The sequence below is a fragment of the Aspergillus japonicus genome, assembly GCF_003184785.1.
Source record: "Aspergillus japonicus CBS 114.51 unplaced genomic scaffold BO86scaffold_72, whole genome shotgun sequence".
Taxonomy (NCBI): domain Eukaryota; kingdom Fungi; phylum Ascomycota; class Eurotiomycetes; order Eurotiales; family Aspergillaceae; genus Aspergillus; species Aspergillus japonicus.
In genome coordinates this window covers 1-62,991 of record NW_020291709.1, presented here as the reverse complement: position 1 = coordinate 62,991, position 62,991 = coordinate 1, and the positions used below count along the sequence as shown (strand labels likewise).

Sequence of the window (62,991 nt, the reverse complement as noted above, 5' to 3'; positions counted from 1 at the left end):
ATGGATGGCGTGAACCGTTCTTATATCTGAAAACACACAGACGCGAGAAAAAAAGGAGAAGATACAAAAAAGCTGCAGAGAAAATAGCATCGGGGCCGTGCTATATAAGACCAAGCGAAGGAACGGGATTACTCCACAGGGTGAACGGAATTGCTCCACCTGCGAATGCAGAGATGAGAAAGAGAAACGAGTGGCTGAGCCACAGACAAAACTTTCAGGGTCAGATCTGATTGTATGGAGCCAGGGTAAGGGTAAGGTACGTTGTGTACTGTACAACGCGCCGCGCGATCCTTCCAAAACCTTGGTTTCCAAGCCCATCCACGTTTGATCCTATTCGTATCACATCATGTCTGCCTGGGGGAAGGGGATCCCCTGTCCTGTACTCTCTGACCGATCCACAACAGCCAGCCTTGTCCAGATAGACGGTGAAAATCTGTCCTACCTGAGAATCTGATTGATTTGTTTCATACCCCCGGGGGGGAGGGCATGGTTCCTGGCGGGTTCCATTAGTAATTCAGGACTATGTAGAAAAACAAACCACCCATTCGCCGAATTGTCCACGGGTATTCTGGGCGAGACCCAAAAAAGAGAGCTGACGGAGGGGGGATTGGCTGGTTCCATAGTTGCGCGGCGAAGATATGGACTCGCAAGGTACACCGAATCGGGTTTAGATTGTCACTTCACGCCTAACGATTGCCGAAGCTCCCGAGAGAGCCACGGCCGGGACATTTTGTTAGGCGAATCACCACCGCCGAATGCCGTTGTTGCATAAAGTGTCCGCTTGTCTCATGGGATGGAGCACTGCAGTGACCTGTCGTTGACTCGTTGCCAACTGCAGCTGCAGTTGGCCAAGGCCACACTGCGTGAGGGCTCGTTTCAGCGCCCAGACCCTTTCAGCTTCGTCGGTCGGGATCTCACTCTCATCCTAACCCGGCTGACGTAGGGGGGGAAAAGTTGACAGGGAAGCGGAGATCGGGAAGATCAAACCCCGATGTCAACGGCGCGGCGACTCGTGTCAACAACAAACAACAAAAGCTAAGTCTCCATGCAGGACGTGATACGTACGCCCTTGACGGTGATGCCATACTTTCAATGGAAACTCAAACAAATATGGCAGCCTGATCATTGTTGAGCCCGTGTGTTCCGTGTGGTAGTGAGTTGAGGGACGGTGATGGAGAACTCCGTGAACCGCTCTGATGTCAGCTTCACTGAAGGGAAGGATTCAGGCGCTGCCTCGAGAATCAGGCCTCCTACGGCCGGCCGGTCCCGCCGCTATTCATCGCAAGCTTCTACGTATTGGGAATAGTGGACGACACTCAACACGAAGCCATGTCCCTTGGCGATCCAAGCCTTTGAGCCCCCATTTGCCCTACTTACATATGTTGTAAGTCTACGGAGTACCTTGCTATAGATCTCCACCAAGTAATGAATCGGAAAACTCTATTAACTATCGATTGTCTTAAAATCTCATGACTCATAATTATCCGACAGCCTCTCGGTCAATTCAGTCGAAGGAGGGCGTCTCATAGGTACCTTCGGGGTCTATACAAAACAATCAGTACGGGTTCCGATGGTCAAGAGTTCGGGGGTTTGAAGGGGAGGTCTGCTTACCTTGCCGGTTCTTGAGGATATACTTGCGCGTCTCAGCAATCTCGTGGCCGAGCTCCGCACACAGCTCCTGCTGGCGCACCTGGACTCTCTCGTTTCGTCGGGAGGCCCCGATGACAGCAGCCTGCGCCACGTGATAACGTGACACGTGGTTCAACAGCATCATGTCGAACGGAGTCGTGGTACTGCCTTCTTCCATATATCCTTCGATGGTGACCCGGTCCAGACCAGGCCGGCCGAAGAGCAGCCCCTTCAGCTCAGTCGGGTATCCGTGGTAGTTGATGTGAATGGGTCGGTCGGATCCGAACAGGCTGTCAAAGGCTTCCGTCGTCAGAGCATGCGGGTGCTGCCCGTGGTTCTCGAGGATCATCAGGTCCGTCACGTTCACAACCCGGACTCGGAGTTCGGGGCAACGCTTGCGGAGGATAGCCGCCGCAGCGATGACTTCAAACATCACCTCGACGCCGATGCCGACAAGCACAACATCAGGGTCCAGGCCCTCATCAGTGCTGCAGAACTTCCAGATCGACGCACCCGCTCTGCAGTGGTTCTCGGCTTCCTCTGGACTGAGGTACACCGGCGTTGGCTGCTTGGAGCCCACCATCAAATTGATGTAGTTCTTGGACTTGAGACAATGATCAAGCGTGGATAGGAAGGTGTTGGCATCAGGTGGCAGGTACACACGGGCGGCCGTGGGCTTCAGCTTGAGGACTGCACCAATAAAGGATGGGTTCTGGTGCGAGAATCCATTGTGCTCCTGCCGGGCCCAAGTGCTAGTCTCGATGTAATTGAGGCTGCTCACAGGGCTGTGCCAGGATGTCTCTTGAGCCTAATAAGATAAGTATCAACGGGCAACAGACAAGAGTCGGCTTGTCAACTCACCATCTTGTTGAACTTGGCGTACTGCACCATCATCGTGTGGATGATGCCCAGGAAACTCTCGTAGGACGGGAAGATACCGGTGCGGCCGGTCAAGGTGTAACCCTGCATGAAGCCCTGGCACAAATGTTCACTCAGCACCTCGATGACGCGACCCCCTTTGGCATTCGAAAACTGATCCCATTGAAAGTTCCTTCCGGTGTGCGACAGAGCAGCGTCGAGCTTGTTACTCTCCAGCTCATCCGGGGAGAATAGTCTGACACTGTGTGGGTTCTTGGTGAACACTTGGTCGATCAATCTTCCAATTGCCTTCATAGCACTCTCTTGGGTGCCCCTTTCCACGCCTAGCTCCTTCCAGTCAGGGAGCTCTGGTGCCATGTACCCCTTGTAGGCCTCGGCTCGCTGGCCCAGCTTCTTTTTGTCGTCTGCAGGAATCACGGACTTGATTTCATCGATGATATCACCGCCTTCGGTGAACAGCTCGTCAGGACCATAAGCAGAGAGCCACTTCTCCAGAGCAGCCAGCTCCTCGTCGTCTTTCTTCGCGTTCGGAAGAGGCACCTGGTGCGAATGGAATGAACCTTCGATGAACGTTCCGTGAAGCTCCTTGGGTCCAGACCAGCCCTTGAGAGTCCAGATTAGCTTTCCCCGATCATCAGCAGATTAACCATGCATGAGCCTACCTTTGGTGTCCGCAGCACAAGCATCGGCCAACGAGGCTTCATGATTGGCTTGCCCGAACGTGCCGCCTTCTGAATCTTGTGGATCTCATCAACCGCCCACGCCATGGAGTTGTGAAGATCGGTGTCGATGTCCTCCAGGTTCTCAACAATGCGGACTTGGTAACCGTAACCGGTGAAAAGAGTGATTAGTTCCTTGTTGTCCATGCACCCGAAGATGGTGCGCTCGCTGATCTTGAAACCATTGACGTGGAGGATGGGCAAGACGGCGCCCGACTCAGCAGGGTCAATGTACTTGATGGCGTGCCACGAGCTTGAAACATCATTAGCATCAGCATCACGCCAACCAATGGATGACGACCACCGGATGAAATGGACTTACGTCGCAGTCGGACCGGTTTCCGCTTCTCCATCGCCAACCACACAGGTGACAATGAGATCCGGGTTATCCATAACCGCGCCGAACGAGACAGCCAGGGCATAACCCAATTCACCACCCTCATGAATCGCACCGGGAGTTTCTGCATTGATATGACTGTGGAGAGGGGGGGAAAGAAGTCAGCAACATGTCTACCAGGACAGAACCTCGACCGGAAGAAAATCGTTCTCGTTACCTAGGAAGTCCAGCACTCGTGCTGAAGGTCGAGATGAGTTGACGGAGACCGTCCATGTTGCGCGAATACTCGGGGTAGAATTTGCCCAATGAGCCTTCCAGCCAGAGGGAGGCCAGCAGAGCCGGAGCGCCGTGGCCTGGTCCAACCACATAGAGCATATTCAGATCCTGCTTCCGGACCAGGTAGTTCAGATGTGAGTACACCAGGATCAGCCCCGGACATGTACCCCAGTGACCTGCGGAGATAGTATGAGCTGCTGCTGCTGCTGCTGTGATTCTGGAACGGAACCAGCGGAACCGGTATGGGGGTAAACTCACCCAGGAGTCGAGGCTTGATGTCCTCATGCTTTAATCCACGTTTCAGCAGCACGTTATCCTGAAGGAAGATCATCGCTGTAAACACAATTGGCCATTAGTTTATGTTTGTGCGACAATGGTGGTGATAGATTGGCTGGCCAGCTTACCAGCAGCGATGTACGCCGCCGCACGACGATACTTCTGCAAAGCATTGTAATCAGATTCCTCCAACTTAGTTGTCTGAAGCTGAACCTGCAATTGTTCGACGAGATCTGGGATGTGGGATGGTTCCGGCTTGGGATTCGGCCGATCGATGACTTCTCCCGGCATGATGGGCTGATACTGTAGGGGAGATGGCTGGGCTTATCGCGATAAGGTGACGGAGAAAGTAGGAAGCGAGTCGTAGAAGTATACGCGGGGATTGGATAAATCCCACGTGGAGGACAGTAGGGTAACTTGATTAGACAAAGACAGGCAAAATCCAGAAAGATATCAGACCACCAGGTTCATGGGGAGGGAGACGCAGCTTCAAATAAGTCCGGGTGTTGACAAACTTGACATTGTATCCTGTCCGACTCTCCCTACTCTTTTTTTCTGGGGCTTCCCGCTACGTCACCTGGTGAAGGGTCTCTGACATCACCCAACCACTTTCGCTATCTGTCTCCCCACCAATCTTCCAGAGCTACGAACATCTTCCAAGAACTGCGCTGCCCACCTGCAAAATCATACATGCAGTCAGACCCATTCGGCAGTGCAACTCCGAGATTGCGAACATTAAACAATCACATATAACCATAGGGCCGGCCTAGCCAGGAATTGACGGACTCTTCGAACTGCTGCTGCTACATAAGAGATCTCCTTGCATCGTGTACATACATACATACCCCGCCTAAAGATCCCCCTCTCTTTTCCCACTATACGCACCCATCACTCATACCTTAATTCAATAATTCATTTCCCCTTCCCTCACCATGCCCCGCAAGTCCATCCTCTCCGTCAATGCCGGCTCCTCCTCGGTCAAACTCACCTTCTACACCTTCGAGCAGAACCCCAAGGTGATCGCGACCGCGCAGGTCTCCGGCATCACCGCCCCACCGGCCAAGCTGAAGTACACCTGCGGCGAGAAGAACCACACCGAGGAGATCAAGGAAAGCGTCGGGACCCCGCAGGACGCCTTCAAGTTCCTCCTCGACCGCTGCGTCTCCGACCCGGAACTGTCGGAAGTCGGCAGCAAGGACGATCTGGCCTACATCTGCCACCGCGTCGTCCACGGGGGTGACTACGATTCCTCCGTCGTGATCACCGACGAGACCTATCATCGCTTGGAGGAATTCGAGGATTTGGCTCCTCTGTATGTTCTCTCAGAAAACCCAATTACCCATCCAAGTCACGGAGATGGAACCCCCCCCCCCCCGCAACCTGGCGTGCAATATTAGTGTTTCCTACCGTCCAAACTTACACCAACGGATCACAGACACAACTTCTCCGCCTTGGAAATCATCCGTCACTGCCGGACCGAGATCCCCGACGTGAAAAGCATCACCTTCTTCGACTCGGCATTCCACCAGACGATCCCCGAGCACGTGCGCACGTACCCCATCGACCCGGAAGTCGCCAAATCCAAGGGTCTTCGGAAGTATGGCTTCCACGGCATCAGCTACTCGTATATCCTGCGGTCGGTGGCGGGATTCCTCAACAAGCCCGTCGAGCAGACTAGCGTGATTGCGATGCATGTCGGAAGCGGCGCCTCGATGTGTGCGATCAAGAATGGCAAGTCGGTCGATACCACGTAAGAGAGATGCTTCGCTTGCAGTTTGATTGTCGGTTGATGTCGGTTGAGTCAGACACTAACGCTTGTGCGTAGGATGGGCTTGACTCCTCTGGCGGGACTGCCGGGCGCGACGCGAAGCGGAGATATTGATCCATCGTAAGGGAGAACCCCAGCATCCTTTAGGGGTACAGAACAAGGCTAAAGAGACAATGTGACCAGACTGGTATTCCACTACACCAGCGAAGCAGGCAAACTGAGCCCGGCCAGCACCAAAGAAATGCACATCAGCACGGTATGCAATCCTCTGGGCACTGCGCAACCAACCTGTGAGAAGTGCAGCGCAAGCGCAGCTAACCCCTCATTCTAGGCCGAAGAAATCCTCAACAAGAAGTCCGGGTGGAAGGCCCTGACGGGAACCACCGACTTCTCCCAGATCGCCGTCGAGAACCCCCCGAGCCCCAGGCACAAGCTCGCGTTCGACATCGTCGTGGATCGCATCCTCGGCTACATCGGGACTTACTACCTGAAGCTGGGCGGCCAGGTCGACGCCCTCGTGTTTGCGGGCGGCATTGGCGAGAAGAGCGCTCTCCTGCGGAAGGCGGTGATCGAGCAATGCCAGTGTCTCGGTTTTGCCATCGATGAGGCGTCCAACGACAGGGGCCCGGGCGAGGGCCAGACGGTGGTGGACGTTTCCAAGGCAGGTGGCTCCCAGGGACCGCGGGTGCTGATTTGCCAGACCGACGAACAGGTGAGTGAAACCGTCTCCCACTGTCTTGGACGAGGGCGGAAAGATGGGAGGCTGACACTCGTGGGATGGAATTCTTGCAGTACGAGATGGCACATGGATGTGTTGAGAAGTACGGCACGAACCCCAGCTCGTAACCTTTTTGGTGGATAGATGAAATGGAGGGAGCAACGAAAATCGCCATGACCTATAATTTAATGATGATGAGGATGATGCTTATAGCTGTTTCAGTCCAATTGAGACATTGAAGCCCAACACTCCCTCCCCTGACTTACCGTAGCCGTGAGCAGCACATTAGACTGGTCCAAGGAAACTCAAACCGTCAGCTCCGTTACCTGGAAATATCCAAGACACTCATTTCCAGGTCTTGGAATTGCAGAGCACCAGCTAGGATACTTTCCAGGCATGGTATCTGGAAGCGAACGCGTGCCATGTCTCTGGTCGGTTCGAGACAGCGAGGAGCGCGAAAGGAGACGCATCACGTCGCCAAAGACAGGAGTAACACCACCAGCATCCATGTAGTGTTGGGACTGTAGATGTAGAGAGACAGCCAAGTCAAACTATCTTCAATCTGTCTCGACTGTTCGAATGGATGTTGCGCACCAACCCTGCCCGGCCCACTGGCCTCGTTATACGAAGGCAAGTTCAAGTTGTCTAGACAGATCTCTTTACCCCGACCACACCCGATCCACACTAGCAGCGAAACAGGGATTATCTAGTAGTTATAAGCAGACCTTAGATCACTAGGTAATCAAACTAAGTAGCTTACCTCCCCTAGTTACCTATAAGCACTAACCACCGTAAGTTGTAACCCAGGTCTGGCCAGTACAGCACTGAGACCCTGACTCAAGCAAAAAAAGCTATTGAATTAAGTTAAGCGCCTGTCAAAACCTGTGCCCTGCCCCCCTGCCCCCCAAAAAGCACACCAGAAAAGCGATTCCAGGAACTGATCCAGACATCGGCCCATCTCGCAACTTGGAACACAACAACCTACTAACCCAGTAAACTTGCCCTAACCTAAGACAAGCACCACACCCCCCCCCCCACCACAAAACGCCGCCAGCGTCTGCATCCAAAGTATCCGAAACCTGCATCTGAAGTATCTATCACCCATCAACCCGGATGGAAAATCCACGCAAGAAGAAAAAAAAAAAAGCAAAAGTCGGAACGGGATTACACAGCCCCGCGAACCAAGGGATTCCGTAAACAGGGTAGGTGGGTTGATAGGTAGCTACGGTAGGGTAGCTTAGTGCCTAAGTAGTACTAACTGTACTGTACCTACTTGGTACTAGGAATAGATTACTGCATCCTCCCACCAACCGATGCAAAACCCGGACTTCCCCCCGAGAACCTTGAACTCACCAAGTTACCGCCGCGTCAGGGGAGAATTGGAACGGGGAAGTTGCTATCCGGACGAATGATATTACGGTCGACGGGTAGATTCTGTGGCTAGCGCACAAGGACAGAGGGAAAAGAAAAAGCAAAGGAAAAAAAAAAGAAAAGAAAAGAAAAGAAAAGAGGCAGATCCCAGCTCCAGCCCCAGCTCCAACTGCAGTGGGAGAAGGGAAAGAAAGGTACACGTATCTAGGGAAGCGAAGCGCGGAAGATCAATCGGTAACTAACCTACCCCTACCGGGACGTGATGATCACGATCCCACCGGTAGGTAACTTATCCCTACCTACCTGTCAGGAATGTGTAGCTTATCGAGGAATCAAACAAGCCGGGAATCGATTGTTGCTTGATTGACGGATTGCATGCTTGATTGATAGGTAGATACCGGTGGATAGATATGCCTCAATGGGTTGGAAAAACAATCCACCCATTCATGATAATACTTCCTCCGTACAGCAGAGTAAGTGTTGAGGTTGTTGAAAATCCCTCATTACAATTCGCTCCCCTTGCATTGAGTCGGACTGAGTCAAGGGAAATGATAACTTATGGTTGTCAGGACGGTAAGCACAGCAAGCAAAGCAGAGAGAGGAAGCTGCGCGATTTTACTGAACCCCCCTTCCCCCCCTGTGGCGCTGGCGCTGATTCAATTGACAGATTGATTTACCAGACGCCCTTGCTCCTGATATACTGATGTGTACAGTACATTGCCCAGTAAAGTTATGCATCCGATAGAGAATCTAAATCTGCACGATTATCATCTCCCTCTTATTGTACCCGTAACCCCCCCCCCTGGACCACTGCTTAGTGCTGTACATACCGATACATACCCTGCAGCGGATGAGCAGACTGGACTTGTGCAAAGAGTCTAGAACCTTTTATTCTGGCAGATTAGAATATTCCCCAAGAGAGTGACAAAGGCAGGGTTTGCTGTTCTGCTTCTTTGTGGGCGCTACGTACTGTACGTATCCCGTATCTAGTACTCCAGGCTCGAAGCTATGGATGGATAGACGCAAGTTTCCCGTTGGAGAGAGACAGGGCTGGTTGGTTGGTTAGTTCAGCCCAAGGGCTTACTTACTCCCTCTCGGACCAGGAACCGAGTCAGGAATTAGACCCTGTGTTGAGTACAACCTCCCTGATTGGATTGGTGCAGTGCCATGGCTACTAGGTAGTAACTTATCGAGTTAACTGGGGTTGAGTACGGAGGAGTAGGTTGGAAGTCAGTTAGGTATGCCATCCCACTCAACTCATGCCCAGCCAGCATCTACCTGTTCTGGGCCGGTCCAGGCATCTATCTTTCTTCCTTCCTTCCACAAGCCACACCAACATGACTACCGGTATTCTCAATGAAAGAGAGACACCAAGCGTGGGCTCACTGTTCGTTCACTGTTCCCTTTGTGTAAAAACCGATCTCTTCCAGAATCTTCCTCTTCCTCTTCTTTGTTATTCCCCCCCTTTTCCCTCTAAATCACAATTCCAAGCCGAGAATGGCGTGAACAGTGGCTGTTCCCTCCACCCCCCCCTTCCCTGTGTTATGGGGCTGCCTACGGTACGGGAAGAGACAAGAGAAATTCCCCGTCATGAGACCTATCATTCCCGAAAAAAGTGATTTACGACTGCTGTGTGGTGTGGATGCTATGGCCTAGCTTCAAAAAAAAAAAAAAAAAAAAAAAAGAAAGAAAGAAAAATAAGCCGGCCCGACACTGAGGGCCAACACGTAGATCATCTCCCCGAACCGGGAAACGCAGTCGATCCTCCAGGAGCGGGCTAACGGGGGACCCGGGCGGCGGCGGCGGGCTTTGGTGGTTTCTGTCTGTGTGTGTTGTGAGGCTGGGGTGAGGGGGAGGGGGAGGGGGGAAAGACCGGGGAATGGGGGGAGCGCGAGAGACAACGGCGATCAAAAGCAAGAAGCCGGGTGTGTGGGCAAGAGGCGAGAGGTTGCAGATTAGTGGACTTTACAGAGAGGTACTGGTATTCAATAGATCAATGATTCCCAGCACTAAAACAATCCGGTACACTAGCTAGCTACGGAGTACCATACTGGTGGACTGCCGGTGCACTACCGTACGTACCCCGAGAGTCTTGCTCTATCCCGATCGATCTTCTTGCACATCATCAATATGTCTCCGAGAGTAAGAGAGAGTTACCGTGGGTGGCTGGGTAAGGTACCCCCCATAAACGGGCATTGAAATCGGGGCTCGGGACGGGGAAAGGGAGGGAGGGAATGGGGATGGGTCGAGGTTCCAGTGTGGCGGGTGGATGCGTTAGTCTGGAACTGGGGAAACCCCAGCGAACCATTGACACATTTCGGTAGTGAAGGAGGGTAGAATGGGGCATGGGGGCAAATCGAAATGATGCTGTTGTTGATGGATAATGATCAGAGGGCACAAGAAGAAAACAACCACCAGAAAAAGCAAAGAAAGTGCCCGTAATTGAGGATGGCCAGATCGAAGGGCAGTCCAGGCAAATCAGACCGGTTCGTAATGAGCCGACCGATCAGTTCCCTCTTCTAGAACGCCATCCCGTGACTGCAGCGACGCTAATCCCTCCGGCTGCGGTTCCGCGGATTTCTTGGAGGTAGGGTTATCGATTCATTACCGTCGGTCTTACGACCCCTGATCCACACAGGGAGGGAGAAGGCGAACACATCCTTGCCCCGTCGGGTGCCGAATGAGAGCAGATTGATACCGTATGTAATCTAACTCAAACTCCATTGCAAATTTACTCCTCCAATCTCGCCCGAATGGGTTCATCCTTGAAACTAGGTCAAGTCTATTGTAAAAGTCCAGAGCAGAGAAGAAGGGCGGGCGGCCTTGGTTTGACATGAACGGGCAGCATTTCCCAGGGATCTACCTGGCACTGTCGTCAATTGACAGGTGCTCTTGCACTGTGAAGGAGAACGTGTCTATCAGGTCCGCGTATCCATCATCTCCATCGAGCGAGACACCGGCACACACCCAGAGAGAAGATCCGGTGGATCAGATCAAGAAAGAAGTACTTTTGCACGAGTACGGTGCCGTGCTGATGATAACAGATGCCAAAGCATGGTGTTCGCCATCCATGCGACATACCAAATTAGCAACCCACACATACAATCATGTCCGATTGCGATGATCCCAATCGCCGCTTCTGCAGTATAACTAAAACCTTACCAGCATACCGATGCCATCATCCTCCCTGCATCGGTCGCGATCCCACCACCGGCCCCCCCCCTGGCCTGCTGCAAGGTAGCTCCCTCCCAATGGCGAACAGACCTCTTTTCACTAACTACTCACTAACGTTATGTACTACCTGCCAGGCTACCGATTTGATTTACCTTTTGGGTTTCACAGCAGATCGGTCGATCATCCCATGGCTTTATTTACCCCATCCGGTACACATGTCCTCTTTTTCTGTCTGCTTCGATTGATCTGCTGCAGAACACAGATTCCCCGAGCGGGCGGCAGAGAACGCCGCAGCAGCTTGCATGCGGCCACAGTAACTTTTCTTTTTCCTTTTTTTTTTCTGGAGTTTTTTTTTTTTTTTTTTTTTTTTTTTTGTTTTTTCCAGCTCAGTAGACACAGCAGGCAGGTCAACCTTGTTTCAACGGATACCTGACAGTTTGCAGGTTGTGTGGCTAGTGCTTCAGAGCGAGTAACCTGCCCGCGGCTGGCAATCATTCCACTTTCCTGATTCGCAACACTTCTTCGATATATCGCATATCGCGTACTTTGTGCATTAGGCCTAATTTTCAGTAAGAATATTGATCAAGTTACATACCTAGCAAGGCAAGTACATTATCCGATGCTGCTGGATGAGGCTGGATGTGTTTTGAGACTGGAAGATTATCGGGGGAGATCCGATCCATACAGGCGATCGGAGAGTTGATAGATCCGCGCGGCTAGAGGCACAACACCAACGTTACGGGATGCTCAGTACTCCGTACCTGATAGACTACAGTACTTAGTAGGCACCAACTGACGATAGCGTAGCTCCAGGGAATCAGTCAGTCACATGCCCACGTTCCTAAGCCGGGGCTAGGTCAAATCAATCAGACTCGCGCCTTCGATTGCAATGTCTCCATAAACTACAGAGTACACCAGAACCCTACAAACATACTCAAAGAGAACAAGCCGCAACCCGCATCCCAGGATCCCAAATTAGCACCAACGAACCAGCCTCATCAACAACCCTTGAGCCCAGAGCAAGAGCCGAACGCAACGTCCGCACTCCGACGGGAAAGCGGGCAATTTCCAATCTATCTGAGGCCCCCCGGGGAGGGGGGGGGCGCTGCTTGCTAGGACCTTAAGGCAGGGAAGGAGAGGCAGCAAAATGTCTTATTCTCCCTCCCAGACTAGCCAGACACCTACAGTGAACCAAGTTAGGCTCAGCTTTCCTCCCCCCTTCCCCCTAAACCGGTCAAACTACGGAGGACTGTACTGCACTAAAGTCTCCAGAACTGCCAACGGTTCCTGCATCCCGTCTAACTAGCGGGCCTTCCTTCGAGGTTCTAGTGTCATTCTAGTCCGGAATCCGGGAATACCCGTATGCGGATTACGGCGGTACTCGCCGGCCAGCCCAGCCCACCCAGGGCAGCATGGTGATAGACACACTTCTGTTAGGTAAAGTCCACAAAACGCATCCGAAAATGGAGCCCCGAATCCGATTTGGGGACTGAGTCTTGCTTCCTTGGGAAACTCGGACCGTTGTGAGAGAGGTTGGTAATTTTCTATTCTACGTTACTTGCCTTAAGGACTGGGTACCGTACGCAGTGTATGCAATGACGGTTGTCGTTGTTGAACACCACCACCCGGGGGGGGGCTCCATACACTAGTCTAGGTACAGTACAGCACTGTGCCTAATGCAGTAGGACTGGGACGGAACCATGATCCATCTCGGGAGGGAACCATGGAATCTAACTTGCCCGCGGGCTGTGGGAAAGTTACCGTCCGGATGGGCCTTCTAGAAGTTTTCTAGAAGTTCGGCTTTTGCCCTGGCGGGGACCCGTTTGTTTGGATGGGTGGGTTTCTCTCGGGGATGTCGTTGGGCATGAGTTAGAGTTGAGTCTTTAGAAAAGTGGGTGGGTTGGATTGTCAATGAATTTACTGAACGGTAAAAGGTGATGCTCGCAGAATTCGACGGCAGTTCATCGGATGTCCTCTGGGGGGGGCTGTCTGCCGACCCTGCAGTGCTATTGCTGAATGTTGACGGCGTGGTTTCGATGCTAGCCGAGATGCGATGTACCGGATCTATTGGGTAACATGGAAATATACTCATCGTGATGTTTGAGACTTCAATTGCTATCGCAACCCTAGACAGAAAGTACCGTTTGGTGACAAAGCACGAGCATTAGGTCAACACAAGCCAACCAATACATTTTATTGGTCGCTCTGTTTCGAAGAGACAACCTACTCTACCTTTTCAGTGCAAAGTCAAGGCTGTCTAGGCCCTTTACAAACATACTATGTAGGCTTTCAATCAATAGTCTAGTGGCTGGTCAATCACCCGAAACAAAACAAAAAAGATGATCTATCTTTCAGAGATTAGTAGCGCGCGTTCGCGCCAACTGCTCACAAGGATCATCCTTGCCACACGCTCGGGATAAGGCGTACTTTCTGCATCAACCTGGCTATGGAGGTCCCTGGATCTAAGGAGAAACAGGCGCCATGCTATACACGCACACCAGGTCGAGTGACTTTCAAACGCTGGCGGCTCGGAAGTCGCTGGGATCTCCGGAACCACAAGCAGACGCGGCGCCTGCTGGGTACGGCTCAGCTTGTCTGTCGTACGGGCAAGCGGACACCACAACTCGGGAGAAGTGAACTCTGATTCGCTTTGGCTCCCTCCGCGCCCCATTGTGGCGAGTGTCAGGGAGTTCAATGCCTAAGAAGGAAGAATGATGTATGCAGTGGATGAGTACGTCGCGGCATCAGCAGCCTAGCGGCTGTGTGGGGGTTCGAGTAATTTTAGGTCAGACGGAGTGCAAGCGACTGGGCATCCTCGTAGTTGCCAAGGACGGAGAAAGACCTGGGAAGGCGGTCACAAATGCGATACGACAGGAATAATACGGACTGCAAATCTTACCACTCGCAAACGACTACTGAGAAATCTACAGGATGTATCATCCTTGTCTTCCTAAATAGGTAAGTACCTACCCTAGCCGCTAGTCGTAGTGGGTAAACAACGACTTCCATGTGTCCGGGTATGTCACCCGCCTAGAAAGCCCGCACAGGGCTGCACCAAGGTCCCATCGGGTACACAAATCTTGTGGGAATTCCTCCGTGTCAATCAATTTCTGGTGTCTGAGTTAGCCATACTAGTCTCCCTCTAGACCTTCCTAGGAGTTCATGAGGAACGATGATGAGCTTGCCTGGCGGTTTGTGTAGAAGACCCATCGGGGGGGCTCGCGGGGAGTGGCGCTAGAAGGACTAGAAGCACGCGAGAAGAATGCAGGCTGGGTCTAGTCTGGGTCGAGAATAATACTAGCCTACGTAATGACGGAGACGGGTAGCGGTGGATTTGCCGGATCAATGATCGTTATTAGAGGGCCCCACTGCCCCCTTTCAGCCCGTCCGATTTCCCCGGTGACCACCAGGTCAGAAATATCCACCGAAAGAGAAGAGAGGAGGCCAAATCCAGAGGGCTAGAAGGGGAAGAGAGGTTCTGGAATCCAGGGTCGAGACCGACAGGCGAGGTATCACTTGAAAAGAGATAAAACGGGAAGCGAGAGGGTTTGAAACGAGTTAACCTGTACCGAGTATGGTAGGGGAGAAAATGATGTGGCTCGAAAGGCGCTGAGTTGACCTGTCCTAGTCTAGTCTGCTTAGTCTCAGACAAACGAACCACCATCCCATTCCATCATCCCTCCTGTGGCTGACATGAATCAAATCAGGAGACTGGTGGGCCAGCCGAGGAAGGGGATCGAATCAATAAACACTAAACAGTGATTTTGCTCGCCATAGTCTCCCGAAACTCTCTAGCCAGGCGACTGCCTACCTAAGATACCTGACCAGCCAACAGGGACCTCTTCGGATTGGCTCTGAGACTTGATCCAGGCGAGAAAAGACCCTCTTCTTCCCCATAAGGTGGTCGACTTAGCACTAAAAGTGTCCGGAGGCTGCGGCCTGCTGTTGTTGCTTACCTCATGCATGCCCCTCCGCCCCCTAAGTTCTCCCTGCGTTGTCGCATCGAGGGACTACGGTATACCGTAGGTGACCAAAGTGGAAAGTCAAGCTCGGTAAGATGATAGGCTGGCTCAATGTACCTTACCTCTACTAGATACAGCACCTATCAAGCAAGCAAGCAAGCGAATCATCCAATGATTGTTTGTGCCGGTTTGCTGCTTGATCAAGTCGGGATGATCGTGATCGTACAATGGGGCGCCTATGCAGGTACTACTCCGGGACCTTCCCAGGGTGCGTCTAGCCGCGTTGGGGGAACGCAGCCGACCAGAATACCGCCTAACTAATCGGCTCTATTTCGTTAGCAACCAAACGATGGCAAATGATAGCCCCAGTCCGAAAATTTAGGTCTCATCCATGACGGAAAATAATTCAAGCCAAGGATCAAGAGGGAAGAAAGAAAAAAGCCAATGAGACGATCTTGACGAGACGCTCAATCAATCAATCAATCAATCAACAAGCGAACATGCTGAAAGACACGGGAATGATGAGAGACAGGGCTTCATCCGGGAGAAAATCGTCATGGATGATGGATCAATCCAAGATCCATGATATGGATGGATGGCAGTTGCCATAGTCGTCCCGGTTACCATCCATCCAGTCAGTTTCCAGGGGCCCCTGATTCCCACTTCTTCCCACCCACCCACCACCCCAAAACACCACGCGAGCGAGCATGAAGACAAGCCCCCAGCGGATCCATCCGCGGGTTCCTGTGAGCGGCTGTCGTCTCCACTCACATGCACCAAACTTGCCCGAGAAGTCGGTTCCTTCTCCCCTAGCTTCTGTGGTAATGGTATTTACAGTTGGTTACTCCGTAGATAGGTTCAAAGGGTGCAAGTCTGGGTGGAGATTCTCGAAATTTTCTGGCTTTTCTTCGCTTTTACCAGAATGGTGCGGTGGTCGCCGCAATGACGATGGTGGGTGTGGCTAGATCCCCGATACCATTCCTCTTTCTAGGGTACTGTACGGAGTACTTGGATGTCTCATGACGGCCCAAGATCCATTCCCTTACGACCGAACGAACGAACAGATGGCCAACTGAACCATGACTGATTGATACCTGCTTGCGATTGACTCGGATTCTGGGACCTCGGATTATATTGATGATGATGATGATGAAGATGAAGATTACTGTTACAGATCAGACGGGCCTTTTTTTTTTGTTTTTCTTTTCGTCCTTGGGGTGATGTATATAGCCTTTCCAATTTCCGAAATGAACCCCCGTGTTTGGAATCAGCCATCATCGGGATTTTCTGACTCATGTCCGCGAAACACCGATCATGGATTAGGGATTGAATCATCGGGTGTAAGCATGAACTACTCAGGCACAACAACAAGCAGCAGAAAGGATGGCGACACAAGAGCCATTCGGAACGTTGGCAACTTGAAGGGGGGAGGACGCAGAGAAACTGGAACCCCTAAGCAATGGAAAAGAAAGGGGGAAAGCAAAGCAATGGGAGGGAAAAGATGGTTTCGCATCCACAGCTTCGGGACGGGAGAGCCGCTGACCTAGCCAGCTATGTATGTACAGTACTATGTATGTACTGTACGCTCGACAGTAAACAGAGCTGCTTCTGTTCTTAGTGCTGGGTCTGTATTATGTATTGAGAATTGATTATTCTTGCTAGTTTTTCCCTTTTCTCTTTTCCCTTAACTAAATCCAGCCAACTAACTAATTATCGTTACTGTTATTCCTCCGATAATTCTGGCCTTTTCTGGCCCCGTCAGCTGGGGTATGGTACCTTTTTCTTACTACTACTTACTATTTTTATTTGGTTTTATTTTTTTCGTCTCTTTTTCTTTTTGAGTACTCCGTATTTACCCTTCTGTTCTCCTGTTGCAGCTGCCACTTTATCTCATCTTTTTGTCTGTTTTGTTTTGCTTTTTTGAAATTCTCAGTGGTTCTTCTCAGTCCGTCGTTTTTTTCTGATTTCTCTGATTTAATATTCTATTTTTTTAAGCTTTTCTTTTTCAGTTTTCTGTTGACTGTCTGGTCAGATCCTCCCCCAATCTTAAAAAGAATAACCCAATTCAGTAAATTAAAATAATCAAAAAATTGCAACGGCAGTAGAATGAAGAAGAATAAAGCGAGCTACGTACCGGTATATATCAAAGTGATGGAGCCCCTTCAACTCTTCACCTGGTTAAATTCTTCAATCCATCCATCCCCATTCCCTGCCTGGTCAATCAATTGATCTCGCCCTTCTTGAACTGCTTCTTATCTACAGCCAGGACCGAACCTCCTCTTTCTCTTCCTCCTTCCTCCGCCTCCCTACGTACTTTCGCCCATTCCCTCGCGCCTTCGGTTCTTATCCCGACCTGCCTCTCTCCGTGACGTTACCTACGAGGCCGCGTTCCATCCTCCCTTGCGATACGTCCAGTCTCGCATTTGTTTTCTTTTTCATTACCGGATTAGACGGAGTTCACTTCCGTGGCACCTCCTTTCCAGGATTACCTCCTTGCGGGCTGCATTAGTCGCTCCGTTTCCTTGGTTGTCGGTTCTTGATCAGATCGCGCTTGATCCCCAATAATTCACCCAGCACGTCCCTGCGTGGTTTTGACCGCGGGTTTGCTACGATCTCGACATATCGAACGGCGAAAAAAGCAACAACAAAGACTGCACATTTCCTCGAAAAGAAATAAAGTACCACCGCCTATCCACCGGGCTCGAAATCACCCAGCAAAAACGACCTGTCGACTGGGCTTGAGGGGGCTCCACATCCTTTCCTCATTCTTACAAGCCCATTTTCTTTGGTACCTTGAAGTCGCATTCCTGCCCTACAGATCTACCTCTCCTCGCTACATCACCCTGTCTCGAGCGTCAGACCTGTGATCCCTCTTAATAAGGATCGCACTTCCGATCTCACCTGCAGCTGCATCATCCGTCCTCTGCATCATTACCGCCTGTTGCCGGGAATCTTGGGTACCTCGCTAGGCGATCTATCAACAAACGCACAGTCACCCTAATAATTGGATTTTCCTTTTATTTTCTTTTTCGAATATTTTATTTTCGCCTTCGACATTTTTTAAAATTAATTTGGCCTCCGGGAGAGCCAGACCTGTCCTTTATTTAAGCTTCCGTGAGTACTCCCTTCAACCCCAAGACCTACTTTCCCTTCTTCCATCCACTTTCACCCTCCTGCCTCTCTTGCCTCTACCATCTCACAAGACCAACCTTGACCTCCCTGACCATGGCTGTTCTCGCAGAATCGGCTATGATACCCAAGGACCTCTCAGCCTTCAACATGGGACGCGGAGCTTATGACACCACGGGGGTCAAGAAGCCCGGTGCACCGCCGCCACCCCCTTCGACTCGATGAATCCCTGGAGGACATCTGCCAACCACAATCTGCTATTCTATTGATCTCTCGAGCGAAAAAGTTACTTGTGGTTTTCTTGCACCTGGCGCAGGGCCCCTGGAGTTCTAACGTGACTGCTATGAAGTCGAACTTGTAAGTGCTGTGCATCTCGTTTGCGCTTTGACCTGGATCCAGAGCTGACCACCCAGTCCAGTTTCTGTATCACTATATCTACCTGATTTTCTCACGCTCTTCGTTGGCCACTTCTGTTTTCGGCATATTCGACTCGGTTCCTAATCATGTCCTCGTCCTTTCCACCATCACCTCGATCATGGACTGACACCGGCTACCTTTCTTCTTCTTGGATCGACTCTTCACTTGAAGCATACACCTTTTTAATCTCCCGACACGACCTCAGGTCCATGATCTGTTTCATTAAAAGCCATCTGTTTCTTTTACTCGGGTGTTTCATTTTGGCTACTCTAGAATCGGCGTTTCTTATAGACGGACTGGGTTATTGTGCTTTGACTTTTCCTTTTGTGCAGTGGGATACATGGATTGATACCAAGACAGACTAGAACCTCCGACCTCGCGGTCACTTACCCTTATTGTTATTTCGTCTACTTTTACAGAATACATTTCCTCAGTGGATTTCGTCTCTTCTTGTTGCAGTGTGCGGGGTTTTTTTCTTGATGATTTGCGCGGATGTATGCTATGCTAGGTATAGGGAAGCATTGCCTCGACAATAGTGACCAGTTCGTTGCCCTTGACCAGTTTCCTGCCTCCTCCGCCTCCACTCTCCAGATTGGGAGTCTGGTCTTGCATGCCAGCTTGAAAGCTTCAGGAATAACCTCGCACTAGGCAGGCTGGACTGCAATCGATTAAGCAGCGATTGCCCCAGGGTTGGCTTGACGGGAGAGCACAGAGCACCTTCAACGTGATTTGCCGGCCCTAAGCATTATCTGGGTGGATCCTGGTCGAGAATCAGGAAGTTCGAGCGCAGGCTTGCATGTGCTTCTTTTTTGGGCAGCCACCGGGTCCTGCGCAAATCATGTTGTGCAACGTCGGCTTGATGACAGCACGGGGGCTGCTGCCACTGAGGAAATGACTCTCGCTCTCTCTCTCCAACTCAACAGGCTGACAAGCGGTCCTGACCGTTGGGAGGGGGGAGCTAAGGGAGGAAGGGGGGCGAGGTAGGAAGGGGGGAGGACCCTCTTTTGGCACGTCATGCTCGGATTTCATGGCATGTTGATCGGACACTGTTGGTTCCCCTCGTGCTTTCGACGTAAGAGTCGGCTTGCCTAGCTACTTGCTTAGTTGCTTGGAGGTTGCTGGGTTGGGCTAGATCGCTTGTCGCCCAATGAGAGGAATTCGATGTACTTTGAGCTCTTTGATCACCACAGGAAAAAGTTGATCTATCGCCTTTACCGCCAGGATGAGGCCTGAAAACGACCACACAATGTGCATTGACACCGTCGATGGGTATGGACAGGCGGCGGAATGGGACAGGTATCTAGGCAGGTGCTTGCAGGCCAGGCCGAAAGAGGGCTATGGTCGTGAAGTCCTGAAATCTGAGTCCTAACTAATGGGTGTGTGTGCAGGACGTTTCTGTCGGGAAAGACGGAGCAAAAGAGAAAAAAAAAAAAATAAACAGAAGCCCTAGCTAACTAGTCCGGAGTAGGTATGTACATACAGCAAGTACATAAAGCAAGTACATTTGTACATTGTACAGGATGTACTCAGCCCAGGGCCGCCAGATTATCGGTTGGTTAGGTAGGTACAATCAATTGACGACAACTTTAAGCCCCTCTTTTACCCCATTTCCCGTACGTGCGTGTCTGCTGTCACCCGAAAAGCCACTGACTCTTTTAATATTGTTTTTTTTTCCTTTGGTTCAGTCTGATTTTTCTTGGTCAGGTTTGGGTGAAATTTAAACTACACCGCATTTCCTCGCCAATGATGCAGACGACGTAGTTAGTCTGCGCCTCAGGTACCACTGCTTGCCTGAATACTGGACACACTGGACAGTCTAGCCCTCTTTCGGAGAAGCGGGAACATCCCGTGACTGTCGGGGTAGGCTAAACCCAGTTGGGCATCGCGCCGTCATCCCATCTACTCGGACCTCCGCCTCACTGGGTATCGACATGGGCGGTTAGACTAGCATCTCTCTGGTCTCTCTCTTTCTCTCTCTCTTGTCGTCGTCACTTTACCTCCTCTTACCTCCTCTCGCATCGCTGCCCTTCTTTACCGCCATTTCATCCTCTCTCTCCTGGTACGTGCTATCCGTCTTTCCCATTTGTCGGCTCTTTTTTTGTCACTTAGCACTTGGTCCTTCATGTCTTGTGTTCGCCCCCCCCCCCTCATCTAAACACACCCCTGTTTGAAGTTGGCTCCCAGTTTACCTCGTGTTTCCTGCTTACGTCGTCGGTTTAGGCTACCTCCTTCCGAACTTTTTCGCCATCTGTATTGCCGGCCTGAGCCGCCCCTCGCGAACAGAAATCCGGCGCCCTCACGATCGATAAACCACCGTGGCTGTTAGCCTATTCTGCACGACGACCTGATTCTGAATTTCCCTAATTCCTGAAACCCGTTGGGCTCTTCTCCAGCCATGTCTGAGTCAACCAGCGCCAATACCGCGAAACCGAGCAGCAGCGTCAAGCTGGTACTTTTGGGAGAAGCGGCGGTGGGAAAGGTATGAACGGCCTCGGCAGTTTCTCCCCCAATTTTCTAGTTCTCCGTTCGTGAGACAAAAAAAGTGACTCAGGGACTGACAATGGATGGCATGGGTCGTTTCGGGCTGGACAGTCGTCATTGGTGCTGCGATTTGTCAACAATGACTTTCAAGAGAACAAGGAGCCAACAATTGGAGGTAAGCATCCGACGTGTGGCGAGATGTCCCCGACAGCATCCCCGCGGTGTCACCGGAAGCTGATGTCATGGGATTTCCCTCGGTTTCAGCGGCCTTTCTGACCCAAAAATGCTCCCTTCCGACGCGGACGATCAAATTCGAGATCTGGGATACCGCTGGTCAGGAGCGGTTCGCCTCGCTTGCGCCCATGTACTACCGGAACGCCCAGGCGGCTTTGGTGGTTTACGATGTCACCAAGCCGTCCTCGCTCACCAAGGCTAAGCACTGGGTGGCTGAGCTCCAACGACAGGCTAGCCCCGGCATTGTCATCGCCCTCGTCGGCAACAAGCTGGACTTGACAAACGACGCGAACGAGGCGGCGGGCGAGGCGCAGCCCGAGGCGGAACACGAGTCATCACCCGCCGATGGAGACGAAGCCACCGAGGAGACCCAGGAGGAACCAGATGTTTCGAACGGAGACTCTCGGAAGGTGTCGACACGGGAGGCTAGCGCCTACGCGGAGGAAGAAGGCCTATTGTTCTTCGAAACCAGTGCCAAGACCGGCCACAACGTGGTCGATGTCTTCACCGCTATAGCCAATGCGATCCCGGAGAGCAGCTTAAAGAGCGGCCGCGGTGCCGGCGCAGGCACTGGACAGACCAGCCTGAGCGGTGGTCGCCCGGCCGAGGACTCGCGGGTCAACCTGGGAGAGCGCGGCGCGGCGACGGCCAAGGAAGGATGTGCATGCTGATACCAGATTGTTTTTCGAATGTGCTTGCTGCGATTTGCCTTTGTTCGTCTCTTTCTTACTGTTTTGCTTTTCCGATACAATATCAGGTTGATTACAGGTTAATGTGTTCATCCTATGGCGGTGCTAACAGCGACCGCTCTGGGGAGACAAGTACTACGGTCTGAGCCCGCGTTTCTTGCGGCGTCTGGAGAGTTCACTCTTGTTGATGGACGCGCTGCCAATGGTTGTTTTTCTCGGCTTATTATTCTTTTGTGCTGTTGGGTCAGATAATCCTGTAGGGACTGAGGGAATGATTGGGGATGTTGTTGTACAGATGAGGGAAAAGGGCGAATTAGGCTTAGGGTGGAAGCGATCAATCGACCGGAGATGCCAGCCGTGTATCCTGAGGTACTGTCAATGGAGCCAGACTCTAGCCATCGTCCAGGGCTTGTAGGATCTATCTACATAGTATGTATAGATAAAGCGATGCGATAGCGATAAGTTGGCGGGGAAGAACGTACGGGAAGGGCGAGACAGATCACGGGACCGGGCCACCCCTAACTAGGCCGGATGTGGAATAAGGCGGCCGGCTAAGCGAGAGCGCCGAGCCTCCGATCCCACAGCCGACCCAAGCGCAAATTGGGTCGCCTGCTTGCCCGGTATCTTCGATTTCAACCACCAACCTCACGACAAGGAAGGCCAGCAACCACCTCTCCTCCGCCACCCCCAGCAGCACAGCCAGCAACCCGTCGCTCGTCTGCAACAATGGCTGCCATCAACAAGATCGCCCTTAACTCGCCCTCGAGGCAGAACCCCTCCGAGCTGGAGACCGCGATCGCCGGTGCTCTTTTCGACCTCGAGAGCAACACACAGGACCTGAAGGCCACCCTTCGGCCCCTGCAGTTCGTCTCTGCCCGTGAGGTAAGGACTGTCTTGGTGTGAGAGAGTGATATCCGCCAGCAGATCAGCAATTGTTCCAATCCGTGCGTCGTCGCCTTGTCCGGAAGAGGAGGATATTTTTTTTTTGTTGCCGTCAACAATGGGATGGAAAACTCGGATTTGTGTGTGTGCGGAATGCGGAGATAAGACATGAAGAACGAGGATTACGAATAACGACACCAACACTCCATCCTATGAGCTGGATGTGTGTTTGCGGATTTCTCTGTTCATCCCACACTGGAAATTTCGACACCGGGAGGAAATCGGCTCAACATGGGAACAATCGGAACAAGACATCGCGGACGAGAACGGTTCAATCGACTAATCTGCTGCGCTGGATATCGCGAATGCTTGCTTTTGCCCTTTTCTGCGATGTTGCTATCTCTCTGCAAACTGGTATTGACGATTTCTTTCGTGAATTTTGCAGGTTGAGGTTGGTCACGGCAAGAAGGCCGTCATCATCTTCGTCCCTGTCCCTCTTCTCCAGGGCTTCCACAAGATCCAGCAGCGGTATGGGATATCCCCCCTTTGTCTTTGCTTGTTCTCACGCACACGCTCAAAACCCCGGATGTGCCAAGTGCGCATTGGAGATGTCCTCTGTTCTCTCGCCAACACACGGGAACGCAATCCAAAAACAACTAAACTAACAGCCTCCTTCAGTCTGACCCGTGAGCTCGAGAAGAAGTTCTCCGACCGCCACGTCCTCTTCGTTGCTCAGCGCCGCATCCTGCCCCGCCCCAAGCGCTCCGTCAACTCCCGCACCACCCAGAAGCAGAAGCGCCCTCGTTCCCGCACTCTGACCGCCGTCCACGACGCCATCCTCACCGACCTCGTCTACCCCGTCGAGATCGTCGGCAAGCGCATCCGCACCAAGGAGGACGGCTCCAAGACCCTCAAGGTCATCCTTGACGAGAAGGAGCGTGGTGGTGTTGACCACCGCCTCGACGCCTACGGCGAGGTCTACCGTCGGTTGACCGGCCGTGCTGTCGTCTTCGAGTTCCCCCAGGGTGCTGCCTCTGACTACTAGACCGCGAAATTCTTTTTTTCCATAATGCATCTTCTTTTTTCAACTTTCTCATGAAAAGAAAATCCAACATGTTGTTTTAAAGAATCTGGTCTGGGAAAATCAGGATTGACAGGGAAATTCAAATATGATGGCTGTGTTGTTGTGAGGACAACTTCTAAAAGATCTCTTACTAAAAAACGAAACATTATCCTTAAATCTTCAACAACCTTTCATCCAGCCATTGCCATTGCCATTGCCATTGTCAATTGTCAACTGCCAACCAATCGGCTCCCCCGCCCCCCCGTACTTGGCTTAAGTAGGTTGGAGGGAATCTTGAATCTGAGCTTGGAAATCGCTGCCTTCCACTTCCCCTTACACTCTCACACTCCTACAATCCAAATTCTGGTGATAATATAACTATCTGGGGGAGAAACCCCAGACCCCCCTTTCTTTCAGCTCCCCAGTAACCCCAATTCAGTCCAAGATATAATATAAGTAAAGTATCTGGGGGAGAACCCCCAGACCCCCCTTCCTTTCAGCTCCCCAGTACCCGCAACCCTGAATCCACCAATATAAACCTACCGACACACTTGAATTCACCCTCCACCGATACAGTAATACAGTCCATCAGAACCACCAACCCCCAGCCCCAGCCCCAGCCCCAACACCAGATATATGATCGAATAGGATCGAGATGGTACAGCACAGTGTGTACTAGATTGCCCTGGGCGGGATACTCTATGCTCTACCCTTAGCGGAAGTGGAGTGATCAGGAAGCGGTGGTGGTTCTCCAATGTTCCCAGGAGTGTTCTCGCAGCGGCATATATATCCCGCGTCGGTATGGTACGTATGTATGGACTGCAGGCAACCGAACCATGACTCCCCGTTTACTTGGAAATAACAACTGCATACGGGGTAAGAAGGGAGGGAAGTCGGGTTCGTATTCTACCGGACTTAGTCGCAGGTGCAAAGTTCGGATGGTTCAGCAGTAATACTGTATAGTCAGTATACCGACCCGTCGACACCGAACTACTACCTACTCTACCACATCATCGCAGAAAAACCTGAGAATCACCCCAAAACACTCGGATCAATCCTCCCCACCCCGAGCACCATCCAATACGCCAACTCCCGCTTGACCATCTCGCCCGCGGCGCTGACGCCGGGCCGATCGATCTGGTTCTCCGAGTCCCACTCCATGCGCACGAACACCGGGATCTCCAGGACATCCTCGTCTGGTTGGAGCGGCTGCTGCTGCTGCTGCTGTTGTTGTTGTTGCTCCGCCGCCCGGCCGGTCCAATCTGGTACCTTCCCGCCGAAACCGCCGGTGTCGCTGTCGCTGTCGCTGTCGCTGTCTGGCCCGGGAGTTTTGCGCTGTGTTGTGCGCGCGTCCGGATTCCTGGAATAGGGTGGCAGGGTCACACCGCTACTGCCGGACGGCAACGTCCCCGGTACCACCTCCAGCACCACGGTCGTCCAGTTGCGGCCCTTGTCCCACACTTTGCCGGCCTCGGCGACCTTCTCGAAAAGGCCCCCGGGTGCGGCTGCGGTGACGGTGGCGGGTGCGGCACCGGAGCGGGAGGAGCGTTGGTCGGCGGGCGCGTTGCTGCTGCTGGTGGCAGTACTGCCACCACCAGCAGTTGAAGCGGCAGTGGTATTGCCCTGCAGCGCCTCGTCCCACACGTCGCTGTTGGCGCCGATGTCGAACTGCGGACAGAGAATGGTGACCTTGGAGGCCACGCGGCCCGGGGTCACGGACGGGGTGGCCAGGGTGATGCGGACGGGGTCGAACATGTGATTCTTGAGGGTGAGGAGCAGCTGGGTGGGTCGCAGGGGCGGGAGGGCGTCGAGGTTCATGTTCAGGCCGGCAGGATGGCTGCCGCTACTGCTACTACTGGTCACACCCGCCCCGGGCAGCGGGATCTGGCCCGCCGGCATCAGCGGCCGCAGGGTCGGCAACGGGATGTAGCTGAGCGCGATCAGGCGGATGCGGAACCGGGTGGACTGCGGCTTCTGCTCGGGCTTGACGAGGATGTGCTTGCACGACTTGCAGCGCTTGGCGCGCTTGGTGCGCAGCAGCGTCGCCAGCGGCAGCAGCTCCTCCACGAACCGCGCGTCCGGCGACTGGAAGACGCGCTGCTCGAGCGAGGCGAGTCCGTCCCAGCCGCACTCGTCCGCCGCCATGCGCTGGATGAGTCCGGCTTCCGCGTCGGGCGCCGGCGTCTTGAACCCCTCGCTCGCGGTCAGCGCCTCGCGCATGACCGGCGGTTTTGTCTTGGGCTTCTTGCTGGCGCCGCCGTAAAGGCTGCTGAGGCGGGACGAGGAGGTGTACAGGGACATGATGCGGTTCAGGGCCCCGGGGGAGGAGAAGCCGGCCCCGAAGTCCACGCCGAGCGGATCGCTGGACGAGGACGAGGTGGCCGCAATCTGGTTCTTGTAGAAGCCTTTGAGTGCGTGGAAGCGGGCGTCGGGGCTGAGCGGGGCGTTCGACTGGTCGGGCGAATCGTCGGGGCGTGCTTCGCCGGGCGCGGGGGGGAATTGCTCGTCGATGGAGGAGAAGGTGGACAGGGGCGACTTGAGGTCAGCAAATGTGCGCGACATCTGCCGCGAGCGGGAGGGGTTCGTGTCGGTCGCCGTCAGCTTGGCCAGCTGGGTGCGGATGTTGGTCGGTTTGTCGAACTTGATGCCGATGTCGAGCGTCGACCACATGCAGTATCCGCACGACAACACCCAGGGCCCTTGTTGACTGGTGCCGCCCCGGACGACGTTCTCGAGGGTATTGACCGCCAGCGGTGCGGTGCAGGCCGGGCAATTGAAGCAATTGCGGGCACACCTGCAGCAGTCGTCAGTTTCGGGATTTGAAGAGGGAGTTGGCAGACATACCGGTTCCCCTCACTCTTCACCATACTGCTCGGAGTCTCGAACAGGCAGTTCGGACAGTACCAGCACACGATCTCCTCGGTGATGCATCGCGGACATTTGATCTGGTGGCAGTCCTCGCAGTAGAGGAGGTGTTCGGGGGGATAGAGGGAGAAGTTGGACCGAGGGGCGCGCGGATCGAAGGTCTGTTCGTCCTCGCTGTCGTCGAAGCGCGGCGGGGGTTTGGGCTGGTCGGGGTGATGGCTGCTGGCCTTCTGGGGGGATTCTCGCGAGCGGCGTTTCTTGGACGGATCGGGGACGGGGGTGTTGGCACAGGGACAGGAGATGTATGCGTAAGGGAAAGGACGCGACATGGTGGGAGTTGAGGGAATTGGGGGGAATCTATAGTAATGCTTGCATGCTGTGTCCGGTCAGCCACAGAGGCACGGTGAGGGGGATCTCGCATGCGACCATCAGGGGAGGCATACCTTGACGGGGAAATATTGCAACCGAGTCGAACACAAGACTCAATCAGACGCAGCTATTCATAACCTGCTCATGCTGTGGCTAAGATGCAGCGAGCACACGAAGGAGTAAAATAGAACCAAAGAAAACGAGGGGAAACGCGCCACAACAACAGAGAGAAGAGAGGAAAAGGAAAGGTCCAGCAAAATGCGGAGGAGGGCCCGATCTTCCGCCCCGACGTCACGTTCCGCCTCCGCCGTGACTTTTTGCCCGCCTTTCCTTTCCTCGAACACTTACACTAACTCCAGCCATCTCCCAATTCCTCGCAAGAGAGCTGGGCCATCATGTCTCTACGCCAATTCCTACGACCCGTGGTGCGATCGCGCCTCCCCACCACCACCACCACCACCACACCCGCAACAGCAACACCATCATGCCGCTCTCACCGGCGCAACTACGCCATGCAGACGCCCGGCAACCCGGTGCTGGAGATCTTCAACCGGCGGGTGAAGCACCTGCAGAAGGACCGGGCGGCGCAGAACGTCGACGAGAGCCGCAAGACCGATTACATTAAGGATGAGGTTGCCATGCGATTATGTGAGCGATTGCTGGTGAGGCTCCCTGCCACAGAACTACAAGCCCAGCCCAACCCCCCCGGCGCCGCAGAGCTCCAAGCTTCAACCCCCCCAAACCCAAACCCAACCCCACCCCCCACCGGCCTAACAAGACCCAAAAAACCCAGGACATCAAACGCACCTTCCCGCAAGTCCTCGACCTCGGCGCGAACAGCTGCAACATCGCGCGCGCGCTCACGACACCCCTACCGGACGAGTCCTCACCCACCGGCACGGCGGAGCCCCTGGCCAGCCGCATCTCGCACCTGACCTGCATCGACACGAGCGCGGCCCTGCTGAACCGCGACCTCGCCCTCCCCTTCAACACCGCCCTCCCGATCACGCGGCAAGTCGTGCCGGACCTGGAAACGCTGCCGTACGCGGAGAACAGCTTCGACGCGGTGCTGTCCTCGCTGAGCCTGCACTGGATCAACGACCTGCCCTCCCTCCTGGCACAAGTGAACAAGATCCTGAAGCCCGACGCGCCGTTCCTCGCGGCCATGTTCGGCGGCGACACGCTGTTCGAGCTGCGCACGGCGCTGCAGCTGGCCGATCTGGAGCGGCGCGGCGGCGTCACCCCGCATGTGTCCCCCCTCGCGGACGTGCGGGATGTGGGCGGGCTGTTGAACAAGGCCGGGTTCAAGATGTTGACGGTCGATGTGGAGGATATCGTGGTCGAGTTTCCGGACACGTTCAGCTTGATGGCGGATCTGCAGGCGATGGGGGAGGGGAATGCGATTCTGCACCGCGAGATGGGCCCGTTGTCGCGCGAGGTGCTGTTGGCGAATGAGGCGATTTATCGGGCGTTGCATATGGAGGACGGGGCCAGGGGCGTGCCGGCGACGTTTCGGTTGATCTACATGATTGGCTGGAAGGAAGGGGAAGGGCAGGCGCAGCCGTTGGAGAGGGGGAGTGGGCAGTTGAATTTGAAGGATCTTCTGGGGGGTGGGGAGTTTGGGCAGAAGTGATGCTGATGCCGCTGGAAAACAAAAAGTGTATGATATAGTCCCGAGCAAAAAAAGAAAAAAGATGGCGCACAATATATACGGTAACCTGGGCAGTTGACCATGAGATGGGATACGAGGTAAAATCATCTATCTCCCATTCGTACCACAAATCAACACACGAACAGCAACAAGCTAAACCGTCCTCCGATCCGTCATCACCCGCACAATCGACCCCGTCCCCACCAACTCCACCAACTTCTCATGCCAGCTCAGCAGCACACTCATCTGCTGCCCGCCGCCGCCCTCGCCGAGGTTGCGGCCCTGGATCTGCGAGAAGCCCGTACTCTGCGGCGAGACCGATTTGCGGGGGGACTGGGCGCCGCCGGCGACGGGGGAGGCCATGCCTTTATAGCTGGGGAAACGGTTAGCCAATGTCTCTAAATATCCCAAACCCCTCCCAGTTGATTAAGGCAGGGAGACGAACAGATACTTCATCAAACAATCCGCGCGCTCCGCCCCGCCGTCGGCGCCGGCGCACACCTCCTCCAGCACGCGGCTCACCTCGGCCTGCCGGATGCCCTGCAGCACCTCGGTGACGGCGGCCAGGTGGACCTCCTTGGCGCGCTCGTCGCCGCCCAGGGGCGCCGTGGCCAGCACGTGGCGCAGCGCCGCGGCCGGGTCGCCGCCGCGCAGCAGCTGGCGCACCTCGCCGGCCACGGCGGCGGCGGCGCTCGAGGTCGTCGCGGCCGGCAGGGTGGCGGGCAGCAGCGTGTCCATGGGGAAGTTGATCGAGGCGTCCGGGTCGAGGACGTCGATGTTGATTGTGCGGTAGTTGAGTTGGGCCATTTTCTGTTTTTTGGGGTGGGAGTGGGAGTGGGAGATGGGTGGTGGTGGTGGTGGTAGTGGTAGTGGAGGTGAGGGGTTGGTTGTTTGAATTGGATTGAGGAGTCAAGATGCGAAGGTTTGAGCTGGGATTGTGGAATTGTCTGGAGGCTTGGTTAGTAGGTGACGGATGTTGATGGTGGGAGATAGGTTGGGGACAGGCAGGCAGGCAGGCATCGTCATTACCACCGTCAGGTGGTTCCGCGGGGAAAGGAGTTGGACACCGTGGTTTGGTCGGGGATGGCACGAACCTCAAATTGGGGTGGGGTGGTTGATTGACAGGAGGCAAGCTCTGGTTGGCAACGAAAATCTGCGAAAGAAAAAAAAAACAACTATGCACAAACCAAAGGCGATAACAAAACAGGGAGAGTGAGCTGGAGATGCGCGGGATTCGGAGAGTAGCAGGAGGGAGAGAAGGGGAACGGAAGCGGGCGAGGCAGGCGGGCAGGCGGGCAGGCGGGCAGGCGGGCAGGCGGGCGGACATAAAAAGTGGCGGTGCGGAGACAAACCCGCCGGCCTGACCGCCTGAGGCAGCATTTTAGTTGGAGAAGTATACTAGGTCCAGTACACGTACGTATACACACACCCTCAATCCAATTTTCCGTTCCATTGCTGAACCTGGGTCTAGGTATCATATCATAATTCTCTATAGTACAGTAGATATCGTAGTTGTAGTGGCAACGCTCAAACGCTCAAGAAAGCCTCCCGCCCAAAGTACAAGTACACAATTTGCACGCCACCCCATAATCAAACATAGCAAGGTAGGAGGAGTAGAAGAAGCACAGTCAGGTGGCTGTACATGATTCATACAATTCATCAAGAGGTCGTGATGGTGATCGGAGGCACCGGGATTGTGGCTGCAGGCGCCTCAGGAGTTGACTCTCGTTTGAGATCCTGCAACGACGTGGTGGCCGCCTCTTCGTCCGGCAAGGCCTCGGCCTCGGCACCAGCAGCAGGATCCGCGTCCCGGCGCCGGGAGAATGCCCGCTTCGTAGTCCGGGTTAGGGACCGCACGGCGGATCTGACTCTCGCGGCGAGCCACCCCATCGCCCGAGTGATGGGCTTCGTGACAAAGGTGATGCAGCGCACCGCGAAGTTCAGCGCGATCTCGCAGGGTCGGTCCGGGGTCAGGCGCAGCACCACCGCCCACGGCAGACAGCCCAGGGCGCAGGCGATGCAGATCGCCCATTGCACCCCGTTCAGCCGGGTGACACCGAAGGCCTCGCCGCCCACAAAGACGATCATGATCTGCCCGCCGACCATGATGCAGTTGATGCCGAGGAACCAGTAGTTGCGGAACATGCCCTCGAAGATGTTGAGCTTGTTGTCGAGTCGGCGGTTGTTGAACTCGTTGAAGATCTGCATCCAGACGAACGTGTTGAACACGATCGTGTCCAGAACCAGCTGAGGGTCCTTGCTGCCCAGCTGGGAGCCGATGATGTGCTTCCCGCCGAAGTACAGCATGAAGGTGATGGCGAGCTGATAGAGCGCCTGGCCCAGGATCATCTTCCACATGATCACGGTGAACAGAGACGCACTCTTCGGGACCGGCTTGCGGTCGAGGATCTTCTCCGTCGGCGCATCGGTCGCCAACGCGAGTGCTGCGAACGTGTCCATGATCAGGTTCACCCAGAGGAGCTGCACCGCATTCAGCACACTTTGGTTGTCGCTGCTGGACAGCGAGGACACAAAAGTCAGAATGACGGCAGTGATGTTGACGGTGATCTGGAACTGGAGAAACTTGGCCACCGCATCGTTGACGGCACGACCCCATGCAATCGCCGTGACAATCGACTTGAAGTTGTCGTCGAGCAGAACGATGGAACTAGCCTCTTTGGCCACCTCCGTGCCTGCAATGCCCATGGAAAAGCCAACGTCAGCGGTCCGCAGCGCCGGTCCGTCGTTGGTGCCATCGCCGGTCACAGCGACGGTTTCGCCGAGTTTCTTGAGCCGGGCCACCAGGATCCGTTTATCCTCGGGCGACGAGCGTGCCAGCACCTGAAGGCGAGGGATCACTCGATCCATCTCATCGTCGGACAGTTGCCGGAACTTGGGGCCTTCCATGACGATGCCCTCTTCGGTCTTGATGCCACACGAGGAAGCGATGGCGCTGGCCGTGACAAGATTGTCGCCGGTGACCATCTTGACCTGCACGCCGGCCGCATGACATTTGCGAATGGCAGCTGGAACCTCAGGCCGAAGGGGGTCCTGAATGCCAACCACCCCGATCCAGGTCATGTCCTGGAAGACATCGTCGAACACTGCGGCCTCGGGCTCGTCTTCCATGCGTCTGACGCCGTGGGGAGGCCAGCTCGGGAAATCGCGATATGCCATTCCAATAGTCCGTAGCGACTGGCTGGCATACGATTCAATCAGTGCCAGCATCTCCTGCTTGTCGTACTCGTGCAACGAGTCGATGCCGAGCCCGTCTTTGCTGGAATCCTTCTCAGTAATGTGGGTCGCGCACGCACCCGCCATGATTTCGGCGGCGCCTTTGACAAGAAGGCGATAACCGACACTGGGCTCGCGATAGACCACAGCCATGCACTTGCGCGCCGAATCGAAGGGGAAGAGCTGAACAATCTCCGCCGAAGCACGCTCGAGCGTCACGTCCATACCAAGATGGTCTTTAGCCAGTTGTAGCAATGCCACTTCGGTCTTGCTGCCGATGAACTGCTTCTGTCCGTCCTTCTCTTCCTCAAAGGCGGTGGAGTTGAGCGCAACGCTTTTGGTGACCAGATCACGCAGCCTGCCCGAGCTCTGCTTGAAGAGCTCGGCGGCCGTAGAGCCTGGAGCGCTGTCGTCCACATTCTGGCTGAAACTCCTCGTGGCGAGCGTCCCTGCGACGACTGTCATCTTGTTCTGCGTGAGTGTTCCTGTCTTGTCCGAGCAGATGACAGTCGCGTTGCCCATGGTCTCACAGGCCCGGAGAACGCGGACCAGGTTGTTCTCCTTGACCATGCGGGTGGTAGCGAAGGCGAGAGCCAGAGTCACCGCAAGTGGAAGACCCTCTGCGATGCCGAATCAGTACGAGTTTCCGAATTTTAGATGAAAGCACCTACCAGGAATAGCAACGACAATGACCGTCACAGCCACGATAAGAATATCAACAAACTCTTTGCCCTTGACGGCGGGTGAGCCGCTGTTGTGCGGGAGGTCTGCGACGAAGCGGAAGAACAGGGCAAAGAATAGAATGATCGCGGCGCTGACAACCGTTAGCTAACGAGATTCAAAGAAAAGGATCTTCGCTCTTACCCTGAGCCCAGCCAACCGATCCAGTTAGCAAGCTTGCCCAACTTGACCTGCAGCGGAGTCTGATCGTCCGAGTCTTGCAAGGACAGCAGTATCCGGCCATACGTCGAGTAGGGCCCGACACTGGTCACCAGATAAGTGCCCACTCCCTCGAGCACCTTGCTGCCCGAGATCAGGAAAGGATCGAGTTTCTTCGTCGCCGTACCGGCCGCGAGGTGTCGGCCGACTTCATACCCGTCGGTCTTCTTCATCTGGTCCGATTCGCCGGTCGCAGAAGACTCGTCACATTTCACCCCGTGCCCGGAGATCAGCACCCCATCCGCAGGGATGGAGTCGCCCGGCTCGAGGTGCAGGACGTCTCCCACCGTGATGTCAAAGATGGAGACCATGGAGACCTTACCCGAGCGGACGGCCTTGACTTCTCGGTCGTTGTTCTGTCGCCGTCAGTCAATGTGGAATCCACAAAAAAAAAGAGGGCTGACACTTACTCTTTTGTTGAGTTTGGCAAACTGCCTCTCCTTCTGCCAGTCATTTGCGGCCGTCACAATCGTGACGATCAAGATCGCCACACAGATCGCCACGCCTTCGATCCAGTCCACGCCGCTCCCCTCGCTGGTTGTCTCGTAGATCCCGAGCGACAACGAGACGACGGCGGCGATGGTCAACAGGATGATGATCTTGTCGTTGTAGGCACGCCAGAACAAGGTCAGAAAGCCCGTCGACTTGCGCGCGGGCAGTCGATTCTGGCTGAAGACGCGAATGCGGTCCTGGAACTGTGCCTCCGAGCCGGATGTCGTGTGGTGGGCAGATTGCCGCTCTTTCTCTTGCTGGTGGTGCTCAAACTTCACCGAGCCATACCCCGAAGCAGCAGCGGTGGCATCTTCGAAACTCACCGACCCATCCAGCTGGGCCTCATCCACGGACAACCCCGAGGCCAGATCCGTGCGCAGGCCGCGCTCCAGCCCTGCGAGACCGCCCAGGGCCTGGAACGCGGCCAGCGACTTGGGGTTCTGCATCTTGTTGAGCTGGCCCGGCGAGAAGGCGAACTTGTTGTCTTCGACGAGAAAGTCGCCCTCCGTCCGCGGATCGGGGTTGAGCGCCTCGGCCAGCGGGACGTCATCGTAGGCTGTGGCTGTCTTGGTCGGCACGGCGGTCAGCTCCGAGTTGGCTCGGGATCGCACGGCCGTGTCGGCGCTGGAGATGGTCGAGTCCGCGCGGGGCCGCAGCGTCTCGCCGTCCAGGGAATGGGACGTCCTGGAGGGGTTGCTGTGCACCATGAGTCTGTCGGGGGAAAGAGCTGCCATCTCGGATGGCGTTGATGGACTCAGGTGTCCTGAGCCCGAGGAATGTGGGCGTTGCTGCTGCTGCTGCTGCTGCTGCTGCTACCATCGCTATCAACATATACTCCGACAATGATGACGGTGAGGGGGGGACAGCGGCAAACTGCTTGCCGCCGTTGGCAACGTACCTCTGTATCTGAAACCCCGGATGGGTTTAGAAACTCCGCCTGACGATGTTCGTCTGAAGGCTGCATTAAAGGGATCGACGCAGACTCTGATTTGACAGGGCAGGTGGTGAGGCATGCATAGACAGAAACCAGGGGAATGGGTAAATTCGGAGAGATCAAGGTGTTTCTGCGGGCTGATTGCCTAAAACTGGTTGTAGGGTCGGGTTTCCTTTGTTGTGGTAGTAGAAATGGGGGCCAACGCCCGGGTATAAGAAGAGGAAATCGGTAGAAAGGCTGTGCTGCGAATGGGACGTAATCAAAGAAAGGTGGTTCAGCACTGCGTTACTTGGTCCACAACCACCCCCCGGGCATTGCTGAAGGCAATAGTCTCCGCCAATGCCTTTGGGACTCTGACGGATGAAAGCGCTGGAACGGGCCAAGGGAAGTCTAAACAACGGGAAGAGGGGCGCAGCAGCAGAGTGATCCATAGGAAGGGGGAGGGGATGGGAGGGGGAGTGAATGAGGGGAGGGGAATTGAGTAGGTAGTAGGTAGTATTGTTGAGTGAGATGATAGAGAACTGAATGATGGAGGGATGAGTCTCAGTCAGTCATTCATTCTGCAGCTTTACACAGCCACCCTGCCTACCCTGCCGCCCTCCTATCACAACCCTTCTGGTGGAGGCAAACAATCCCTCTCGCGGCGGTTAATTCAATTAAATCCATGGCTACACCGATTCATTGGCACTTGCACTGGACTTGTATTGTAAATCATAAATTATTGAATATTAGCGTTCTTGAATTTTTTTTTTCTTTTCTTTTTTTCCCTATTATCTCCTACCTCCTCATCTCTCAGCCGCTGACCTCTTTGCCTCCCTCCCATTGCACCGTCCATTTGCCGCTTGAAGTATCTTGGAAACAAGATCCAGTCAGGTGATTTTCTTCTCCCTCGCTTCAACAGCATGCTCAAAGAGCGGTTGATGATCTCATGCGTTTGGGATGATTGGAAGTGCCTGACTGCCAGCAAGGCGCTTTCACGAGCCCAACTGCTCCATGCCAAGTGCAACCGACCAGAGTTTCAGTCCTGCTTCACCCACAAAGCAACCCATCAGACCCCACGCAAATCCAGCTCAATCTTCGTATTGCCATCGAGTCGTGCTCGGGGTGGTTTCTGTGCCACCGGCAACTAACACTCCATTAGCGAAGTCCGTCTCCGCGGCGTCCGCCTGAGCTTAGGTTGGCGGACTCGCTAGCCGGAGGCGAAGCAAGGGTTTTGCGACGACAGAAACCGGGATATGTGGGGACGACTCTGAGTAGTAGCCAAATGCCAATCATGGCGTGGTCTTGGGTGACCGACACTAATCAAATATCGGAATAACCCCATGGATTCCGACGGAGATAAACTACAGCCTGGACCGGTCCAAGGGAGGGGGGATGCTCGGCCACAACTTAGAGCAGAACTCTGACTTAGAGCATCCACGAGCTCTGCCAGATCGCCAACAGCTGCTGGACCGTCAGTCGCTATCTACCAGGAAGCCACTTACGGGAAGACTCAATAGGCCTAACGAAGCGGTCGGTTTCTTGGCCTCCAGGACGCATCTCAAACTCTCCTGTGAAACCATGGGACTTGTCGCGTGCTCATGTATGATTAAGATAGTTGACATACGTCAGCCCAGGACCATGTCCGTGGAAATCACGCAGAGACAGGAGACTGGCATATGGGTCAAAGCATCGCTGTTGTCTCAAGTCTTTCCGAATCCGATTGAACTTGTCCAGGCGACTTTGACTGCAATGTGTCGTGTCTGATGAACACATGCTTGCCTTGGATAATCTTTTCGTATATCGGTTGTTGAGGTAATGAGGCTAAGACCCCGAGAGAATAGATTGGGCGAAAGATCACCAGAGCTGTGGGTTCCACATAGTGATAGCACTGCCCCAAGGTATGTCGAACATGGTTTCTCAGCTCAGTACTTGTGTGGCTGACCCAGCGTGCCAGACATAGGCTGCTGCCCGATGTTTGCCTCGTCAACGTCGATAGATGTGAAAAGCGCTCTCCTGTCTCTAGGCAGTGGCTGGTGGTCAACTCTGGCGACAGGCATCTAGCTGAGACTTCATCCAGGCTGAGCATCATGATACCAGACCTGAGTCGCTCCACAGTTACGGTGAGACACAGACCAAGGTGGCTGTGCGGATTGCATCGACTTGCTGTATCAGGCAGACCGAGGATCATGAGAGAGCCGGCTGAGGCTTGTTCCTAGGTAAGGGGAGTTTGTCACCGTGAAGATTGACTCAGATTCTCTGGAGCACGATATCACTGTGTGCAATTCAAGTTGCCAACCCCATTCGACAAACATGTGAAACACCTTTGACCTTGCCTGTGGCTTGGTGCATGTCACGTTGCAGCGTCACACCGATTGAAGAGTACTATTGCTTGATAGAGCCATAAATTTGGCCGTCGTGGAGATAGCAATAGGGGATGAGAGTCGGGAATCCCCTTCTTCCCCGTTGTATTCTGCGAAGTGATATGCAAGCGGTGTCCGGAGTGTAGGATGGCAAGGCAATTGTGCAGGTGGTCGGGGTCGTGAGATTTGAGCACTGTTGAGCTGAACCACATCCAGAGAAGGCGGAGGATCAAGGCAGGAACATCCAGTCAACTGGTCAGACAATGGCAATGGCAATGGCAATGGCGAAGTGCGGACCGATCAAACTCCGCAATTCAAACCCGCTCGAAGGCAAAGCAGAAACCATGCACGAATCATGACGCGGATTCACAAGAATGAATATGTAATGCAATGAACAAATCAGCAGTACCGATCGGGCCAAACCAAAGAACAACCAACGAAGCACGACAGTTCAATGTCCATCTTATCAGTCAGTCGGGGAGGGGATCCGCCACCGGAAGCGGAAATCAAATTCCAATCAGCCAGTCGCGTCCTGCAGAAAGGCGGGACCGTTGAAGCATAACAGAAATGCCGAGGCTCGTCCGTCGAAGTGAGGTCATTATACCGGGTACTACTGTACATAAGACATAAGAAGTGGATAGAAGGTATGTGTATGTGTGTGTGGATCCTCGACGATTTTTTTGGAGCTTTCCCCTGATTGACCTACAATCCGGCTTAGAAATACAAGTCGCTATAATATGGATTGCTTAACAATGTTCCAATTATCGGGGTCAACCCACCATACTATAAGTTCCTGTTTAATTCCTCCACGTTACTGTCCTGTTCGGTACGCAACACACTGCACATAAACCCTACCTTGTACACTATCCCCCCCCCATATCCCAGCCACACAATAATCCTTCCCAAAATGTCACAGGCCGGCACCCCCGTCGACGTCACCCCGCTGGCGCAACCGCTGCATTTCGAATTCTCGCAGCGCAGCGCGCCCAACCGCTTCCTCAAGGGGGCGATGAGCGAGCGGCTGTGCTCGTGGTCGGTCGAGGACCTCGCCGCGCGCGGCATCCCGTCGGACGAGCTGATCGAGGCGTACCGGGTGTGGGGCGCGGGCGAGATCGGCCTCCTCCTGACGGGCAACGTGATGATCGACCCGGCGCACCTGGAAGCCCCGGGCAACCTGATCATCCCCGCGGACGCGCCCTTCGAAGGGGATGAGCGCTTCGCGCGCTTCCAGCAGCTGGCCGCGGCGGCCAAATCTTCCGGAAACTCGCTGCTCGTCGCGCAGGTCAGCCACCCGGGCCGCCAGACGCCGGCGGCGCTGCAGCCGCACCCGATCAGCGCCAGCGACGTGCAGCTGGAGGGCGTGGTGCTGGGCAGCACCTTCGCCAAACCGCGCGCGGCTACCGAGGCCGACATCCAGCAGGTCATCAAGGGCTTCGCGCACGCCGCCGAGTACCTGGACAAGGCGGGCTTTGACGGCATCCAGCTGCACGGCGCCCACGGGTACCTGCTGAGCCAGTTCCTGTCCGAGACGACCAACCGCCGCGCCGACCGCTACGGCGGCGCCCTGGAGAACCGCATGCGCCTGATCCTGGAGATCCGCGCGGCCATCGCCCGCCGCGTGCGCCCGGACTTCGTCGTCGGCATCAAGGTGAACAGCGTCGAGTTCCAGCCCAACGGCTTCCAGCCGGAGGAGGCGCGCCAGCTGTGTCGCACGCTGGAGGACCACCGGTTCGACTTTGTCGAGCTGTCCGGGGGCACCTACGAGAACTGGAAGATGGGCGATGACGAGAAGCGGGAGTCCACGAAGAAGCGCGAAGCTGTAAGCCCCCCTCGATTATTTCTAGCGCGGATTCTAGCCAAGTAACTAACATACTGCGACGACAGTTCTTCATGGACTTCGCCCAGATGATCGTCTCCTCCCTCAGCAAGACCAAGTCCTACCTGACCGGCGGGTTCCGGACGGCGGAGGGCATGGTCCACGGCCTGGAGACGCTGGACGGCGTCGGTCTGGCGCGTCCTCTCTGCCAGGAGCCGTACCTGTGCCGGGATATCTTGAGTGGCAAGGCGACCGGGGCGCTGCAGCAGGTCATCAACCCCTACGATTTCGGGCTGACGGCCGTGGCAGCGTGCATCCAGATCCGGCAGATGGGGCTGCGGCTGGCGCCGATCGACCTGAGCGACCAGCAGCGCGCCGACCAGCTGGTGCAGGCGGTGGTGGCCCGCACGCAGCAGAAGGGCAAGGACTTCTCGCAGGAGGCTGTGTGGCCTCCGCTGATTCCGGATTATAATGTGCCGTTGGCTGTGGAGGCTTAATTTTTTTCGGCGTAGACTAGACTAGACTGCTCAAGTACAGTACCTAATATGCGAATGACTGTCGGGCCGAATAACCCAATCCCAGTGAAGTGTTGCCATAACAACTCTCCCCTCCATGAGTTGAGAGAACAACCACTATCCTTAGAGCATCTAGACAAAACGATCCAGCAAAGACAATCAACCATCACAATCCGACCTAGCGCAGAAAACCTAGACTAACTACATGTCAGTTAGAGTACCGTACCTTTAGATCAACAGTAAGCACTTTAACTTCCATACTGTAGTAATGGCACGTGGACCCCTCCCCTCCCCACCCACACTTACCCCTCCGCGTCCGTCCCAACCCTAACTCACATCCAGATCTCGAGAAACTTAGATCGGAGATCCAACCCAACCAACAAGAAACCTCAACGCCCCAACATCCTGGGTCACTTCCTTGCCACCTAGGCACAGTACTCCCCTAAATCCCCGTGGCTATGCAAGCACCAACCGCCACACCCCGCCAATACCTCATGGAAACGAACCCGACCAGCGGGACCCGCACCGCCACAACGGGTGGCTGCACCAGCCACAGGATGTACTGTACTGTGTACAGGACTGCTGCGCCACATCGTTATGTCATTCTCCCCGGGCATCAACCGAATCGGTAAATTATACTACTGTACGCATGAGCAAGATAATGATAAAGCATGGTGGCAAGGGCATGCCTGTCACCAGAAGTGCGAGTCGTGGCGCAGTTGGCCGAGCAGAGGAGCTCGCCTGATAACAGGCTTGCTGGGCATCAGACGGCATGATTATTGCTGGGTGATGTGTAACTTGGGTACATGTACTATCATCACACGGTGGCTGCACACAGCCTTTACTGTACTGTACTGTGTGCATCAGGGACCGAATACCGGGTAAGACCGCGAGGCTTTCAACTCTGAGCTGATCTGATTGTCATCAGCGGGCTGCATCATTGCACGGAAGGCTGTGGTTTAGGACCAGGCAACATCGTTCTCCAGCTTCGGTGCTCAGCACTAGGCACTACAGCTGGGATCAGATCAGCCTCTAGTCAGACAGATCCGACAGGGATGATGGATCGATACCCAGCCCAGCCCAGCCCAGCCCAGCACGCTCTCAGCCACTAGCATACGCATACAGCCCAGCCCAATTCTTATTATCACAAGCAAACCTAAGCATCCATAACCCCCAACCCCGCAAACCGATTGCCCAACCCACAGAACCACTCCTTCTCTTTCCCGACCACCTCACCCTCGTCCTCTCTCCCGTAACCACCACCACCACCACCACTACTCCTCCCCTCCCTCCCCCCCAAAACCTCCTCCATCGCCCACGCAATCCGCTCAGCCCCAAGCCTGGCGCCCTCCAAATTCGCCGCCCCCGGCCCCAGGCGCAACGCCGCCAACCGGCCCGCCAGAAACAGCGGCACGCCATCGCACCACATCAGATCCTCCGTGAGACACGGCAAGCCCTGCCTCGTCTCGACGGGATAGTCCCTGCGCATGCGGTCCAGCAACGGCATCTCGGTGACGTCCGCCCGCATCCCCGTCGCGAAGTAGATGTAGTCGACGGGGGTCTCGGCCAGCTCGGGGATGGGCGGGTCGGTGATCAGACGCCAGGTGCGGGTAGCAGCATCGTAGACGCGGTCGGTGATGGTCGTGCGCGGGTGGATGGCCAGGCGTCCGCCTCCACCGCCGCCGCGGGCCGCCGCGGCGGCATGCTGCTTCAGGATCTTCTGGTAGCGCGGGGTGACGCTGCCGCCGCCGCGGGCCGCGGCGATCATGGCCAGACGCTCCTCGTCGGTGTCCGCGGACCAGAACCGGGCTTTCTCGAGGTTCTTGAATTTGCCCATCCAGTTGAGGGAGAGGTCGAAGTGTTTGACTGCGCTCATCAGTTTTAAAGGTTCGACTGAGGGGGAGACGAAAGGGGCGCGGGGAGTAAGGGTAGGGTTAGGAGGGGACAGGGCTCACGCACCCTTAAAATCCGACCGCATCAGCAACCACACCTTGCGCACCCCCCTCCGAACCGCCATATCCGCCACCTGGGCGGAGGTCAGCCCGCCGCCCACGACGACCACGTGCGTGGGCTGGCGCTGCCGGATCTTGGCCTGGACGTTGGCGCTGGGGAACGCGCGGATGTCCGAGCTGTGGCAGGCGCCCTGCTGCTCGGTGGGGGTCAGCGCGAACGGGAGGATCTTCTGCGGGCCCGGCCCGATGGCGAGCACCACGGCGCGGCTGTAGTGCTGCGTGCCGTCGGCGGCGGTCACCGTGAAGACTTTGGACGTGGCCGAGTCGGAGTGCGGCAGGTGCCCGTACTGGATGTCGGTGACTTCGCTCTGGCGGATGAGCCCCGGGCGGTCGAGGCGGTACCGCGCGACGATGCTGGCGCAGTAGTCGGCGAAGAGGCCGGTGGACGGGGAGAAGTAGTCCTTGCGGTCTCGTTCGTCGATTTCGGGCTCGGTGGGGGGTTTGCTGGCGTTCGTCAGCACACAAGTAAACGCAGTCCCCCTGGCCCACCGGTCCGATATCAGGTAGATATTCCCCCTCCATAGAAAACGCAATTGGAATCCAGGGCAAACTCACCCCCTCCCCCCCCGCAGCTTCTTCCTCCGATGCTTACTCAACTCCTTCCCCACGCACCCGGAAATCTCCCACAGATCCCCCAGCCGGTCTTCTTCCTGCGAATACGCCAGCATCCCATCGCGGTCCCGCGGATCCACGTGGAAGAACATGGGGCTGCGCAGCTGCTCGATCTCCAGCGTCCGGAACGCGCGGTGCCACTTCTCCATCCACCGGGGGCCGGAGCCGTCCAGCACCAGCGTTCCGTCGGCTTCACCCTCTTCTTCAGCTCCTTCCTCATCCTCATGCCCGGATACGGATGTATCCGAGGATTCTGACGAAGAGGAGGACCCGGACGGAACCAAGCCAGGCACGGAATCTGAACCCGAGCCCTCGTCGGAGGGAGGGCCTGAGCCCTCGGAGGCAGAGCCAGCCCTATGCTTCTGCCGATCCCTACCCTCCAAGACAGCTGTGGAAGTCCCGAGGGCGAGGGCCGCAGTATTGACGTACCGCTCGGCCCGCACGCCCCTCCGCCGCCGCGCGTGCGCCTGCACCAACGCCATCCGGCCCCGGTGCTTGTTGATCCAGTGGTAGCGCTGGTGCTCGTCGTCGGTGAACATGGCCGAGGGCGTCTCTTCGCGGAGGCGGGCGGCGACGGCTAGGCCGCAGGGGCCGGCGCCGATGATGAGGACGGAGTGCAGGGGTTGGGGGTGGGACATTTTCTTTCGTTTGGGGTGGGTTTGGGTAGCTGTTCTTGGTGGTGGTTGTGGATGTTCCCGTTGTTGGCGTGGTGTGGTGGAATTTCGAGGATGATGACGATGGTAGGTCGGTAGGTCGGTAGGTTGGTAAGTGGTTGATCTTCGGATTGCGAGGATAGGGTTAGCGTTCAGGGAGCATGAAGTCGATTTGAGTTGGAAATAGAGTTGGAACAACAGTTGAGGGAATAATTGAGGGTATAGTTGAGTGAATACTTGAGGGAATAATTGAGGCAATAACTGAGGGAATAATTGAGGGAATACTGGAAGAGTTGAATAAAGACTCGACATGCAGGGTGCGTGGTTATCAATGGCAAATGGCAGTAGGTAGGTAGATACTGTGGAAGCCCTACTCCCCCGGGTACTCGATCCCAAGGTCCTTGTCCCTGTGCTGCATTGCTGAGCTCCTGATCTTGAGGTCGCGGCGTGGTGTCATCGCGGCGATCATGGGGACCTTGAAGACGTATACTCCCCAGAAATGCAAGATCTACTCCTTGGCTGTTGTGTAGTTCTTCCATTATGGATACGAATTTGCCTCTATAGTTCTTCCATTGAGTATGCAGTTAATCACTACAGTTCTTCCATGTGGATAGAGTTAGTCACTATCAACCATAAGAAAGGCCGACTCAGTATATCAATCGAATACATTACTCAAAACATTATTTAGCTCTTCGGCAGCACCGCACCCCCCACTCCCTATTTATGCCACTTCTTCGTCTTCGGCTCCGCAGTCATCGCTCGCGATCGAGGCCCCCCGCCGCCCTCGCGTCGATGCCACGCATCCTGCGGCCACACCCAGCCCCGGACGCGCTTGGCGTCCCGACGCTCCCCGATCTGGGGCTCAGGGATCCATTTGTCCTTCCCATCAGGCAGAACCCGCTGCCGCGTCAACGCCCCCGGCCCCCCCACGTTGAGATGCGCCGACGGCTGCGACGGTAGGGGCACCGACTTCGAGAGCATGAGCAGAAAGTACAGCGCCATGCTCGCCGTCATCGGCCCGTCGAGCTCATCGGACGACATATCGTAGTTTCCCAACACCGGGGACTGACTTGCCAAGGAGCTGTCGCTGGACGGGGCCGGGGAATGCGGATACGTGCATCGGTCCATATGGTAGTCTGTCTCACGCGACTGGCCAGCGGCTAGCTTGGTAGGGATAGGCGCAGACAGCTCCAAATACCCAAAATATGGCACATCGTCCCCCTCGTCGCAGCCCGCTCGCACGCAGACGAGCTCGATCTCGGTCAGGATGAAGCCGTACCGGCACGAATGCTCCCGCATGCACCGCTGCAGATGCGCCAGGCCGTTCAGATACTCCACCCGGCGGTGGGGCGCTTCATTGCGCATCCCCGTGTTCCACCGATCAAAGGTCTTGACGATCCCCACCAGTCGCCCTCGCGGAAGGCCGGAGCTGGTCCGTTCGGTGTCGGAGGCGTAGTTGGCAAGGAAATGCGGACCTCCGTAGTTTTTGTTGCCCGATACCCGCGGGATGGGAGCATCGTAGAGCGTCAGATGCTCAGGGCCCTGCGAGACCGCCAGCGCCGCGTTGACGCGAGGAGCGTAGATGTCTCGTAGCACATTGATCAAGCCGGCTTCCGAGTCGGGAGACAGGTGCGAGCTGGGCAGTACGTTCACCGGCGTAAATTGTGACGGAATTGCGGTTTTGAGAAGCTTCGAGAGTCCATCCACTTGGTTGATGGTTTCCAGGGAGAACGACGACCAGCTGCGCAGGTTGCGAATATCCCACCAGAAGTAGTCGTGCAGCCCTCGTGTCGGGATCACGCTCACATTGCGAACAAGATTGACCGCTTGCGTGGGGGCCGTAAGGTAGGAAAGTAACGTGGTCGATTCCCCTTCCATCGGGTGAAATGATCCAACGGGCGAGCATTGAGCACTGGGCGTTCGCGTGCAGCTGTAGGGTGAGCCTGGCAGCATCAACGGCATTGGGACCTGGGCGGGAGGCCAGGTTCGGAGATGGGTTGGCTCAGCGGGTGAATGCTCAGCATAGGCTGGATACACTATGATATCCGGGGTGACTGGCGTGATAGGCGCGGTGAGTGTACCCTGAGGCTGGACAGAGCACCTGGTAACTTGCCGGTAAGTTGAGCACCCATACCGGCCCATTTTCGCTTCGTCGATGATAGATGTGGATACCGATCGAGAGTGGCCGCCAACGGCTTTGCGTTTGTACGAAGGCGTCAGACTCACCGGCGATGACAGAGCTGGGCTGTTCTGTGCCTTGTACATCGGTGGGACAGAAGCAGGCGATGATAATGCAAGATATTCCGACGCCGTGGTCCGCTGGTTAGACCGCGAGGTGGGGATCGTTGGTAGAGCACCCGGAGGGTTGCGTGTGTTGGAGAGCACACGACGCTGACGGGGCGGTCCGTTGGTAGATGTTGGCTCAATCACTACATCCTGCGGCCTGATCTTGGGAAGCAGGGCAGGACCGTGGTGGTGCCGCGGAGGTGAGCTGATGATAGGACTCGTCGCCACAGTAACAGCTGACCATGGTGAAGAACAATTAGAGTATAAAGAAGAGTCGGATGCGTGGCGGCTATGGCTCGCGCCAATAAATCCTTGCAACTGCATCGCAGGAGGGGTAGAAGGCCGATAGTAAGACAGTTCGTGAGACATGGTATTGGGCTTGAGGTAATCGAAGGTTGGATATGTGCAAGAAACTCGGCGAATGTATTATCAAGGAAGGACCAGCTTCCAAGTCTGTAATGAAGAGAAGCTTACTAGTAGCTAAGCAAGAGAAGTATTGAAAGTAACCAAGGAGATGCCGACGTATGCTAAGATTCACTCATGGTCTTCATGAACGCTCACACTGGTCATGGCGCATTTGGATGGAGACGGCATTGACATTAAATGCTCTTTGCTCTGCTACCCTTACGCACCATCTTGTTCCAAAAAAAGGAACAGCATGGCCCGAACCGGCTGCAGATGAGATGAAACATGGGGAGATCTCCATCTTGACGCCAGACCAGCAGTCAGTCCATCGGTCTAGGGCATGATGGCACGAGGGTCGGTCCAGGGACTGCCGACATCTGCTGGAGGGAAGCGCGATGCAAACGGTCCTAGGGCGAGTGGACGTGTTTCATCTGGCAGTCGCGCGTCAAGGTGTTGCTATATTTTGCATCTTCGTCTCTTCTTCAGATCTGAACCAGAGTGTCGGTTATCGGTGCAGATGTTGGTTCGTCAAGATCTAAAAAAAGACCTGAATTCGGCAGCAATTCCGTTTCATCTATTCTGGGTAATTGCACCTAAATTGATCAATGTACAGAGTTCGCGAGAGCGTCACGCCTGGTTCGTCGAGGTCAATGGGCGGCAAGGAGGTGCTTATGGGCACAACCAGTTGACCTGGACCAGTATGTCTTCATGGCGCATAGAGGGAGAGTGACTGCAAGGTTAGGCGCCGAGGGGTCTGTGGAACCACAGCCATTTCCACGCGCATTGGCTGTTACTAAGCACGGCCGTCAGTATCAAGCACCAGGCGGCATGACTTCAACAGCAGATTCATCCTAAGAATATACCAGGGGGAAAGCAGGAAGGAAAGTGAACATATGAGGGTCATCCAAGATGTCGCAGTAGGCGCCGGCCAATGTTGACCTCGGCGCCAGGCGGCCTCAGTGGTTCTTCCCTCACGAAAACCTGCAAGCAAGCGTGGGGTTGCTTGAAATTGAGCAAATCATGTCAGATCCTGATGTAAATTAGGGAGAATATCTGGTGTGTCGTGAGAAGTGCAGAGTCAAGTCGCTTGAAGAATACAGAAGAATGAAGAATGAAGAAGAAAGGCCAAGCAGCGGCGAACGTTGATCAAGCCGGCGGGGAGTAAAACAAGGAACTTGCTGCAGTTGACCACCACAGAGCACACAAATCGAGAACATGAGCAGCTTTCAACTTTGTCAGCGAATTTAATTCACACAGGCAATTCCTTCGCTGTACTGATCAATTATGCGTTGAAGAAGCTGGCTGAGCGTCCGAGGCGGGAGTCTTGGCCAAATATGCACGTGACTTATCTTAATTAGATTGTCATCGAAGGACAAAACATACAAACACCAAGAAAGCTTCGGAGTGAATAAATCTTTGATTATCTAAGATAAGAGCAAGGCCCTTATATGAAATGCATCCCAGCACCCGTCTGGGGGAGTCTGAAATCGGCCTCCATCCGAAGGCAACAAATAAAACAGTATGTAGAAACATTAAGCGCCATAACATTTGGCATGGGAATCAAACCGAGAACCCGTCAACCTCGAATCCTTGAATCCTTCTCAACGGAACTCAATGGTTGGGTTAAGGTAGGCAAACAAAATCATCATGCATGCTGGAGGGAATCTAGAAAGTCGTCTAAAGAACTGATCATGTCCAAAGAAGCACAGCTAGTCGTCATTTAGGCCTTGACCTCGTACTTGCGGCGGAACATGTCGTCCACCTCAGTCAGGTAGTAAGTGCCGGGGAAGAGAGTCTCCGTGTTGCCGGAGGGCTTGAAGTTCTTCTTCAAGTGCGCGTGCTTGCGGAGGTCGCACATCTATTTCATCACCATTAGCATTCTGCAACGGAAGATCAGCGGCTCGATGGGTCCTTACCTCAACATAGGACTGGGGAGGAAGAACAACGCGGCTGTTGAGACGGTTGATCAAGTCGAGCTTCTCAACGATGGTCGAGACATCACCGACAACCTTGGCGCTGAGCATAGAACTAGCGAGACCACTGCCGTAGGAGAAGATACCAACGCGCTTGGGCTCGCTAGGGTCGAACTTGACGTAGGACAGCAGACTGGCCAGACCGGCCCAGACGGTACCGGTGTACATGTTACCGCAGAGAGTGGCAACCTCGATGGCGGGCTTGACGCGCTCAGCAAAGCGCTTCTTGGTCAGAGCCATGAAGGTCTTCTCAACGTTCTTGTCGGTGAGGGACTTCTCGTAGTCCAGGTCACGCAGCTCAGGGGCGACCTCGGCGAAAGCGGGGTGAGTGGGGTTGGCGAGGAAGTCGTTGTAAAGCATACGTCCGTAAGACTTCTGGACCAGCTTGCAGGTAGGGGCGTGGTAGGCGAAGTAGTCGAAGCGGTCCAGGCCGGTCTTGGACTCGTCAGACACGCCGTTGGTGCCGTTCTGAGCCTTCTCCTTGAGTACCTTCTCACGGGCGTTGAAAGCCTTGTAGCAAGCATCCACAGCCTCGGTGTAGCAGCGAAGAGAGAAGTGACCGTCCACGACAGGGTACTCGCTGGTCAAGTCGGGCTTGTAGAAATCGTAGGCGTGAGTGACATAGGAGGCACGCAGAGCGGTGTCGAGCACAATGGGGGCGTCGGGACCGATCAACATAGCAACACAGCCAGCACCGCCAGTGGGGCGGGCAGCACCCTCGGCGTAGAGAGCGATATCACCACAGACAACCACGGCATCTCTGCCATCCCAGGCAGAGGACTCAATCCAGTTGAGACTGTTCAACACCGCGTTGGTGCCACCATAGCAGGCGTTGACGTTGTCGACACCTTCAACGTTGGTGTTACCGTGGGGAGCCAGGAGCTGCATCAGGACCGACTTGACGGACTTGGACTTGTCCAGAAGGGTCTCAGTGCCAACCTCGAGGCGGCCAATGGAGTTGGGGTCGACATTGTATTTGCGGAGGAGCGAGGAGAAGGTGGTCAAGCAGATGGAGTAGATATCTTTGGAGACAAGCTCAATCAGCAATGAGTTCCAGAAGAATTCAACCCAGGAAAAGCATACCTTCACGGTCATCGCAGAAGCTCATCTTGGTCTGGCCCAGACCAATTGTGTATTTGCCTTCGCTGACGCCATCGAACTTCTCGAGCTCGGCCTGGTCAACGCACTGACTAGGGAAGTAGACCTCAATGGCCTTGATACCGATGTTCTGGGGACGAGCAGCCATGGTGAAATATGAGAGGGGGGGAAGTGGGATGGTGGGGAAGATTGAAGTTTGATTAGGAGGATTAATAGAGAAAAGAACTTTTGTAGTGTTTAAGGAAAATCACAGAGAAAGAAAAGAAGAAGGGAAGAGAGGATGGTAGTGAGAATGAGAGAGGATTTCTAAGTAAAGAGGAAGAGAGAGAAGAGGGGGCGAGTCGGTATATAAGTTGTAGGAGTGCGAGTGCAAGCTGGCTGGTAAGGTACAGTGGTAGTCTATCTAGAGTGGGTTGAACTACGGAGACTGTTAACTACACAGTAAATACTAGCACGTCCCGGGAGTACTGTACATCCAAATTATTTTCTTTTTTTTTTCTTTTTCTTTTTCTTTTTTTTTTTTTTTTTGCCCCCGTTCCTTGACTTACCTTAGGCTAGCAAGACTAACTAGCCTGCAGGGGGTGGGGCTTGCCGATAGCCCCTGGTTGCTGGTTGGCGGCTGGGTGGCCTGAGGCTGGCCCGAGTCCAGTCTGATTTCTTCTTTTCTTTTTCTTTGCACCACCCACATGTGGTGTGCTGCTGCTACTGCCCGGTTCCGAATCTACTCATCCTCAACCGCAACGTGGGACCTTACTATGTATAACTATAAATCAAATCCTACTCCCACTCCTACTCTGCTATAGTATATTGAAGATGAACAGAGCTCAACATCCTCCTATTCAACCCCAATTCTACCTGTGCCATCTAAGATGACGCGGATGAGACAATTTTCTCGGAATGTGCTCCAACAGTCAGATCCACCTCCTAATTTCCACACTTGTTCATCTGAAGGTGTCCAGGATCTGGTATACGCCGTACTCTTCATCCTATCTCCCGATGCGGATGGATGCGAACTGTTTCGATCCAACCACAGCTGACCCCCCTCAGCGCATTATTACACAACCTGCCTTGCCCTTTCTTTAGTCTGACCGACTTGTGTTTGTTATGGAAAGGATCCGTAGCTAAGAAAGAGTTTACTTTACCCCCCTCCGTCTCCGTTTCCTGGGTGCTTCCTTTTCACCGACACTTACGGAGGTAAATCGCGGTATATTCGGTCCACCACAACATTTTCCTGCACGTCACTTTGCGAACTGACACCACGTAGTTGTTCAAACTGACAACAAATCTATCTTGTCACTGCAGTAGCTTCGTATGAGCTATCAGACTGCGGGAGCAGATCTTATCCCACAATTGGTGGTGTTTTCCTGTGGTACTGCTCGGTTGCTCTCGGGTGCACATGGTCCAGTACAGGAACATCTCCCAGCTTTGGCCTACACCTATTGTTCTCACGGACAATATAGAAATACTCCCGTGGCCTCTGATCCAACACGCAAAATTGTTTCCCGCTCATGTCTGGACGCATGGTGGGGGTCATCGGTCATTGATCCACCTCTTCCTCCCTTCTAACCACCCCAGTCCCTGCTGTCTTTCGGGTCACTCGGGCTTGTGATACGATAGGGTGAATACCTGTCGAACCTCAACAAGGGAAAGGTATTCTGAACGTCACGATGGTCTGCATTTCTACGTCAGGGCTACCGAGCCGGGGTGCCAGACCTAGATACAGTATGTCAGCTTACAACAGCCACAGCCACAGCGACAGCGTCAAGGTCCCAAGCACCACTAATTCAGATGCTGGATTTGAATCCTCTGTTATGCCTAATAATATCCACCCGAGGGCCGGAGGGTGAGCAGGTTACCAGAGGGATTGGGCCTGGCGAAATAATCAATCTTATCTTGTGGATCTGGCCGGTGGGATCTGTATAGGACGCTCCATTCTTGCCGAGATCGCTCTTTGCCCAACCCTCCAATTTGGCAACTTCCCAGACAGGATTTCCTGGTGGGTTCGGATTTCCAGGGAGCGAGATGGAACGACTCTGTCCAGTGTCTGCCTTGTCAATATCCACCCGCCACCTCTACGTTTTGAAAGAGTTTTTCCCGAAGCCAGGAAAAAAGGTCAATGACTCGGTGATGGGCGTGGCTGCCGTTGCCCCTCTCGTTTGACATCCCTCCTTCCACATGTGTCTCTTATATGCCCAGAAGAATTAGCAGAATACATTCCATGTACCTTGTAATAGTGAGGTTCCACTTGCTGCGCAAGTCCTCGCCATGGCCTCCAATCTTGTTCCAGCATCCAGTGAAGTTGTCAAGGTCGGAATCATTCCGGGTCACGACGGCAGATCCTGACATCCGGAGACAAGTTTGAAAACAATGCAGTGTAAGACATTGAATGGTCTGTCTAACCCGAGGGAGATTAGATCGACGGTTGTCTCCGATTTGATGTAGGTACTCGAATACTTTTGTCGAAGTCTCGAAGTAATAAAGGATGATTTCGGCCACATTCAGGCGCACTAGAAACATTGTAAGCGGATCTTTTGCGTGGATTGTAGGACCGTATTCAGACCTCGCATTCGATACATTTTCTATCTTGTTGCCAAGTCTATAATCCTAGCACGCCTGCTAGACCTTCTTACTAATGTATGGACGACTATGCGGCCATCTTTCAATCCCCGAGGACAGCAGTAACGTCGCTGGTAAGTACATAACGGTACAAATCAAAATACCGAGCATACTCGCGGTAATCATGCTGATAAGGACAGATTTAGGGCGTATGGAACGTGTATTCGAAGCTCCGTACCGATACCGCCTAGAATACTTGCGGACCTACCGATGAGGTCCTCCTCGTCATGCACCAAATGATTCTCCTGTTCATTATGCAGTACCATCATCATCATCGTCGTTGTCGCCATTGAGACTACATACATCAGCATAACCGTTGGCAATGTCGATCCTCGACTGTGTGTGCCCTGACGATCCGGTCGGGAGAAGTCTGTTCCAGGAACACTTCTGCCTAAGGAGAGCCGAGCCGGAGCCAACTGAGTGAGTGAATGGATGGACTGCGCCACGCATTAGTTATCCCGTAAGCCTCTCTCTTCTCACTGTCTCTCTCACTCTGACGGGCGGCTTGATCCGGGGAAGACCAAACCGAACTCAAACTAATCATCTGTCCTCCACCATCATTCATCTCCCTATCGATCGATCCAGGTCGCAACTGCCCCGTTATCGGGCTTCTTCCATTCTTTTCCCCAAGCCCCATTGCACTGCTGACCATTCTGAATGCCATTAATCGCATTCTAGAATCCCTGAACCATCGGCTTCCCCCCCATCCCCATCCCCGTCCCTTTCTACCTCACCCAATCCCCCATCCCCCCCTCCTCTATCGTTTCGGGGGGAGCTCCCCTTGCCAATCATTTTCTAGGCTCGCCACTCTGGGAGCATGTTTGCGCTTGTATCTTTTGCCTCATTCAGATCATGATCCCGCTGGTTCTCCGCTGATTTCGGTATCTGTGATACTATCTAAGTCGCACGGCTCCCGGGAGCTCGATACCTCCCGCCATGGGTAACGATCAGAAGTTTGAATACGAATCCCTGCCGATTCCTACCTACGAGGAGGCCGTCGGTGCCCGTCCTGGCTCTTCCCGGTCCCATCTCGATTCGTCCGACGAAGCAGGCGACAATGCTGAACGACAAGGCCTTCTTCACCGGAGTGGTCCGGACACCACTCCGCGGCCGGAGGCCCGACCTCGTGGCTATCAGCCTCCCACCGTCGAGTCCGCCCGGAATAGTATCGATGACCTCGACTCGGCCGGCTCGAGATCGGAACGCGGGTCCATGGAGGAGTTGCAACGGGAACTCGATCAGATGGACGTGGAAGATGGCCCGCAGTCATCCTCCCGCCGCTCACAGTTGCGGTCGCGGTTCTCGAAGCGCTTCAACAACTTGACCCGCTCCCTCTCCTCCTTCAATCTACCGTTTCGCCGCTTCCTCCCTACGTTTCGGTTCACGATACGTCTCGACGATGCTCGTGCAGGGCTGAAGAACAATGCGTGCATGATATTACTACGTCTTTTCGGGGTGTTCCTGGTGGTCACCGTTGTGTATATCTTCTTCATATCGGACATCTTCAACATGAATACTCGATTTATCATGGGTCAGTCCTACAGTGCCGCGTCCGTGGAGAACTTTGTCCAGGGACACATCAACGAGACCAATATCGCCGAGAATCTTAAAAAGCTGACCGCCTACCCTCATATGGCCGGTACGGAAGGCAGCTATGTGCTTGCAGAATGGGTGGAATCGGAATTCAAAAAGGCGGCGTTCGACGAGGTGGAAATGGAAGAATTCCAGGTGTACTTGAACTACCCTACTACCGACGGCAGACGGGTGGCTATTGTGGACCCACCTCAATTGGCCTGGGAGGCAGCGCTGGAGGAGAAAGAAGAGCAAACGCTGGTTTTCCACGGACATTCAAAATCTGGGAACGTCACGGGCCACCTTGTCTACGCCAATTACGGCTCTCGCGAGGATTTCCACTACCTAGCAGAGCAAGGCATCGACGTGATTGGATCCATAGCGCTGGTTCGCTACGGAGGCACGGAGTCTGATCGTGCTCTCAAAGTTAAGGCCGCGGAACTTGCTGGCGCGGTAGGCTGCATCATTTACTCGGATCCGGCGCAGGATGGCTTTGTCCGCGGTCCTGCCTACCCCGAGGGACGTTATATGCCGGCAGATGGAACTCAACGTGGAGCAGTCAGTCTGATGTCGTGGGTCGTCGGAGATGTCCTCTCGCCCGGGTTTGCCTCTACGCCAGATGAAAAGAAGAGGCTCAAACCAGAGGAAAGCCCGGGACTGACGAATATTCCCAGCATTCCGCTTGCCTGGCGCGATGCCCAGAGGCTTCTGCAGGTCCTGGATGGTCATGGTGCGCAGGTGCCAGAAAAGTGGGTTGGTGGCGTTCCGGAGGTGAAACAGTGGTGGACTGGAGCCAAGTCCTCTCCAACCGTCAATCTTATGAACCTCCAAGACGAGGTGGAAAGACAGCCCATCTACAACGTGGTAGGCAGGATTATCGGCTTGGAACAACCGGAGAAGAAGATCATCATCGGCAATCACCGTGATTCATGGTGTCTCGGAAGCGCCGATCCTGGCAGCGGTACCGCAGTGTTCTTGGAGCTGGTACGAGTCTTCGGGGACCTTCTCACCTTCGGCTGGCGTCCTTTGCGCACCATTGAATTCATCAGCTGGGATGCGGAAGAATACAACCTCGTCGGCTCGACAGAGCATGTGGAAAAAGAATTGAAGGCGCTCAAGGAGAACGCCTACGCCTATATCAACGTCGACGTGGGGGTCAGCGGTCACGAATTCGAGGCCGCAGGGTGTCCCCTCTTTGAGCGGGTCGTCACGCAGATTCTTGGCCGCATCGCAGATCCCATCAGCAACGAAACCTTGAAGGATTTGTGGCAGAAGAACAAGAAGAGAATGGGTCCGCTGGGAGCCGGGAGCGATTATGTGGCTTTCCAGGACATCGCTGGAACCTCCAGCGTGGACTTTGGCTTTGCTGGCGAACCGTTTCCTTACCACAGCTGCTACGAGAATTATGACTGGATGACGAAATTTGTCGACCCGGAATTTCAGTATCACAAGATCCTCGGTCAGTTCTGGGGCCTTCTGATTCTTCAGATCGCAGACAGCCCAATCCTGCCCTACGATCTCGAACGCTATGCGGATCACGTGGGTGGTTATGTCAGCGACTTGGAGAAGTATGCCAAGTCAAAGAGTGTTCCCATCGCTGAAGCAGCATCGGAGGCCACGATCACCTTCAAACCTCTATATGAGGCGGCCGTGAAGTTCAAGGCTGACGCAGAGCACTTCCAGCAATGGGGTCAGATCTGGCACGACGCCGTCTGGGGCGCTGGCGGATTCGAGAACAACGTGATGGCTGTGCAGCGACTGGCGTACAACGCGCGGATGGCTCACTTTGAGACCAAACTCTTGGACGACCGACCCGATGGCGGAGTAAGTCTTTCCTCTCTGCTGACCTGAATCTTGAGACTGACTGGATTTCCTAGGTACCCAACCGAACGCAATTCAAGCACGTGATCTTCGGCCCTGAACTATGGTCCGGCTACGATCCGACCCTTTTCCCAGCCATCCGCGACAGTATTGACGCGGGCAACTGGACTCTCACTCAGGAATGGATTGATCGTGTCTCAGACATCATCTCCAGCGCGAGTAACAGCCTTGTCCACGACTGATACTCCGGGTCCACATCTCGTCTATAATCATTCCACTTTACATAGAAAATACCCCTCCCCCTTTTGTTTTTCTGTCTGTCTGCCTCAGCTGCGGTGGCCACCAAGCAAGCACCACATCACACCTGTTAAATATATGCTCACCTTACCTTTCACACCACCAACTCCACTGCACAGTCATCCTCTGTTTCTCTTTTTACTTCTGTGTGTATCATTTGCGCCGCACCCTGAGAGAATCTGGCCTCACAAATAACCAACCCCTTTCCTGAATTCCGCCCGTAGATAGACCACCACACATCATTTCCTTGGAGGAACATGGACATGGCATGCATGTTATTTTCCGATTGCTTCCCAGTTTCTTTTCCCTTCACTTCTTGACACTCATATCTCTCTGGCCTCTGATCTCTCTGTACCTAACTTCCCAACAATATATACGGTGTTTCCCGCTGTTCTGCTTCCTGCACTCAATTCTGGTCCCGATTACCTTTCTGCGAGATACTGCTCTCCCACTCAGATGATTATCTATAAGGGTAAGGAGGGAGGATGTATACACCTGAATCTCCTGCGCAAGCGAGCGAGTGAACCCCAGTCCCCCTCCTGAGACTGTTCCAGAGCTTACAACCACTGTCAAAACCACAGATCAATCTTCTCTGCCCATTATGAGTCAAGTCGGGGATGCCCCCCCCCTCGTCCGCTCTCAACCATTTATTTCCTGTTACACCTGTGGGAGGAATCCTCGGGCCCCGGTTGGTCCTTGGCCGGATCGAACATCCTGCTGTCCTGTACCTACCTTAGTCTGTGCTGGAAGACTGGTCGACTAAGACGAAATTCGCCGAGCTCCTTCCCTCAGTCAGACCCGGGGGCCCGAAAGCCCCGGGAGCCCGAACTGAATATACCATCACCCTCCAGGCTGGCTATGACCGACGTCACCCATCAACCCCAGATATCAAACAACCAATCATAGTCAAAAGTAATCATTGATAAATTCCCTGAGATATGGTCTCATGAATCATGCAACGGAAGATGTTCGATGCGATAAACCATTCCACATCATCTCGTCTTCGATCTCTTTCTACTAGTATTGACAAAGACATAGAAATCTGACTAACCAACCACATTATCCACAGGTATGCATGTATATATGTAGTCAAGCAGAGTAGGCAAGCAAGTACTGTACTAGTCATAAGATTACAATCCCAATTCACACCACCGCAGACACCAGAGACCCAACCGTGTCAATATAATAAGTACTAGTTGTAGTTTGTACTGTACTATACTGCACTGCACTGCACGTAAAAAAAAAAGCCAGACCGCCCAGATGAACATGAAACAAGAAGACGCCGGGGTGGACATGTATTAAGAACTCAGAAACAATAAAAAAATAAACAGATTCAAACACCCTTGATGCTGTATGTGAAAACTTGCGCCGTGTCTCGTTTATGTGTGTCAAGATCAATATCCATCGGCCCAGTTTGAAAAAGCCCTGAGTTCTATATACAATACATGTGTTCTTGGGGGTATGAGTGGAACAGGAAAGGAAACAAGATGAAGGTGAATTCGGAAATACGGGATTAGGATTGATGCATTAGTTTAGGGATGGATCGTCCCCCAAGTTGTATATGCTTGTGCGCCATAGACAAGGTTTGGAAGGGAAGAAGGGTGGAGGAGGGGTTTGGATAGGTCGTGTCGTAGGATATAAAAGGTGATCGTTTCGAAGGTCATTTGCGGGAAGTGGCTGGACTGTACAAGCCATCATCACTTGCGGAAACTCTCAACGCCCAGCGTTGGGGTCTCAACCAATCGATCGCAGGGCACGCCCTCGTCGCGACGGCGGGCGAAGAAGTTGTCGCACTCCGAAACAATCTGTGCCCATTCCGCTAGTGCTCGGCCCGCGTATTTGCTCGCCGCGAACCGATCGTTCATGGCAAGCTTGAAGTCTAGCCCATCCGTCGTCTTGTCGGAGTCGGCGGTGTCCTCCGTCGGCGTCTCGTCCTGGTCGTCGGAGTAAGGGCTGGTCTGCCGTCCGTCACTCATGGTGTCGTCATCGCCCTCGGCGGCAGACACGTATTCCGAAGTTGTATCACACTCCGATTGCTTGGCCAGGGCCTTGCGCAGCTGGAGATGTAGTTGTGACCCCACGGGAAGGCAAGGGGTAAACAGTCGCTTGTTCTTACTCGGCCACTGAGGCCGGTCCATCCATTCCAGCGAGAATTTGAAGGAGTACGGCTGATGCGCTGTGCGAGGCCGCCCAAAATCCCCTGGCCCGTTGGGCTGCCGCCACTGATTGTCTGGTGGCTTCTCTGCCGTCACCACCGCATCAGAACCAGAGGAGTCTGACTCATCGGAACTACTGGACGAAGACCCTTCACCGCCAGTTCGCGAATTCGACGATCCCCCAAACATAGCTCTCAGGATACTCCATTTCTTTTTGGTGGGTGGCTGGTTCTCCGCAGGCTCCGGCTTCGACAAGGCACTACCTGCGAGTGTTGACTTCTCCGCTGGAGCCGGAGGTATGACGCGGTCGAAGGATACAAAGAAACTAGACGGAGACAGCTGGTTATCGCAGCGAATGATGATGATCCGACGCCCCGGCGCCGGGGTGCAGGGAGCGGACGACAATGGTGCTGAGATATCTTCCTCGGCTTTGGCCTGGAAAGCCTGATAATACTTCCAGGTCCGCTGCAGCCGGTTGTAGAGTGTCTCATATATGGTGGTGTCGAGCATGGTCGGGTCGTCGCTAAATCGACCTAGTCTCCAACAAAGCAGACGCTGAAAGTATGCTCGAACCATGGGACTCCAATGACTGAAATAATGGTAGAACAGAGACTCGTCCAGGAGGAACTTTAGACAGAGGTCGGCCTTCCTCTCTTCCGAGGCAGTCCAGGTACTCCAGATGCAGAAGAGAAAAGCGAACACGCGCACCTCAGTAAGAGAGTTGTGGCTCTGCATCATCTGACGGCAGACTTCCAACCAGAACTTCCAATCGAATAAATCGGCTTCGATGGAAAGAGAGTATCGTGTGACGATCGGGATGACTTCTTCGACGAAGTCACACAGAAGGAAGCACGCGTTATGGTCGAAAAGCGACGTTTTCTCCGCAGCGGCCCTCATTATGGTACCAAAGGACTCCGCATACAATAGCCTGGCATGATTCGGCTCGAGGGAGGATTCGGAGAGAAAATCCCGCAGCAGGATGATAAGACGGTTTTCAGCCATCAATCGATGGCTGTTCGCGGTCCCCAAGGGAAGCGCCGAGACCGCTGCATCGGCACCCTCAATGAAATCGTCGAACGTGACAGCGGACGCGGTGTGGGTGCTGTCTGGCACCTGGGGAACTGATTGCTTGTACAGTGTATCCTCTAAAACGACCAGAAGCTGCGAGTGAATTGGTAACAGGCCAGGTGCCAGGAGACGCTTTGACTTTTCTAACTCCGGTGGCAGTGCATCCGCATAGAGCACATGAATGTATTTGACAAAGACAAAGAAGAGATCGGTGTCTCGACCGCACCATCGAGTTGCCCAAGGGCTCTGCCACGGGATTTGAGCGGTACTCAGTGGAACATCGGGCTTTTGGCGAAGATACCGAACCAGTGCCGTGTGAGCATAGAACGATAGACTGCGCAAAGCGGCCGGGAAGTTTGCGGTGAGTTCCTGGGCCAACGCGCGTGTTCCGCTACCCTTGTCCAGTTTTGACTGGTCAAGTACTCGCCGGAAGACGCTCGGTGGTGTGTTCCACAATCGCACAAGAATATCTGCCACGCCAGGGCAGAAAAAGAATGCATAGGCACAGGCTTTCCCGCAAAAAGCGACCAAGCTGGCCGGAGCATGTCTCATTGACATCCGCTCCACCACGAAAGCCATCTGGGAGAGCAGGTTCTGAATGAAGATATTCCTGATATTGTGGTGGATAGATTCCAGAAGGAAGTCCGAGCCTGAGGAACCATCCGACGACTCCGATATCGACGTCGATGCATGTGTCAAGGACCTCGAGAAGTTTCGACTCGACGGAGGCATGGGAAATGGTATTCTCCACTCCGGGCGCGTCATGATTCCCACCACCGCTTCCAGATACACGGGTCTATCAGTTCCAGATATCGACTGGTTGTTCTTGCCGTTCAGCATCTCCATCAAGCCAATCCACCACTTGTTGAGAATATTGACTCGGCGATCTAGGTCTTCAGGGCGCAATTGTTTGAATGACGAGTGCGAATGGCCGCGGTTGAGAAAGGGTAATAGGGAAGAGCGAATGACATTTGCCTTCAAGGCACTGGACTTAGACTGGAACCTGGACAATGGTAAGAGAAGATGCCCCACAAGAAAATCCCTGTCAACAAACTCACTTTTGAAACTCAGCCTCGAGATTGCGGAACACTCCCCATAGTTCATCCTTCTTGCGCGGAAATTCCATGCCAGCGGCCAGGTTCGCGGTGGCTGGTGTCTTGGGCACTGGTGGGAGCACGGGTGTCGAAACATTAAGTGACGCAGCTAGCTTTTCTAACGATGTTTTCGGCATTAGTGACTGAGGCGATGAGTTGCTGGGAGTAGTCGACCCATCGAATCGGCTCTGAGTAACGACGGCGACCATTGGGCGCCGCGGGCGCTTGTTCAGTATAGTTCGTCGTCGGGTGGGAGCCGCGCTTTCAGATTCGGTGCCCGAGTCCGACTGCAGACTCGATCGCGATGATCTGGATGATGCTACCGGCGGATTCAATGTCGATTGCTCCTCCGTCCGCAGGGACCGAAGCCGAGAACTCTTCCCTGATGGAGGCGAGTTCGATAGCCACGGTTTCCGGGCCAGACTGACGAGTCTCCCTGACATCGACCGAGCTTTGGAGGGACGGGTTACCGGAGATGGAGGCCTCGTTTCGGTGGGTTCTTTAGGCGGTAATGAGGTCGCTTCTGAGCCGGTAGTCGAGTCGGACAAGTCCTCCGCGGATACAGTGAACCGCGAGACGGCAATGGTGGGCTTGTTCTTGGAACGAATGGAGGTCCGTCGCAAGATATCCTTGCCCGCCGCTACATCCTCTTTCGACGGTGAATCCGACTGGGTGGGGTGTGTGAGATCGGAGAATGTTCTTCGGAGGCCAGGGTGAGCCGCTGCTTGTGCTGCCGCTAGGTCAGGGAGGTGGTTGTAACTGGCGGCGTGATTGAGAAAGGCATGTTCGTCATTGGATTGCGTCATGACAATTTCGGAAGAAGACATGGCCGTGGTTCGTTCGTTCGGATTATAAAACGGTGATTGTAAAGGGCCCTAGAAAGATGCACATCTCCCCTCCAGCAGAGAATTGGATCGTAGCTCAGGTGGACGATTGTTGGGAGACCAGCTCCTCTAGGTACAGCAACTGCACGACACACGAGATTAAACCATGCGCTCAAGGACTTTTCCCTCCTAGCATTAAAAGTGGCGATTGCTGTAAGTGGGTTGTTTGAAACAAGGCGCGGAGGCTGTGGAGGGGAGGGCGGATTGGCGATGGATTATGGCGGTGCAGGCAGAAAGGAACAAGCGAATACGATAGTGGTGGATCACCGGGCGCTCGAGCTGAATATTCTCCCGAGAAGCTGAAATTTAAAGGCTCGATAATCTGTCAGACAAAAAGGCAGGAATTAGCCAACTCTGGCAATGGTGACAGAGAGCTGCGCGCGCTGTTGTTGTATTGCCGGACGGGGAAGAATTGCGGCGTTTCGGGGGGGGGGGGGGGGGGGGTTGGACGCCGTGGTAACGAGGGGGAACAACAAATTTGTCTTGGAAACGACAGGGCTATGGGAGTGCGAAAGCGAATGGAGGTATAACGAGGAAACGAAGACAATGTTGAAAAAGTATGGTGGTGGAGCAGGAGAAGTTTTAAGCAAGAGAGAGGGAGCGGGAGAGGGAGAGGGAGAGGGAGAGGGAGGGAGAGTGAGAGCAGCCAGAGAGCGAAGGGGAGGGACGGACAGACAGGAGACAGAAGAGTAAGTAAGAGTAAGAAGGATAAGGGAAATCCGGGCAGCGCAGCGCAACAGGCGGGCTGAAGGCAGAAATACGGGTCTCTTACAACACGCCAACAATCCCCCTCCACCGTGAGATTGAGTTGTTTGTCTTTCTCGATTTCTAATCTCTTTCTTCGTCTCTTCGCCTATAATTCCCATCGATTGGGCGCAAAAAGGGCACAACGAGGGGAGAGGCAAAGAAAATTCAAAGTGAAGCGTCCCGTTCAGCTTTCTTTATTTCGGGCCCGAGAATAGCAGCAGCAGCAGCAACAGCAACAGCAATAGTGACCGCAACAACAAAAGCAGACCAAGTCGAGGGCGAAGAAAGGACCGACTCGATTGAAGATGGGACTTCCTCCACGTTTAAGGATCCAAAGGGAGAGAGAGAGGTTCCAGCCTGTGGCTGTCGGAGCCGTCTGTTCCTGAATTAGGTTTGTGGTTTGTGGTTTGTGGTTCAATATGGGAGGAAGGACGACGATTTTATTATTTTTATTTATATTGATTATTTTTCTCCCCATTTCCTAGCTGCATCTGATGGTAGTTTTGAGTGATGATGAATTGAGATGAACCGAATTGACATGAATGTCCACAACGCATGATTGAGTACTTCGAATCGATTGACAACAACAAGGTATTGTAACTTGCAACTACGTAGTGTACCCCTACAAACCCACCTTGTCTCCCCACCCCAGACCACTTCCAACCCTGGGTTCTAGGAATCGAGTCTTTGACTCTTCTCTTCTTTACTATAGCCCCCGCATCCTCCCTCCTCTTGATTGTGTAATACTCAACATCATGATGATGGTGATTACTCATGAAATCACACCCTTGTGGGAAGCCCAGTCTCAATACCTATAAATACCTGGACTCCCTGGACGGCGACTTGACCCTCCCCCCTCCAGCCTTGCATTCTGGGGGAACGGAATCTTTCAATAATCGTTGTCATGATGAATCACCCTACAGAAGGGGATTGACTCGGTTGGTACAGTACTTGCTATGAATAACTACACTAGCTATCAGTAGGTTCGACCTCAAGGGACCAATGCTTAGTCTTTTGCGTTCTGGTGAGGACAGAGAAGGACTATACATGCCGGAGATCGGTCGATAGGGCCTGTACTGTACAGACTGTATGTACTGTACGTACAGACGAGACAATACCATACAGCAGCATTTCTGTCCCCATCACTACTCAGTGGAAAGTGGATGCTGCTGCTACTGCAACTGCATGCACGTCCAACCGACAGAGAAGAGGTGTCCAGAGATAGTCAGATATAACTAACTTACTATCTGAGTTAAGTGGTTGGTGGTGTAGGTGAGAGACTGCTGACGGTTCCCTTTTCCTCCTACTGTAGTCGCCTACCAACCAGATTATACATAGTTATCTCTACTCTGTACAGTTACAGAGTACTCCTACTATACTGGATACTCTATACTTCCGGTATGGTGACAACGAAAAGGATCAAGGACCCTGGAGCTAGGCAGGACAAAAACGGATTCAACCCTATATGGGAAATGGGGGGGGGGGGGGGGTAAGAGGACAGGGACAGGGAAGAAGAGAAGGGGAAGGGGGGCGCGGACATCCGGTGTGAAACCAACTATGAGTAATGGATCGCGCGTAGAAAAACTTGGCACTGCCAAATTTCCCGTCCAAAAAGTCGGCCAAAAAAAGAAAGAGGAAGAGGATCTTGGTGTATGTCCTCGTATGAGTACGGTGACTGTACCTTGACTCCTGTCATGATGCAATTTCTCCTATAAATAATGTCTCCTCTCCTACGGCGGTATGGAGTACCTACCGTACCTACGAGGACGACTCTTGTTTGTTTCCCTGTCGACTTGGCTACTCTACTAAGCCGGCTTTGCTTTGCCCCATCCGGGCCCCATAAAACTTACCGACCCCATCGTGTTGGTCCCCAATGGAGATGAGACCATTCTATCTGGATCGTCTCTCTCATTCTACTCATCGTCTCTCCTGAGTCCTCAGCAATGTCGAAAGAGGGGACGGATATCCTGACTCAGGTGCTTCTAATCTAATCGTTATCCTTGATTATCATTGAAACAGTGGCGGATTCCTGCCTGCGCAATTTGGTTTATCCCCGAAGAATGTCGCACAGCCATAATCGGTCCACCGGGAGACCACCGTCTGCATTCCAGGATTGTCTTCGGTCAACGTCAGGCGGTGGGATCGAATGCAAGTGAAATGTGTGACAGTTACAGAAGTAGTGAGCTACTTCATGGATGAGTGGAATAGCTGGCTGCAAAAAAAAGTCAGCAGCAGTTTTGCAGCACTCCAGCCACCCTATAGCTGTAGCCACCTACCGGCCGAATGGGATATCTCTCCCGGTTCAGGTTCGTGTCTATATGCCGACTAAGGGGATCGACTCTGCAGGCTGTGTATGTTCGGTAGGTATGCCACTAGATCTATTTAAACCTTGATAACCCTCATGATGAGATGTTGTCAACATATCGACTGTGCATTGGCTGAACGGAAAGAACTATGGCACCATAGCTTGGTGTTTCTCCTGCGCACGGGGAAGTCAAGCCCTTCCGACGAAGAGTTAGGTTTTTTTTTTTTTTTT

At 54.1% G+C, this 62,991-nt stretch overlaps 18 protein-coding genes across 18 annotated transcripts in view; 8 read left to right on the top strand and 10 right to left on the bottom strand.

The window, feature by feature from the left end:
* The window catches only part of BO86DRAFT_217146 (RTA1 domain-containing protein), a 1,506-nt gene extending 1,345 nt beyond the window's left edge, over window positions 1-161 (bottom strand). The window contains exon 1 of the mRNA XM_025666902.1: window positions 1-161. This exon is cut by the window's left edge and continues 290 nt beyond it. The gene's annotated coding sequence lies outside the window, so the exon portion shown is untranslated.
* Window positions 162-1,504: 1,343 nt separating this feature from the next.
* Window positions 1,505-4,630, bottom strand: BO86DRAFT_440745 (putative phosphoketolase; the record flags this gene model as incomplete). Its single annotated transcript, XM_025676218.1, has 8 exons — window positions 4,245-4,630; window positions 4,099-4,173; window positions 3,782-4,016; window positions 3,550-3,702; window positions 3,171-3,480; window positions 2,491-3,129; window positions 1,612-2,437; window positions 1,505-1,542 (listed from the first exon to the last, which is right to left on the bottom strand). The coding sequence occupies exons 1-8, from the start codon at window positions 4,405-4,407 to the stop codon at window positions 1,505-1,507; spliced, it is 2,439 nt and encodes an 812-aa protein (XP_025523404.1). The 5' UTR covers window positions 4,408-4,630.
* BO86DRAFT_347097 (putative acetate kinase) lies at window positions 4,575-6,740 on the top strand. The gene is made up of 6 exons (XM_025669270.1): window positions 4,575-5,428; window positions 5,552-5,866; window positions 5,942-6,004; window positions 6,068-6,140; window positions 6,216-6,596; window positions 6,677-6,740. The coding sequence occupies exons 1-6, from the start codon at window positions 5,049-5,051 to the stop codon at window positions 6,728-6,730; spliced, it is 1,266 nt and encodes a 421-aa protein (XP_025523403.1). The 5' UTR covers window positions 4,575-5,048; the 3' UTR covers window positions 6,731-6,740.
* Window positions 6,741-18,547: 11,807 nt separating this feature from the next.
* Window positions 18,548-19,144, top strand: BO86DRAFT_216669 (uncharacterized protein). The gene is made up of 2 exons (XM_025666900.1): window positions 18,548-18,595; window positions 18,652-19,144. The coding sequence occupies exon 2, from the start codon at window positions 18,742-18,744 to the stop codon at window positions 19,018-19,020; it is 279 nt and encodes a 92-aa protein (XP_025523402.1). The 5' UTR covers window positions 18,548-18,595; window positions 18,652-18,741; the 3' UTR covers window positions 19,021-19,144.
* A 1,730-nt stretch (window positions 19,145-20,874) lies between these two features.
* Window positions 20,875-22,455, top strand: BO86DRAFT_392531 (Rab family GTPase). The gene is made up of 3 exons (XM_025672830.1): window positions 20,875-21,134; window positions 21,248-21,311; window positions 21,401-22,455. The coding sequence occupies exons 1-3, from the start codon at window positions 21,051-21,053 to the stop codon at window positions 22,039-22,041; spliced, it is 789 nt and encodes a 262-aa protein (XP_025523401.1). The 5' UTR covers window positions 20,875-21,050; the 3' UTR covers window positions 22,042-22,455.
* On the top strand, window positions 22,144-22,505 carry BO86DRAFT_216629 (uncharacterized protein). The gene has a single exon (XM_025666899.1). It carries the CDS (start codon window positions 22,247-22,249, stop codon window positions 22,472-22,474), a length of 228 nt encoding a protein of 75 aa, XP_025523400.1. The 5' UTR covers window positions 22,144-22,246; the 3' UTR covers window positions 22,475-22,505.
* Window positions 22,506-22,696: 191 nt separating this feature from the next.
* On the top strand, window positions 22,697-24,135 carry BO86DRAFT_392530 (40S ribosomal protein eS7). The gene is made up of 3 exons (XM_025672829.1): window positions 22,697-22,941; window positions 23,387-23,469; window positions 23,620-24,135. The coding sequence occupies exons 1-3, from the start codon at window positions 22,786-22,788 to the stop codon at window positions 23,984-23,986; spliced, it is 606 nt and encodes a 201-aa protein (XP_025523399.1). The 5' UTR covers window positions 22,697-22,785; the 3' UTR covers window positions 23,987-24,135.
* A 752-nt stretch (window positions 24,136-24,887) lies between these two features.
* BO86DRAFT_370493 (putative dynactin Arp1 p62 subunit RO2) lies at window positions 24,888-27,442 on the bottom strand. Its single transcript, XM_025670281.1, has 3 exons — window positions 27,313-27,442; window positions 26,849-27,245; window positions 24,888-26,798 (listed from the first exon to the last, which is right to left on the bottom strand). The coding sequence occupies exons 2-3, from the start codon at window positions 27,196-27,198 to the stop codon at window positions 25,037-25,039; spliced, it is 2,112 nt and encodes a 703-aa protein (XP_025523398.1). The 5' UTR covers window positions 27,199-27,245; window positions 27,313-27,442; the 3' UTR covers window positions 24,888-25,036.
* A 142-nt stretch (window positions 27,443-27,584) lies between these two features.
* On the top strand, window positions 27,585-28,871 carry BO86DRAFT_370489 (uncharacterized protein; the record flags this gene model as incomplete). Its single annotated transcript, XM_025670280.1, has 2 exons — window positions 27,585-27,900; window positions 28,032-28,871. The coding sequence occupies exons 1-2, from the start codon at window positions 27,634-27,636 to the stop codon at window positions 28,869-28,871; spliced, it is 1,107 nt and encodes a 368-aa protein (XP_025523397.1). The 5' UTR covers window positions 27,585-27,633.
* A 13-nt stretch (window positions 28,872-28,884) lies between these two features.
* Window positions 28,885-29,696, bottom strand: BO86DRAFT_347082 (actin-related protein 2/3 complex subunit 5 family protein; the record flags this gene model as incomplete). The annotated part of the gene is made up of 2 exons (XM_025669269.1): window positions 28,885-29,262; window positions 29,335-29,696. 2 exons carry the CDS (start codon window positions 29,694-29,696, stop codon window positions 29,043-29,045), a joined length of 582 nt encoding a protein of 193 aa, XP_025523396.1. The 3' UTR covers window positions 28,885-29,042.
* A 617-nt stretch (window positions 29,697-30,313) lies between these two features.
* On the bottom strand, window positions 30,314-34,371 carry pmcB (putative calcium-translocating P-type ATPase(PMCA-type)). The gene is made up of 4 exons (XM_025677332.1): window positions 33,473-34,371; window positions 32,988-33,418; window positions 32,795-32,937; window positions 30,314-32,743 (listed from the first exon to the last, which is right to left on the bottom strand). The coding sequence occupies exons 1-4, from the start codon at window positions 34,286-34,288 to the stop codon at window positions 30,549-30,551; spliced, it is 3,585 nt and encodes a 1,194-aa protein (XP_025523395.1). The 5' UTR covers window positions 34,289-34,371; the 3' UTR covers window positions 30,314-30,548.
* BO86DRAFT_392528 (uncharacterized protein) lies at window positions 34,347-34,994 on the bottom strand. The gene is made up of 2 exons (XM_025672828.1): window positions 34,453-34,994; window positions 34,347-34,366 (listed from the first exon to the last, which is right to left on the bottom strand). Exon 1 carries the CDS (start codon window positions 34,917-34,919, stop codon window positions 34,608-34,610), a length of 312 nt encoding a protein of 103 aa, XP_025523394.1. The 5' UTR covers window positions 34,920-34,994; the 3' UTR covers window positions 34,347-34,366; window positions 34,453-34,607.
* A 2,398-nt stretch (window positions 34,995-37,392) lies between these two features.
* On the top strand, window positions 37,393-39,207 carry BO86DRAFT_392526 (NADH:flavin oxidoreductase/NADH oxidase family protein). Its single transcript, XM_025672827.1, has 2 exons — window positions 37,393-38,649; window positions 38,715-39,207. The coding sequence occupies exons 1-2, from the start codon at window positions 37,738-37,740 to the stop codon at window positions 39,141-39,143; spliced, it is 1,341 nt and encodes a 446-aa protein (XP_025523393.1). The 5' UTR covers window positions 37,393-37,737; the 3' UTR covers window positions 39,144-39,207.
* A 1,110-nt stretch (window positions 39,208-40,317) lies between these two features.
* On the bottom strand, window positions 40,318-42,423 carry BO86DRAFT_422290 (FAD binding domain protein; the record flags this gene model as incomplete). Its single annotated transcript, XM_025675332.1, has 4 exons — window positions 40,318-41,027; window positions 41,121-41,617; window positions 41,729-42,096; window positions 42,211-42,423. The coding sequence occupies 4 exons, from the start codon at window positions 42,421-42,423 to the stop codon at window positions 40,318-40,320; spliced, it is 1,788 nt and encodes a 595-aa protein (XP_025523392.1).
* Window positions 42,424-42,952: 529 nt separating this feature from the next.
* BO86DRAFT_216463 (uncharacterized protein) lies at window positions 42,953-45,281 on the bottom strand. Its single transcript, XM_025666898.1, has one exon. It carries the CDS (start codon window positions 45,091-45,093, stop codon window positions 43,156-43,158), a length of 1,938 nt encoding a protein of 645 aa, XP_025523391.1. The 5' UTR covers window positions 45,094-45,281; the 3' UTR covers window positions 42,953-43,155.
* A 1,246-nt stretch (window positions 45,282-46,527) lies between these two features.
* Window positions 46,528-48,482, bottom strand: erg13 (hydroxymethylglutaryl-CoA synthase). The gene is made up of 3 exons (XM_025672826.1): window positions 48,186-48,482; window positions 47,046-48,124; window positions 46,528-46,987 (listed from the first exon to the last, which is right to left on the bottom strand). The coding sequence occupies exons 1-3, from the start codon at window positions 48,346-48,348 to the stop codon at window positions 46,850-46,852; spliced, it is 1,380 nt and encodes a 459-aa protein (XP_025523390.1). The 5' UTR covers window positions 48,349-48,482; the 3' UTR covers window positions 46,528-46,849.
* A 2,921-nt stretch (window positions 48,483-51,403) lies between these two features.
* On the top strand, window positions 51,404-54,891 carry BO86DRAFT_347064 (M28 family metallopeptidase). The gene is made up of 2 exons (XM_025669268.1): window positions 51,404-54,212; window positions 54,266-54,891. The coding sequence occupies exons 1-2, from the start codon at window positions 51,753-51,755 to the stop codon at window positions 54,449-54,451; spliced, it is 2,646 nt and encodes an 881-aa protein (XP_025523389.1). The 5' UTR covers window positions 51,404-51,752; the 3' UTR covers window positions 54,452-54,891.
* Window positions 54,892-55,917: 1,026 nt separating this feature from the next.
* Window positions 55,918-59,920, bottom strand: BO86DRAFT_216353 (DUF1765-domain-containing protein). The gene is made up of 2 exons (XM_025666897.1): window positions 58,789-59,920; window positions 55,918-58,733 (listed from the first exon to the last, which is right to left on the bottom strand). Exons 1-2 carry the CDS (start codon window positions 59,649-59,651, stop codon window positions 56,204-56,206), a joined length of 3,393 nt encoding a protein of 1,130 aa, XP_025523388.1. The 5' UTR covers window positions 59,652-59,920; the 3' UTR covers window positions 55,918-56,203.
* Between the last annotated feature and the right edge of the window lie 3,071 nt (window positions 59,921-62,991).

Coding starts and splice junctions, on each gene's coding strand:
- pmcB (XM_025677332.1), bottom strand. CDS start 34,288: ATGGCAGCTCTTTCCCCCGACAGACTCATGGTGCACAGCAACCCCTCC. Junction 33,419..33,472: donor TTGCCAAACTCAACAAAAGA/GTAAGTGTCAGC, acceptor TGACGGCGACAG/AACAACGACCGAGAAGTCAA. Junction 32,744..32,794: donor CATTGTCGTTGCTATTCCTG/GTAGGTGCTTTC, acceptor TCGGCATCGCAG/AGGGTCTTCCACTTGCGGTG.
- erg13 (XM_025672826.1), bottom strand. CDS start 48,348: ATGGCTGCTCGTCCCCAGAACATCGGTATCAAGGCCATTGAGGTCTAC. Junction 48,125..48,185: donor CTTCTGCGATGACCGTGAAG/GTATGCTTTTCC, acceptor TTGTCTCCAAAG/ATATCTACTCCATCTGCTTG. Junction 46,988..47,045: donor CTCCCCAGTCCTATGTTGAG/GTAAGGACCCAT, acceptor GTGATGAAATAG/ATGTGCGACCTCCGCAAGCA.
- BO86DRAFT_347064 (XM_025669268.1), top strand. CDS start 51,753: ATGGGTAACGATCAGAAGTTTGAATACGAATCCCTGCCGATTCCTACC. Junction 54,213..54,265: donor ACGACCGACCCGATGGCGGA/GTAAGTCTTTCC, acceptor TGGATTTCCTAG/GTACCCAACCGAACGCAATT.
- BO86DRAFT_392528 (XM_025672828.1), bottom strand. CDS start 34,919: ATGGATCACTCTGCTGCTGCGCCCCTCTTCCCGTTGTTTAGACTTCCC.
- BO86DRAFT_347097 (XM_025669270.1), top strand. CDS start 5,049: ATGCCCCGCAAGTCCATCCTCTCCGTCAATGCCGGCTCCTCCTCGGTC. Junction 6,005..6,067: donor AGCGGAGATATTGATCCATC/GTAAGGGAGAAC, acceptor CAATGTGACCAG/ACTGGTATTCCACTACACCA. Junction 6,141..6,215: donor AAGAAATGCACATCAGCACG/GTATGCAATCCT, acceptor CCCTCATTCTAG/GCCGAAGAAATCCTCAACAA.
- BO86DRAFT_216353 (XM_025666897.1), bottom strand. CDS start 59,651: ATGTCTTCTTCCGAAATTGTCATGACGCAATCCAATGACGAACATGCC. Junction 58,734..58,788: donor CTCGAGGCTGAGTTTCAAAA/GTGAGTTTGTTG, acceptor ACCATTGTCCAG/GTTCCAGTCTAAGTCCAGTG.
- BO86DRAFT_392530 (XM_025672829.1), top strand. CDS start 22,786: ATGGCTGCCATCAACAAGATCGCCCTTAACTCGCCCTCGAGGCAGAAC. Junction 22,942..23,386: donor AGTTCGTCTCTGCCCGTGAG/GTAAGGACTGTC, acceptor TGAATTTTGCAG/GTTGAGGTTGGTCACGGCAA. Junction 23,470..23,619: donor TTCCACAAGATCCAGCAGCG/GTATGGGATATC, acceptor AGCCTCCTTCAG/TCTGACCCGTGAGCTCGAGA.
- BO86DRAFT_370493 (XM_025670281.1), bottom strand. CDS start 27,198: ATGTCGCGTCCTTTCCCTTACGCATACATCTCCTGTCCCTGTGCCAAC. Junction 26,799..26,848: donor GTGAAGAGTGAGGGGAACCG/GTATGTCTGCCA, acceptor CGACTGCTGCAG/GTGTGCCCGCAATTGCTTCA.
- BO86DRAFT_216629 (XM_025666899.1), top strand. CDS start 22,247: ATGGACGCGCTGCCAATGGTTGTTTTTCTCGGCTTATTATTCTTTTGT.
- BO86DRAFT_216463 (XM_025666898.1), bottom strand. CDS start 45,093: ATGTCTCACGAACTGTCTTACTATCGGCCTTCTACCCCTCCTGCGATG.
- BO86DRAFT_216669 (XM_025666900.1), top strand. CDS start 18,742: ATGTCCTCGTCCTTTCCACCATCACCTCGATCATGGACTGACACCGGC.
- BO86DRAFT_392531 (XM_025672830.1), top strand. CDS start 21,051: ATGTCTGAGTCAACCAGCGCCAATACCGCGAAACCGAGCAGCAGCGTC. Junction 21,135..21,247: donor GAGAAGCGGCGGTGGGAAAG/GTATGAACGGCC, acceptor CGGGCTGGACAG/TCGTCATTGGTGCTGCGATT. Junction 21,312..21,400: donor CAAGGAGCCAACAATTGGAG/GTAAGCATCCGA, acceptor CCTCGGTTTCAG/CGGCCTTTCTGACCCAAAAA.
- BO86DRAFT_392526 (XM_025672827.1), top strand. CDS start 37,738: ATGTCACAGGCCGGCACCCCCGTCGACGTCACCCCGCTGGCGCAACCG. Junction 38,650..38,714: donor CCACGAAGAAGCGCGAAGCT/GTAAGCCCCCCT, acceptor CTGCGACGACAG/TTCTTCATGGACTTCGCCCA.